We start from the raw sequence: 63208 nt of genomic DNA, 5'->3' as shown, positions 1-63208 counted from the left end.
GATAGATAGATAGACAGACAGACAGACAGATTGACAGAGTAGCCTGAGGTTATGTGTAGCAGCTGAACATCTCAGTTCGCAGTCATTCAACAATGTGTAACTCTCTCAGTCAAATTGTGTATTGGTTTGTTGACACAGTGCATCTCGGCGGTAAATGAGCCACTGTTCCTCCTTTTCCTCTCCTTCATCCTGGAGATCATTAGGTGGAACATCTCCACAATGTTGAGGATCACAGAGAGGACGGCCATCGCCAGCATGAAGACAATAAAGACGGATTTCTCAGTGGGACGACTTATGAAGCAGTTTACTGGTGCCCGACAGGGGTAGTGGGGAAATGAAATCATAGTAGGCATAAATATGAAGCCATAAAGGTAGTACTGGCCTACAATGAATGCAACTTCAAGCAGGATCTTGAACAGCAGCTGCAGCATGTAGCTGAACAGCAGGACGCCCTTGAGCTGCACTTTGCCATGTTCATCTGAATACTTTGGAGCTTTGATCATCCCATTTTTACCAAGTTTCTGCTCCATGCGTCCCCTCAGCTTGTTCTCTCTGCGAATCACCAGCAGGACATGGCCCAGATAGATGAGTGTGGGTGTAGAGACGAAGAGGATCTGGAGGACCCAGAAGCGTGTGTGAGACATGGGGAAAGATCGATCGTAGCAAGCCATCTTGCAGCCGGGGCTTTGTGTGTTACAGTCCATGTTTGACTGTTCATCTCCCCATATTTTATCTACGCCAGCAGCCAGGATGAAGATCCTGAAGAGGAAAAGGACACTCATCCAGACCTTCCCCACCACAGTGGAGTGTGACTGTACCTTGTCCAACAACGCAGACAGAAAGGACCACTCCCCCATGATGCCAGACTACAAGAGAAAACAAAGCAATGATGAATACACAGTGGACCAAGGACAGATTTCATAAAATCAGTCAAGTCAACGTGAGGCAACTTTAGCTGTGTAGCACATTTTACACATAGAACAACTCAAAATGGACGTTCAGACATTGAGATAAGACATGGCAGAATTTAAAGAAAATTATTTACAGCAGCAATACAATGACTAGTCCCCGTTTAACATGTTATTTATGAACAAATAGATTTATGTAACCATTTTTAAAATGTACATAATCACTGTAATGCAACATTGATATTCCATCAGGAAAGATGTTGCAAATTTTTGGATGACGCTGCTTTGATTAACGGGAATACAAAAAAATAAAATAAATGGTGAAACTTAAAGCATATACACACATACATACACATATGCAAATATACTTTAGATCACATAATGAAGTGAAGATAACAAACACAATGATTTACCTACACCAATGCTAATATTACTGTAGCCTCCAATCCAGTATTATTACATTTTATAATATAGTCTAAATGTAATTACATGGGTGATTAGATTTACACCATCGCGACACTTAACACTTCCATGTGCTGTAGCATTTCATAACAAAACACTTTGCTATCCTAGACTGATTAATCAAACATTCCTGAGACCTGTGAAATAAAATTGTTTAATTGAATTCAACATCATGGTTTTCAAATTAAATCCAAGTCATAAATAATAAAAAAATATTTGTACATTATTAATTTTTCTACTGTTCCTACCTCAGTAATGACCGCTGCCTTCTTAAGTCAGCCCTCGTTCTGTAGCTGGGGTTCCTTTCACTTCCCTCTTAAAATACAGGCTGACATTGCGTTATCATGCCGACTGACACATCCACACTCCCGAACCACATGACTCCCAGTGAGTCAGTAGTGTTGAAATACTTTGTCCTTTTATCCAGTAAAAGTGTAGAGTACAGTAGAATCTTTAAATACATTTCCCCCCAAATCAACACTCAATACACCATAATGACAAAGCGGAAACAGAATAATTTCCTTTTTCATTTATTAAAAAAGAAAAACTGAAATATCACATTGATCAGTATTCAGACCCTTTGCTATGACACTTGAAATTCAGCTCAGTTGCCTCCCATTTCTCTTGAGTCCACCTGTGGTAAATTCAATTGATTGGACATGATTTGGAAAGGCACACACCTGTCTATATGAGGTCTCACAGCTGACAATGCATATCAGAGCAGAGGCCAAGCCATGAGGTCGAAGGAACTGCCAGCAGAGCTCAGAGACAGGATTGTGACGAGGCACAGATCTGGGGAAGGCTACAAAAAGATTCTGCTGCATTGAAGGTCCCCAAGAGCACAGCATAATTCTTAAATGGAAGAAGTTTGGAACAACCAGGACTCTTCCTAGAGCTGGCCGCCCGGCCAGACTGAGCAATCAGGGGAGAAGAGCCTTGGTAAGAGAGGTGACCAAGAACCCGATGGTCACTCTGGCTGAGCTCCAGAGATCCTGTGTGGAGATGGGAGAAACTTCCAGAAGGACAACCATCACTGCAACAGCCTTCCAATCTGGGCTTTATGGCAGAATGGCCAGACAGAAGCCTCTCCTCAGTAAGCAAAAAGCACCTAAAGGACACAATACCATCCGAACTGTGAAGCATGGTGGTGTTAGCATCATTCTTTGGGGGTGTTGCAGCTGCATGGACTCTGCGACTGGTCTAGGTTGAGGGAAAGCTAAAGGGAGCAAAATACAGAGATATCCTTAATGAAAACCTGGTCCAGAGCCCTCAGGACCTCAGAAGGTTGAAGGTTCACCTTCCACAGGACAATGACTCTCACCACACAGCCAAGACAATGCAGGAGTGGCTTAGGGACAGCTCTGTAAATGTCCTTCAGTGGCACCGAACATCTCTGGAGATACATGAAAATGGCTGTCCACCGACGGTCCCTATCCAACCTGACAAAGTTTGAGAGGGTCTGCAGAGAAGAATGGCAGAAAATCCCCATATCCAGGTGTACAAAGCTTGTCGCGCTGTACCCTAGAAGACTCCACACTATAGTGTCTGCCAAAGGTGCTTCAGCTAAGTACTGAGTAAAGGGTCTGAATATTGATGTCAATGTGATATTTCAGTTTTTCCTTTTTAATACCTCTCAGTAAAAACTCAAGCCTTTAATAACCTTTAATGGCAAAGGTGTTAAGATTGGCCTGACAAAATTTGAAGTCGATCAGGTTAAAGGGTTAGGGTTTGTTAAAGTACAACATGTGCAAATTCCCAAAAATGAGCCCTAATTTCAAAATGGCCTACTCCCTGTTGTGTTTAGATTAGAGCATGACACGGGAGTGGATTTTCACTCCCGTCCCATCCCACTCCCAGAGAAAAAATCCCATCCCATCCCAATCCCGGGCCGGAGTAAAAAAAAAAATCCCATCCCGTCCCACTCCTGTAGAATGACTCCCGCTCCCATCCCGCTCCCACTCAAAATTACTCCCACTCCCATCCCACTCCGTTTTTTAGTGGCCGGCCCGTCCGGAAGTCAAACTGTTGGATGTGTAGTTCTAACGCAAGTCAAAATAGTTTTGGCTCACTGAAAGATGACTACAAAAATGGACGTGTCTGTCCTTTTGGTTGTTTAACACGGCTGAAAATCATCATCTATTAATGGCGTTCCCGCTCCTGCCCGCTCCCGTTGATTTTTATTCCCATCCCGTCCCAATCACGGGATTAATAAAACTTTGACTCCCATCCCGCGGGAATCCGTGGGACATGTTACAGTGTGAACATAAACTTGGCAGATGGGAGGATATACAACTTTATCCCAGATTGGGATAAAAACACTCAGGATAAGTTGATCATGGTGAATTTCCATTAGTGGGATAATTGTGAATTAGTATGATGGTGAATTTCATGAATGGGTGTCTTGACAAAGCCATCTGGCTTTTTAACTTACAGTGCTATTTTCATTTTCTGATTTATTCTGAATTGCCACAAGAGGAGCCCACATATTCCCAGTCCCAGTGGCCAAAATCCTTAACCAGTCACCATGGATGAAGTTTTGGCTTGCACATTGTGCCCCCCACATAAAAATAAGAATTACATTAGATATGGATGGACCATGAATACAGAACAACAGGGAGATGTTGTGCCAACCATTTATTTATCCATTATTCATCCTTTAGTATCATAAGGTCAGTTACACCATCTACACATCCATGGAGGCTCTACCTTGAAGTCTTCAGGACTCACAGGATCTGCTGCCAGAAAACACAGGCCACCCCAAGAGCTGCTTCGACTGAGCTCTAATGTGACGCCTTATATTGTTCTAATAGGAAACATTTCACAACAGTACGAGATAATGTCACGAAAAAGTATTTTGTTTTCTGCTACAACCTTGAGAAAAGTTTCATATTAAGTAAGATAAACAGTATGGTGTTATAGCAAGGAAAGTTTCCTGTTATTACAATGTGAAACATTTATAACAATAAGCTTTCAAGTGTGTATACAGCCGCTGTGTGTATGTGGAATGCATGTAGACATTTTAAGTGGAATAAACATCTTTTGTATTATTTATCATACTCAGTCGTGAAGTGACCTCTCATCTCCAGTCAGGGATTTTAAAACATCTGACTCAACGGAATATGCTTCTGACCTTAAAAAGCCCTCTTCCCATAAAAAACACCCTGTCTGATACTTCCCACCATGACAACGTGCTACGTGCTTAAATACATCACTGTTGTCCCAGCAACATGTTGCAATTGCATATCTTCCCCTTTTGACTGATAAATATTTCTCCTGATTTCTAATGACATTCCACATAAACAGGGTGTACCTATGAGATGAATACACAGATACATTGTGGGTGGAGTGTGTGACACACCTGGGAGGATCTGTCTGTCACTGTGAAGTAATGATAAAAAATGTTTGTCAAAGTTTGTCAGAGCTTACTAACAAGAACTGTGCTGAAACTTTTTCATCAGACTCAGCAAAATCAGGACATGTGCGACTGAGTGAAACGAGAAGTGTATGTGTCTGAGTCAGGAAGACCAAACCCACAGGCCTCAACACTATTTAAGTATCATTCTGGCTAGTGCATCACGTCTTCTGCCACCCGTATCCCGGCTCTTCTGTGATGGGCTCATGGCAAAGAATTCCTAATTACTGAAGCCTGACAGGCGAGTACATTTTATGTATATGCAACCTTGAATTCAAACTCTTGCTCGTGAACATGCTGTTGATGTGAACGCTTATTGCCAATGCCACAACATATTCAGTAACTTGTTTCTATGTCAGGTGTGTTTGTGGGTTTGTAAAGCTATTGCTATGAGACAGCTGGGTGTGTCTTTAGCAAACTGTTAAGAGTGACATTTGGGCTGAAGCAGAGATAAAACACCTTCAGTGTTTGTCCTGCTCATAAACTTAAGAATAAAACATATTTATCCAATTTCTTAATGCTTAATGTAAACGTTCACTTGTTTTTAATAGAGCTCTTCAACTGCTGTTATCTGAAGGACTATGTCAAATTAACAACATGCTGCTGCTTCCTTGTTTCTTAAAGATGTCACACAACTTTAGCTTTAGCCATTTTTAGGCATGCAAACCACATGATATATCTGACACGTGGCATTGTTTGTGATGGCAGTCTCATTCCAAAACGTCTTTTTTTTCAGCACCAAATTTTATTCATTGACAAATTGGCTCTTTAGAGAACTCTTAATGCTCTTTAAAGTATGAGCCCATACAGCTAAAGTTAGTTAGTCAGTTGAAAGGCTTCAATTCAGATTCAAATACCAGTTGTGTTGTTTTTCTGACTTGGCCTTTCACACTGAACTAGAGTATAATTGTTCTGATTTCCAGTTGTATTTGTTTTATGCAGACACTAAATATTTCACTTTCCTTTCTTTTAGTAAGGTCTTATATTAGTAGGTGTCAGGGCCGTAGCCAGGATGTTAGACATACTGAGGTCATGCCTGCCATCCTGACCCATCCAATGATAAAACTTTGAAAGGAACACTAATTGCTTTGGAAAAAATATCAGTGCCAGCACATAGATGAAAACTTGACTCAGATTCCAACAGAAGAGGAAAATAATTAAGAAATATGGACAATTTTAACTTAGTTTAATTAAACATACTTAAACTTAATTCTATACTAAAAAAAATGTTTTTATTAACATGGGTAACACTTGATAATAACCAACATTAATAAATGGTAGATTTATATTTTATTGCTTTTTTAACTGTGAAATAACTATTAACTTAAGTTTCACTAACTATAAATTTGCCATTTTAATATATATGTTATTGTTTATTTTAATTGATAGATATTATGAAGTGTTACCAAAATATACCTATATATGTTAAGATATCGCAAACCACGAAAAAATACCAAAGACATGACCTCAGTGTCGTCTATGGCAGCTACGGCCCTGGTAGGATCGCAGACTCTGTGATAATTCATCTTGCACTAGTCTCAAGTGTAGTTTTGATGTCTGTGTGTTTCTCCTCCACTTTAGACATTCGTTTACAGCCATGGGAGACTGGTCTTACCTATCCGCACTTCTAGACAAGGTCCAGTCTCATTCCACTGTGGTGGGGAAGATCTGGATGAGCGTCCTCTTCCTGTTCAGGATCTTTGTCCTGGGTGCTGCTGCAGACAAAGTCTGGGGAGATGAAGTGTCAGAGTTCTCCTGTGACTCCAAGGAACCAGGATGTGAAAACGCCTGCTACAACTGGATGTTTCCAATATCCTACATTCATTACTGGGTCCTACAGATCACCTTTGTGTCCACACCCACTTTGGTCTACCTGGGCCATGCTGTCCACATCATCCACAAAGAGAAGAGGATGATGGAGCAGCTACAGTACAGAACTGATGGGTCTGCAATGAAGAAGCCCAAGTATACAGATGACAGAGGGAAGGTGAAGATAAAAGGCATCCTCTTTTGCACTTACATGACCCAGTTGGTCTTCAAGATCCTTCTGGAGGTGGGATTCTCTGTGGGCCAGTTCTACATCTTTGGCTCCGTGTTCATGGTCCAATACTTCCACTGTACTCTGTCACCTTGTGCAGATTACAGCGGCGCACAGTGTTACATTTCTCGTCCCAGAGAGAAGACGATCTTCATCATATTCATGCTTGTTGTTTCTGGAGTTTCGGTGCTGCTCAACATCATAGAGATGATATACCTGCTCTGCAACAGGAGCAGAGCCATCAGGAAAAAACGACTAGCTCAGCAGTATGTGCTCAGTCCACAGCAGGGCCCATCCAACCCACAATGGACGGCCCCGAGCAACAAGTATGGCGGTTTCCCACTGATCCCTCTGACTGCTCAAGACCTGGTCCACATGGACTCGATCAGTAAAGAGAAAGACACTTGATTGAGTTATACATGTCAGTTTTGGAAGTTTGCTTGTTTTTATTTTGATTATGTTACACTTGAATAATTGAAGCTGGATTGTGTGAGGTTCTTGATTCTTTAATTATCAAACATGCTGTGCCTCAGAATAATATTAACTCTCAATAACCAATTAGCATTCTGTGTTTTCCTTTTATTGCTCAATTACATGAATGAAAAAAAAATCTTCAAGATACAGCACACATAAGTTTTCAATGATGGACTAAAGGTAGTCTATAATATGATGTCATATTTAGAGTTGTACTGACAATATGAGTTACATCTTGCTGCAATAAATGTAAGGCCGGGCCGGCTAAAGATTTTCCAAACCATCGGTCAACTAGTCGTCAGACGATTATGAAGAGTTTACAGCTACAGGACTTGCACCCATCCAGCCTGTTGTGAAAGCCAACCCTTACTGCCAAACCCAAATAGTTGAAATATAAATAATACTAAAAGCTGTGACATGATTAAAGTAAAACTATGATCCGTAATAATAATGACGGTGATGATGGTAGGAGTCAAGCAGCACCGCAGCAGCAGGACCAACCACGACCCATGGGAACCTGCCACATGAGAAAGCACTCCAGGGAAGAAGCCAAGACAGTACCATGCATTAATGAGACATGAGTGTCTACAGATAGACAGGGAGAGAGAGGAGCTCAGTGCATCATGGGAAATCCCCCTGCGGTCTACACCTATTGCAGCATAGCTAAGAGCCTGTGCAGTCCCTAACTATAGGCTTTACCATAAAGGAAAGTTTTAAGCCTACTCTTGAACATAGAGAGGGTGTCTGCCTCCTGAACCATCACTGGAATATGGTTCACAATCAGAATAATAAAGACTTAGTTACCATAAAGTATATTGTGTATAGTATACAATATAGTATATTTATTGAAACTAGTAGCTTTAATTGTAAAAGCCTAAATAGAACTGAATTTGTATCCATCACTGCACTGTCATCAGGGCTGCACTGTCACAGAACTACTCAAGGTGGAGACTTTCCATCAAAAGTCACAACTGCTGTACAACCTAGCGTGCGAGGCCCTGCTCAGTGCTGCTCGCAGCTTTAACTTGAAATGAAATCACCTAAGGAGTAGGTATTCTTAGCCAGTATCAAACTAAACCTCATGCTTCTATTACACTGTAACAACATCCATACATTTAGCAACAGTAATTGACAGGATCAAGGTATATTTAGTTTATGATTGCATCATCATGAACACTTCATGTCACAGCTGCTGCCTCATATAGCAGCAAAATCACTCACTTCCTAAAATAGTGTGTGTGTGTGTGTGTGCGTTTGAGTGTGAGGCCAGTCACTTTTGTTCTTATTCCCCTTGATAAGCCAACGACCTTGTTAAACCCTAAAACATGTAAAGCCCTGTTTAATACCATGTAGCAGTACCACATGTACAGTACAGCATGATCCCCGTCATACCCCTGCAGCCTGCACTGCAGTCTTTCCATCACTAGGTGGTGCTGTGTACTTGGATGTGCAGTACGGGAGACTCAAAATAAGAATGGTTCAATGTCAACCCGGTTTAATTTGACTGTAGGAGTTTTGCTTGGGGAGCGTATTTAAACCATTTAACTTGAAAAAAGTCAGTACAGAGATGGTAAGGCCTTTTAAGACTTCATAACCACACTTGGCTTTTCTACTTTAAGCCAAAGCAAAGGGTAATTAGAAGAGGAGGCATGACGGAATGAAGCATTAAAAGCACATTATAATTACACTGTGAGTGCATTGTGAAGACAAACAGCCTATTGTTGTCAAACTAATACTTCAAAACAACAAGAGACATGTCTTAACAGGTAACTGTCTCTTATATGCAGCCCTTAAAGGAGCACTCTGTAGTCTTGTTGAATAAATGTTAATGAGGAGAGAAAGATCTTCATTGGCTGATTTATTTCTGCCTAAACAAACTAAATAAACAAACTCTCTTTGTTTTCATGTCTGAATAAACTGACTAAACAAACTGATCTTAAAGGACAACACAATTTATACTGTTTTACTTTGAAGCTAGAAAGGTGGCAGGGTCCGCCACATATAAACAGTGTTCTGGGACCTTATTGTCCTCTGAGAACATTTTCTTTATTTACATATGGAGAAAAAATATATATATATTATTATAATATTGTAAACATTTTAATTTTTAGTTGAATTATTCTCCAAAAACTACACAGTGCTCCTTTAAGACTTACTTTTCTTAAAACTAGACATTTTGTTCCAATATTTGTCTTAAAACAAGAAAAGAAGAACTTAAATTTAAAAAGTTGGCTGGAAAATCTCGAAATCCTTTGAGGTGAACACAAGGCCATAAAATGTTTTGTCTTATTTCGAGAAAACTATTTTCTCATTGGCTGGTTGACCCGCTTAACGAAAGGTAGTTTAGGCTAATCAAATAAATAACGGCCAAGTTATTAGCAACAGTCACCAGTGGACAAAATATCACAGAACAACAGACTTATGTCCAGTGTTTGTTGTGTGAAAGGTGAATGAGGGTTGGGCACTCTATGTGCATGACATTAATCAATCAAATCAATCAAGCACATCAAAATCTTTGACTTAAGTCCAAGCATCAATGTCCTGTTGTAAAAATACCCTTTATAAGCAGCGTGTCATGAGGTCTACACAATGCACATAGGCAGAAGTATACCTTATGCAGAGTGAGTGTTAGTGTATTGTTTTAACTGCTGGCTTCATGTGAGAGCTGTAGCAGGGGCCTGAGGTGGAGCTGAGGTGAACTACAGGGTCGTTCCTGTCACAGCGAAGCCTATTCTATGAGTCATGAGTGACTACAGGTGTCAGATAACTGTAGTGAAGGAAGCAGTATAAAAAAAGAAGCCTACTCAAGTAAAGTAAAAGTAACTAGTAACTTTAAGTCCTTTAAAGGAGCACTCTGTAGTTTTGGTGAAGATGAGAAGAGAAAGAAACAAACTGAACAAACTTTCTTTGTTTTCACGACTGAATAAACTAACTGACCTTAGAGGACAACACAGTTTATACTGTTTTACTATATTGATGTGTGGCGGACCCTGCCACCTTTCTAGCTTCAAACAGTGTTCTGGGACTCTATTGTCCTCTGAGAAAAGTGTGTTTATTCACTTGTGGAAAAGGGTAAATATCTCTGAGTTTGTATTATTCCCTCTATTATTAAAATCCTGAGTTTGAATTTCTTCTCTAAAACTACGTAGTGCCCCTTTAAGTGCAGTAGACACTGGAGCAGGCCTACAAACACTCAGTCACAGTGGTCCACTGATCACTACACACTTGTGAACAGGCACATCTCGTGTAAAGTTTTCGTCAGTGTGTCTTCAGAAGGGCACAGCTGATCTGTTCTGAATGAGACAGTAGAGCCTGAACTCAACACCTCGGCCGCTCCTGCAGTCTTCTCCGTCTTTGTCCTCTCAGCAGACCAGTGGCTTCGTCTTGACGTAGAGATCAGGTGACTGCATCTGCTCTGACGGGACTCTTATAAAGGAGCTTTGACCAGGTCCACTCAGTTCTCCTCGTCCCAGACCTGGATTTCGTCTTCGCCGAACAGTGATTTTTACAAGAGGCGGAGAGAGTCTCTCTGACTCCTGTTCCTTCTCTCCTGAACTTTCCAGGTAAGTTAAAGCTCTGTTCTCCAGTATTTGTTAAAGAACGTGTGTGAAGAAACTTTTCCCTGCCGTTAGGAAGAGTTGGGAAGGCTCCGGTGCGCTCCAGACTTCATGCAGCGGAACTCAGAAAGTTTGAGAAAAAAAAAAACTTCTGAAACTTCTGAAGTTTGTTTCCGCTTTATTCCCTCTCTAACTGTCAGAAAGAAGAGGAAGAAACTTTAGGCTCATATACGTGAAGCAGCAGCCTGTGTGCTGAGACATTAAAACCGTTTTTCCCTTTATTGCTTCTTTATTACTTTTCTTTATTTATCAGACGGGGCGCGCTGAACGCGTCAGCACACTGTTATTCGTTTTTCCAGTCAAAACGACCTGAAGCTGTTGTGCTGGCTGTTAGTTATGCTTCAGTGTGGACCACTGCTCTGCTCTGCTCTGTCCCCTGGACTTTTAACATGAGGCAAGTGATGTCTCACATTTAAAGATCACTGCTCCTCTCTTCACACAGCTCAGCAGCTGGACACCAGGAAACTGGAAGGTTTAATAGTTTTGGATGATTTTTCAACAGACTTCTCATTGAAAGCCACTGTGCAGATTTCAGTCAGATGTGAGGGGTCTGCTGAGAGTCATTGTGTTGGAGTCTATTGTTCTGCTCTGTCTTTGTCATTTTCAGCAGACAGACTCACTCATGTATAAACTGGCGGGATATTCTCTGACTCAAGAAAAATATTGCTTCTTATTGTCCTCAACTTCCTACGAAGTCCCATTTTTTACTCATGTCCGACACGCCTGAAGGCTAAATACTGACGCTGGTGGTATTTTCTACAGAATGACGATGCATTCTGTATATTTTCCAGGTCATAGGATACAGTGTGTGCAGTTTATTATAAGTGAGAGCACATGTCTGGCACCATGTGGATTCGAGTGAAGTTCCTACTTATCCACATGAACTTCCTCATGAAGACATAGTCAAGATTGTCTTCATCATGGTCAGGATGTCTTTACCTGTTGTAGGCTTGTCTTCATCACCTCACGAGATCTGTGCTCGACTTTTAACAGCTCGTCTTAGTTATTTCAAACCTCCATCAAACTCCTGATTTTAACTTTCAAAGGGGATGAGCTGGATTAAAATGGTTTTACAGTCGGTGGTTTATCATTAAATGATATTAAAAATCACGTCGCGCACTGCTACTTTTGCACTGGTAACCACTTAAAGACCCACAAGAAAGTCCCAGAAGACTAAAAGAATATAACCATTAATTTAGAGTGCGTCTAACGGCGTGTTTTGTGAATTCACTGTAATGATAACCTGGCCAGAGGTAGTTTTCTATTGTCCTTCAGCTTTGAGACGACTGATTTAAACTGCATCTACAGCAGACAGTCATGGTGCACTTTGACCAAGGGGGGCACTAGTTTTCAGGGGATAAGCCCAGTCCTTCAGATTCCTCTAGCTGCGACTCAGCTTTAATCGTAGTGAATTTAAAGTGTAACTTAGTTTTCAGCAGGACACCCTGGAGAGGCAGTCTATCGAAGAGAGAAGCTCAGCAGAGGCCTCCTGAGAAGATTTAGCAACAGTGTCGGCTCTGCCGCACAAACTTATCAGATTGGTGCACAACCAAGCAGCTCTTTCCCAGCAACCTCAGTCTGAACAGCTTGGCTAAGACAACAGCGTTCAGTAGATTGGCCACTGTTCTCTAAAGCCTTTTTGTCTTTCTGCCCTGCACATAAGCTCGGCCTGCTGGAGATTCAGCTTTGTGTGTTATATTTCTCATTTATTCTCTACTCCTCGCACTGTGAGATCAGCTACTGAGGACCTGCAGGACTGAGGCTCGCAGCTCAGTCTGAATCTTTGTATTCTTTTGATACTGCACAAGAAGAGCATAGAGAGATAGAGTTTTAAATGTTGTTAACATGTAAACTCTGACACACTTTTTTAAACTAGCCTAAAAGCCCCAAGACCAAGCAGGTGGTCTCACCTGACTTGAGTTTGACGGCCTGAGAAGGAGGTTCAGAAGTCCAGCAGAAGAGTACTGTAGGTAGAGTCCTCTCATGTGACTGACATATTGGAAATGTGGATTTTTTCCAAGGGCATTCACCAGGTGGATGACTGCACTTGAAACTCAGAGAAGATTGTGGGGGATTTGAATACTCAAAGTAACTGCATTTGATTCTTAATCTTTTCTTCACATATGGGTGTTCTCCATAGTTCTTTATTGGAGGGGTAGACACAAATTTGGTCTATGATTCGATTATTTTGTTCAGGATTCACAGACTCTCCAACTTGCTCTGCCTCTTCCATCTGAAGCACTTTTTTTTCTTGCTTTGGATGAATGCTTGAGGTTTGCGAAAGATTTTCTTTACTTAATGAGTGAGATTTTATTTCCTAGTTTCACATCCTTCATCGGGCTCAAAGGGCAGGGTTGCATGAACCAAAATGTGTTTTCTGCTGCTTTCAGTAATTGGATTAGCTTGTGTTTTGCGTCATGAAACATTTAGTTTCGTCTCCTTCAATGATTTAATCACATTAATGCAGTATGTCAGGAATGCTGAGAATTTTAATCTTTGCTAAAAAGCAAAACTACTGTTTGGAGCGTACATATGTTATTCTGCATCTGTGTCGGCCTGATTCATTTCTAATAGATCGTGCTGTCTGAATATTATTCCAAGATCAACATTGTCCTTTTTTTCCACCAGCTAACACTCCCTGACAATGGGTGACTGGAGTGCCCTGGGTCGTCTGCTGGACAAGGTCCAGGCCTACTCTACTGCCGGGGGGAAGGTCTGGCTGTCAGTCCTCTTCATATTCAGGATCCTGGTCCTGGGCACTGCAGTGGAATCAGCCTGGGGGGACGAACAGTCTGCCTTCAAATGTAACACCCAGCAGCCTGGTTGTGAGAACGTCTGCTATGACAAATCCTTCCCCATCTCCCACGTTCGCTTCTGGGTCCTCCAGATTATCTTTGTGTCCACCCCGACGCTGCTCTACCTGGCTCATGTCTTCTATCTGAACAGGAAGGAACAGAAGTTTAACAGGAAGGAGGAGGAGCTGAAAGCTGTGCAAAATGATGGCGGTGACGTTGACATCCCACTGAAGAAAATCGAGATGAAAAAGCTAAAGTATGGCATTGAGGAGCACGGCAAAGTGAAGATGAAAGGGGCCCTGCTCAGAACCTACATAGTCAGCATTTTCTTCAAGTCTATGTTTGAGGTGGGCTTCCTGGTTATTCAGTGGATGCTGTACGGCTTCAGCCTGTCTGCAGTCTACACCTGTGAGAGGTCTCCATGCCCACACAGGGTGGACTGTTTCTTGTCCCGTCCCACAGAGAAGACCGTCTTCATCATCTTCATGCTGGTGGTCTCGCTCGTGTCCCTGCTGCTCAACGTTATCGAGCTTTTCTACGTGTTCTTTAAGAGGATCAAGGATCGTGTGAAGGGCAAACAGCAGGCCACACTCTACCCCAGTGGAGGCACCTTGAGCCCCACCCCTAAAGACCTGTCCGCCGCCAAGTACGCCTACTATAACGGCTGTTCCTCCCCGACGGCCCCGCTCTCACCCATGTCCCCCCCAGGCTACAAGCTGGCCACAGGGGAGCGAGGAACTGGCTCATGCCGTAATTATAATAAGCAGGCCAATGAGCAGAACTGGGCCAACTACTCCACCGAGCAGAACCGGCTCGGCCAGAACGGTGGAGGAAGCACTATTTCAAACTCCCACGCACAAGCCTTTGACTTCCCCGATGATACCCATGAGCATAAGAAACTGTCCTCATCAGCAGGACACGAGCTGCAGCCGCTGGCGCTGATGGAGGCCAGGCCGTGCAGCCGGGCCAGCAGCCGAATGAGCAGCCGGGCCAGGCCAGACGACCTGGACGTGTAAGCCCCGTTTCCTTCTCCCACCTTTGCCTGGCTGATGGGATGCGTGGCTGCAGCCAGAGAATCAGGAAACACACTCACATAGATTCATAAAAGAGGTTGGACTAACCTCGATCACTGTCTTCAGCATAAAGACTCTTAGTCGATCAAAGAGACATTACAACTTATGTAACACTGTCAAAGGTACAAGTTGCAAATATTTTTTTAGTGATGTTTACGATTACTTTATAGCGGAGCTAACCCAGCTGTAAGAGCACAGAACAGTCACAGGAACGGTGCAACGGTCTAACAGGCGCCTCTTAGAACCAGTACGATCAGTTCAAGAGCAGAGGGTGACACTGGTCAAGCTCTCATTAAAGGAAAATTCTTGTTTTTTCTTGTTTTCATAATTTTTGCTACTCTTTCTATCTGTGACATTATTTTACTCACTACTCTCATAGCTGAGATCTGAAGGTGTGGTCGTAGCTTTACAATAGGTTGCCTTCTTAGTCGTGTCTTTTTAACATCTGGCCAGATGAACATTATCTTTGTTTTTTAGGCTTCTGGTTTATTTGCAGTCTTTTTTTTTCTGTTTATCAGTGAGCATTGTCAAATAAACTAATGAAAAAAAGTAGAGTCCGGTAGAGCAAGAAGTAAACCTCTCACCTGACCCAAGACCTTCATTTATCTGGATGATCCAAACCATGGAGTGATATGAAGGAGTGAGTTGAGGGTGGAGACAACCAGATCCATTCAGATTGTAGGAAACAATTCTATCTGCAGCCATGGACAGTTTGGTATAAAAAGCCCAAACAAACAAACAAAGGTTAAGTTGACTTAAACTTCATAGTTGAGGATATTCATGAAAAAAACAACCAGTGAGTCTTGGTTGGAGACAGGATGTGAACTCTCCAGTGTTGAAGTCACTTGCTTTCGTTGATGTCACACTACTTCCACCTTCCACCTCATGAAACGACTGGAACCAATCTTTTGTTGGAAACACTTAAAAATCATATCACAGTCACATAATTGGGTTTAACAACCAGTGCTATTGTTTTTCAGGTGAGGACAGCCCCCTGCTTTAATAGAAACACTGTGGTCTCTCGCGTGGGCACTCTGTTATAAAGCTGTGAGTGGCTCCTCGGTGCAGCAGGTGAATAAGACATCCTCACAACCAACAGAAGAGTATGATGAAAACATTCCACACTGGCCTCGAGTGTTTCTCAGACGTGTTTGTGTTGAAAGGTAGTTTGACTCATAGCCACACTTGAATTGAGTAGCTCTCACAGTTTGCTCATGAAATATAGATGAATTTATGCGGGAATCAACATTATGAATACATTTTCACTGCTTTGACTTACATCATAACTGTCTGTTATTAAAATCAGAGTTTTTGTCTCTCAGTCACGACAAAGACAGAGATATTATCCAGTGCCATCGCATTCACAAAGAAATATACATATAAAGTATTAATAACCACTTGGCACTTCCTGTGTATGTTACTCAGTAAGTAAGGGTTATGGGAGGTGCTTAATATCGGTTATAGTAAATATTTATTGCTTGGCATCTGTAGGACACCTACCACTAAGATGAAAAATTGACTACTAAACAGTATATCTAACTTACAGTAAACATCTTACATTAATCCCCACGAACTCTGTATTTATTGACAGTATAAACATTTTACTTAGGTAAATTTGTCAGTCAGTGTGGACTGTTGTTTCCTGATAAACTTTGAATTTATGTGGTGTAATGTTTTCATTTTGTGCCTTTATTTTTGTCTATTGAGGCCGTGTGAGAGTGGCAGGGCCGAGGGTTCAGGCTGCTGTGACAAAGCAAACTCTGATCTGTTTTTATGTGGGTTCCATAAAAGAAGGCTTTATTACTGTCTTTGATTCGACAAGTGTCTTCTCTTTCTTCATCTTTTGGGGGTGGTAGAGAAATACAGTAGAATGATTATCTGTGTTTTACATATTTGAGAGGATGATTTTTGTCATTCTGTAGGTATTGTTTTGTTTTTCAGACTCGATGTAACCATTGCTGCTTGAGAAATAGATATTTAGTACTGTAAATCAAGCTGTCACAATTAAAAATATGAGTTTTTAGAAGACTGCTTATAGATCTGGACTAATATTTAGTCAGTTATATTAAAATATATGCCAATGTAGCTCCACACACCACCACCAAACAGTAGGATAAATTGCAATTTGGGCTTGTTTTCTTTTTATTGTCATTTTTAAAAATTGTCATTCAGTTTGCCGGTACTTACATGTGTTATGGATCTTCATCAGCTACAATGGCGTTTGCACTGAGATCTTGGTGAAAGAGATGTAATATGATGCACACAGTAAGTGGTAAGAGTTTTCTGATACACATGTTACTAATTTATTTTATAACACTACATTCACTACAGTGCATACTATTGGACATCTGACCCCTGGTCTCATTGACTGGTTCTGTGACAGATGTCTTCCAATGACAGGAAAGGAGCAAAAGTCATTTGTTGCAGCTATTCAAACAATGCTTATCCATGGGGATCCACTGTTGTACAGTGTAAGTGCATGATAGCAAAACAAAAAGTCTTTAATTGTATCTGTGAAAAGCGATTTTAACCAATAAATATTTTTCTGTCTTCATCAACGATTGACTGGTTTCATTGCACACCGTTCTCTCTGTCATCACTGTGGTTTGAATGGACCACCAGGTTTAGTCTTTTGGCAAAAATGTACTTTAGTTTCAGGAACACTTTCAGGTCATCTGTCATTTTTTGTTCTAGTCAAATTCGTCAGTATATATTTTAGATTTCCTTCATGTATTTTTAATTTTTATGTCTTCTAATCACTCAGGTTACTGCTTCTTAATCTTCTCACCGTAAATACTCATCTTTGATGTATTTCATAGTTCCTTAAGTCTAGCTGTTTGAACAGAGCGCCCGATAACATTAACAGAGAGATACTGCATTCCTTTAGTGAACATCTACAGAAGATTTAGATGGTTGACAGCTGACATTAATCCTGCACTCATTCTGATAAACATGAAAGGTCAGAGACTCAAAGTAACATTAGCTCCACATCAAAAGCCCCTGATAATGTTTTGTTCTTGTATACTTACCTTTTAGTAAATGCTGGTGTGCTGGCCTCCATGTATGCATGGGTTGTTCCAGCTGTTGTGCTGTTGTTTTTTGTCAATATTCAATAAGTCAGTAAAGAATCAGGAAAATGATCTAGAAATGAAGCTTAAACAGTCACTTTTTGTTTCAGCCTCATAATTATTGTGGAAAAAATCTTTTTGTCAGTTTTTGTTGCAGTAGAAACTGACAGAACAGTGGTGTCATCTCTTTGACATCACATTAATTATAAAAAGAATATCTATAATTCAAAATTATTCTAGTCTTCCCCTGCTCATAATGTGTTTCAGTCTCCCATAAACACTGACCATGATATTCTGATCAAGACAGAAACAGTTCAGCAGCCTGTTGACTCGGTATTACACGTGAGAGAAGAGGAAACCTGCTGTCACTTTATATCCCACAATGTTTAATGTATGGTCGGATTCAGTTCACATGCTTGGTTAAGTGAACTTGTCACTAAAGTGAATAAAGCATGTTGGCTCTAGAAGGACACTGAGGTCAGCTGATCTTAACAATCTCCAATCAAGTTTGACATTTCCTGAAAGCTAGTGTTTTAAGGCGGATAGCACCACACTCTCGACATGTCAGCTGGAAAAACACACCAGCCTCCAATAAAACCATTTCAAGACCTGCTCATTGGTTCCAACAATATATTTTAATTAAACGTGGCACAAGACTGAAGTTGGACATATGAGGTTCACTGACATCAGTAACTGCTGACCCTTTACTGTGTACCGGCAGAGCTATACCTCTATAATATAACCATATTGGCATTCATTCATAATCTTTTATTTAATGATCAGAGTTTACCTGAATTAAGTATTGTAACATTTCTAGAGGATTTCATCATGTGCTTATAACACAGAGGAACTCTGTTCAGCTAATTCTGAACACCACATAAACCAGGGAGGTACTCAGTCCTAAAGTGTACTGTAGCTTTGATAAAAGCTTCCGAGAGATGCAGTTAAACTTTATAATATAAAAGAACACAGCTCTTTTTCGCTTCTCCGACTTTCCTATTCAATCTTTCCACGGCATTAAACCGAACCACATGTGTGCACAGAGCTGAGCCACGGCCTGAAGACCACATGTGGCACAAAGTTTGAGAGGAAGAGTAGTAAGGGGGAATCTCAAACTTTCATTAATGATTTATTCATTTTGATTTCAGTAAGTTCATACAGCGAAAGAGTCTTTCCTACGTATGTGCGAGGTAAATACAGTGGAGAGCGGTGGATGTTCTTGGTCTTGGTGTGGTTTATTGATAATATTCAGATACATTTATAAAATAAAACATTGTCAGACACATTTTCCCTGGTGTTTTAACAATCCACAAGCCTGTATCAGAATGAATGACCAAACATTCTAAACTTAAAACAAAAAGAAACGTAAGTTAAAATGTTAAATAATGCAAAGTTTAAACATTTCTGTGGTTTGCATAACCGCACAGTGCCACATTTATTCTGGTGACTGAATTGGAATCTTTCAATTTCCCTTTGAGAAGCAAATCTGTGACAGCATTGCTGCTCACATACCGAGTCCTCCGGAAATTACCTCCAGTCTGCCAACGGCACGAGCAATTCTGCAAATTCAGCAAAAATGTACCAGCACTTTCAATATTATCCAGCCATTGAAAAGGACATTAAAGGGAATTCCAGGGTTTTTAAACCTGGGTCCTATATTTATATGTTTTGGTGTGTAAATGATTCATACAGAAGTTTTTCAAGGAACGAGATCACTCTGAAATTCTGTTAGGTGAGTGGTTACAGTTGCCTGAACTAGATTCAAAATCAAAATCAATCATAAATTACTGGAAATAAATTCTTGCTGGCAAATCATCTCCTGTCTTGAACTCTGACTCACATTTCCACCATCATATTCCTGAAACAACTCACCTCTTGTGAGATTTCAGAAGGAGACTCCTTAAACGAGACTTGTGTTTATGGTAACATAAAGGATCTTATCATTTCCCAAAATGGGTAAGGGTTTGGGTTCTCTCTATGAGAACCAACTACTTTAAGTGGACCCAGCTTTGACTGTTGGAGCTGCCCCGTACGATTACGTTGCAGCCATTGCAGCAGCTAAATTGATCTGCTGGGCCGATTCCAAAATGTCTGCTAAGTATGAATTATTTACACATCCAAACATGTAAATGGCCCACTGACACAGTCATATATGCTATAATTTGTGTCCTCTAGGAATGATTTCAGAACTTTTCAGCTGTAAATCATAGCTCCTTACTTTCTTTTTCTCCATGAAGCTGTCAGCTGTGCAGGTCCAATGAGGACTCAGTTGGATCTGTGCAATCGTAGTCCTTACAGAAGCTTCATAATCCAGCCCCCGAACTCAGGTGTCTTCTGGGGGACTTGACTGTCTTCTGTGAATATTTTACTCAGTTTTCGATTGACAAAAAACCATAACACCAGATTTGATTTCCCAGTAATGCCAGGAAATCCAATAGGCGGCTGATCCGACTATTCATGCATGTTTGCATATGCCAACACGTACTCAGGAACGGTATATGAGAAACGCGAGCTAAATATAAACACTTAGATGTAAAAGAATACCACAGTCCCACTTTTATCAGCACAGCCTGATGTCTGCGGTGATGTTTCAATACTGCTAGAGTGAAGCCAACAGTGGTGTATCGAAGTTTGGAAGAGTGAAACCATCAATGTGTGCTTTAACTTTTGTTTTGAGCGAGCTGACTGTCATTCCGTCTCGGTTGATGCTAGAAGAGAGGGACGGGGGAGGGGCATTCTGCTGTGTGCTCTGCTGTGATTGGTTGATACGTAAGCTTATGAGTTAGTAGTTTAAATCAGGCATAGAGACTGTACAACATGTAACTTACTGTATGCATAGTTTTGCTTACGGTTGGTTTGTATAACAAACAGCGAGCAGCAGCGGCACTAATACAGGGGATTGTGATCTGTAGTTTCCCCTTAAACGCACCACCTTTTTTGGCCCTCCTGAATGACCTGCTGTTGCTTGCATCCATTCTTTGGAGCCACTCTTCGCTGCCAGAGTGTCTCTGGGCTCGAGACAGTAGACAGACTGGGTGTCTGAAGGACGTGCTGCCCCTCCAAAAGCAGCCTGGTGGCATAACCTGCCTTGCCGAAACAAAGTAATGGTTCCTGATCAGATTGGCATTGGCTGAATATTTTGAGAAGATGATGATGATTGATGATGATTCACATAGTGCCGGTAATTGAATAGTCCACGTTCTGCTGCCACAATCTGCTGGCTGAGTAGGTAAGTAGGACCTCGTACTAGCTCTGTTGTAGCTGTATGTTCATGTGTCAGGCAAAATACAATTATGAACTGGAAAGGAAAGCTTTCATTGCGTGTTTTTTCATATTGTAATGCAATACGCCTGCTTAAAATGATCATATATTAAAAATACTGATCAATGCCGATAGAGTATGCTAATAGATAAAGGAGTGATAAGCTGTAAGAGACTCGAGACTTGACTTGGACTTGTGACCAAAGACTTGAGACTTGTATCTATCTTAGGTCTCAGAGGGTTAACTTGTTCTCAATTCCTTTTTTAGATGATGTTGAAGGAGTAGGAGGAGGACATGCAGTTGTGGCTCATTGAAATACAATGTGAATGAAGTCACTACTAGCAGCTCCCACTGTCAGAGTTCTACAGGGGTTTCGAAAAGTCCAGATTTCTAAATGAGTGCCATGCCTCAGTTTGTTTGACTATACATACATATGCGAGCTAACATTGTCTCATTTTATACTGACCAAGAGCAGACTGAGGTATATGATGGCTGACAGTGACCTCTGTGAAGTTCTTCTAATCTCCACTACAAAACTTTCACCTGACTTGGCAGCAACCCTACAGCCCACACACTGTGGCAGAAGCTTGTCCACCCGAAGGACAAAACGACCAGGCAAAAGCAGAGCCAAGTAATGTATGCAGTTCAATGCAGCCAGGAATGAACAGATATGTACATTGAGGAGACAAAACAACGTTTCCATAAACAAATGTCTCACCACAGGAGAGCCAACTCCTCAGGTCAAGACTCTGCTGTCCACTTACATCTGAAGGAGAAGGAACATTACTTCAAGGACAGAAATGTAGACATCTTGGCCAGAGAAGACCGATGCTTTGATAGAGGTGTTAAAGAAGCCATACGTCAAACTGGAATGACCATCGTTGAACAGAGGAGCTGGCCTACAACACTACTTATCACCAACTTACAATGTTGCCCTGAGTTCCTTCCCAGACAGCTTAACACCCATTAACACTTGGATGCAGTTGACCCCAACAACACACAGAATGTCTGGTTTGGTCAACGACTCACATGTGAACTTAATGACTCTGTAAGAGCTAACACTCCCAAAGGGTTTAAAGCCTGCAGCTCTCCACTAGTGACTTAGAACTGAAGAAGCCTCTTGGATGAGAGGTGAGGTCTTCAAGAAACTAAAACAGGTCTAGTTGCCTCCATATTGCACTTAGATATACCATGACCTGGCTGACTGAGAATATATAATATAATATTGTGGGCAAACTCATTTTAGTGTGTAAATGAACAGTGAGGGTGGCAGCTGTTGTACTGCTCCTGGTTTGCTGCACTCTGACATCCAAAGATGCCCACACACCACAGAGCTGTGGTGGAACTTGGAAAAAATGCATAGATAGTGTGTTTGTCAGCATGCTCTCTAAATATGGCTAGTTGAAGAACTAGCTCCCTTAATTGTGACGTCATGTTTAAACCATGAACCAGCTGGCAGCAGAGACAGGCCACATACCTTTGATGTCATACAATAAGCCGAGAACAGAGAGTTATCTGAGATAGATTTTATGCAGAGTATTCCTTCAAAGGGAAAATAATTAATTAGTGATGAAACTGCTTCACTTTAGCTCTGTGAAAAACTCTGCTTCTGCTTCACCATGTTTTCCCATTCAACAACTCCGGGATTGAGAGAGCTATGGATGTAAGTGTTATGGATGAAATCTCAAAAGCTACTGAGCTCTCATGTCAACAGATCCATCTCCTGACTTGAGACCATTTGATATGGTTGAAAAGGGTACTTAGTAGACTTTGAGTTGGGATTGATTGTTTTTATGCCGTACAGGCACATTGCCAGAGAAAGTTCAATGGTGTTGGGTAGTGTTACTTTTGAAAGTAACTTGTTAAATTGCAAAATTACTGCCATTTAAAAAAGGTAACGTGTTACCTTTCGACCCTTCCTACTGAGAAAATTAACTGATTAGCATACTTTTGCAAACCTTATTGCTTCCTGTATTGTCCATCTTTCTTTAAATGTATTTACTCTTGTGACATTAAATATCATACCCATAATTCATAATCATCTCCAAGCCACAATCTTTAACTCTGCACTCTGCAGGCTAATCATAACAGGAATGGCTGACACAATACCCCCTCACAGCTCTTTATTAACCTTTTATGTTCGATTACAAAACATGAAATCAAATAGCTACAGCGGCACTGTACTGTTTTACTTTGTTTATATGTGGCGGACCCTGCCGCCTTTCTAGCTACAAACTGTGTTCTGGACCTTATTTTTCTCTGAGAACAGCTTGGTTATTCACTTATTGAAAACAGTTTGTATTATTACCTCACTGATATTGTAAATATTAAAATTCTGAGTTTGAATTTCTTCTCTAAAAATAGACAGTGCCCCTTTAAGAGAAATGAGTAGGTGAAAACACTTTAAATACACAAAGTTGTTGAGGACAGTGTATTTTTCTACCAGGTCTGTCTATAGCTGCAGGCCTAGGTCTTAACCAGGAATTAAACAATACCAGTAGTTGGACATGAATGGGTCAAACTCAGGTTGAAAGTATATTCCTGTGTCAAACATGACGTCAGTGTGAGGAAGTTGAATTGGACTCTTTCTTACAGGTTCACGGTGCCTGCATGTCAGTGTGTACTACCATCCATTGTAGCGTGGAGAATGATTGGGGACTGTTTACTCGGGTGTCAGCCTAATCTGCTTATCACATTCACCTACTGAAAGGTTGCATTTCTGCATGTCTGACAAACACATGACTACAATAGGCTCTGCATGTACCATTTTAATATGAACACAATTCATTCATTATTATTAATAATAGACTGACAATTAAATAACTCTTACATTCATCCAAAACTGCACCAGGTTACTGGACCTTCTCTCACTCAAGCAAATCTTGAAAAAAAAAGTGCTTTGGCTGCGTCTCAGGAGGTAGAGTGATCATCCACCAACCAGAGGGTCAGTGGTTTGATTCCTAGTCCCTGCAGTTTACATGTGTTACCAAGTGTCCTTAGTGCAGGTGATGCTTTGCATGATAGCCCCTGCCACCAGTTTATGAATGCGTGTGTGAATGTGTTGTATATAACAATTGTCACATTAATGAAGCCTGGCTTTCTTAGTAAGGTAGTTACAGTATTTTAACAGTCTACTGAGATGTATTAAGCAGGTCAATGAAGACAAGTGCATTCTGTTTCGCTCCAAACTGCCTCTGAGGAAGCAGGCACAACGGAACAACAAGAGCGAACAACACAAATGTTCAACCTCACTGCAGCACCACTACATTCACATAATCAATCCTTAGCATTATCACTGGATATGTGTTTTTTATGTTTAAATGCAAACATAAATATGTAAAATAACCCCAAATAACTGCCATAATAATCACTCTTAAATTTTCCCTCCCATAAATGTTGTCACATGCCTTCAGGTGTACTACAAGAGCCCCAAAAACAAAAGTGGCCCCTGGCAACTTTTCATTCACACACATTTCAAAATCCTCTTTTAACACCCCAGATACTTACAATATACAAAAGTCTCACACCTTAAGAATGGTCATGGTTCTGTGGATTGACTGTGTGCATGATTAGTTTTTTTTTCAATAACCATGTATGGGGTCGGTAAAGAGTAGGTATGGACTTTGGATGTATTGCATAAATGTGATTGATGCCAGAGGTGAGTGTAGGGTATGAAGTAAGTATCAACAGCATTTACAGTGCATGCATGTTGAGGCAATTCTAGCCAGACTAAGGTACATTAGGCTACTTGTTGCTCTGTTCGTCTTGGACTCTGGCATGTTCCCTGAGAGTCCAGAAGAGCTGGCATTTCCGCATCGGAGGAAATGCCAGCTCTTCTGGCATTTGCTTTCTCTGGCACATGGTTAGTTATCAAGGGTAGCTGTTCCTCTCAGCTCGGCCCAGCTTGTCAGTACCCTCAACCAGTAACCTCTTTCTGACTTATCCTCTGAGTATAGAGCAGAAAGTGAGGTGACCAACCTGTGGGAGATGTTCTTTCTTTACCTCCTTTTCTTTATCTATATAACATCAACACAACACAGTTGAATTGCTCAGCTGGATTACTTTAGGGGTGGTAAGGAGATGTTTGGGAATAACCTACCCCAGAGAGCTGCCATAGAGTTGGGAAGAAGTCACTCTCAAACTCTCCTCTTTGGTCACGATGGAGTTTGTTAGCAAATCCAAAATGAGGTCCAAAGTTACTGTAGATCTATCTGCCCAGATTAATTCTGGGTTGGGTAGGCGTGAACCTATGGAAGTGGTCAACGACCACCAAAATGTACTCAAGCCCCCATTTCCTCTTCTAAAGGTGAAGGTAATCAATACAGACCAGTTCAAGGGCGAGTTGGACTTCAGGCTGCTCATAGGTGCAGGCACATGGACTGTGGGCTTCTGTTTTATGCAACAGTACTTTTCAGTCACAAGTAGGGCTGGTGCGACACGTCTTTGATTTGACTATCCATCCTTTCACTGGAAGGTCTTGAAATGTTCTTTGACCACTGTCCATTTCCTGCCCGTTATCACTGTGGAAAAGGTTCTCCTCCACTGGCACATACTATATTTTATCCAATTTGGTACATACCATATTCAGATGAACCGAAACAAAATGTATGCACCCATTTTTTACATCACCTGCTGTTTGTCTGTAAAGTGTTATCGGTTTGAGGGGGTTGCCTGTTGCACTTGACAGGCCGTAGCTCTTCAATGCTTCATCTGATTAGTGCCAAACCTGGGAATGTTGAACGTAGAGCCATACTGCATCAGTGCTGATAACTTTGTACAATTCTAATCCCAGAGGCCGCTACAGAAACAATACAACATGATATTTCTGTAAATCTTCTGTCTATAAGAAAATTAAACTTGGTGCGCAAGCTCTCCCCAAGCATCTGTGTGACTTACTAAAGTGCAGTTCTCACAGTGCTACCTTGTGGCCATTAAAAAATGATGTCATATCTCTTTAACGTGAAATTCACTTAGCACCAAATTCGGGTGGTACCATCAGACATCAATCGCCAGCGCTGCTGTGAAAGGTGATGTCAGATCAAATTTGGCTGACTTTGTTAGCTAATCTCTATGAGTACAGAATTTTGTGACAAATTTACCACTTACAGGACATCGATTACAATGGGCATCGCTCGCCATGAGCAAGGTAGCAGATCACAGCAGATCAGCCATGATCCCATGCATTTTCAGCAGGTATGGCTTCTTGGGCCAACACTGCATTATATATTTTTGGTAGTTTCATTAGCAAATTATTGTGGTGTTTGCAGGCAAATGTTGCCTTCATTTGTATGGAGAAAACATTTAAAATTTGCACTTCATTATTTGGAATAGCATCATTCAAATCCTGTGAATAGTTTCCTGGTTTTCCTTGCGAGTTTTGTGATTTGTGTTCTTTCCATTCCTCAATAAGCTGAATCAGGAGTTCAGTCAGTCCTCATCACCTGCACCTTTAGGCTGTCCAACTGACAGTTACAGGTCAGACAGCTTTAATGAAACACATGCTGTTTGTGAGTGCACAGTACAACATCTCTAAGATGTGTCTATGTATGTGTGTACATGTGTCAATGTACTGTGTCGGAAAATGGCTCAAAGTGCATTAAGAGGCTAAACCAAACGATTATGGCATTTAAGTCCAAACACAAGACCATTTGTAAAAGAGGAGAGGAGAGGAGGAGAAACAGGCAAATGGAAACAGAGAGGGTTTAGCTAGATGAAGTTCAACACTGGGTTTCCAGGTCACCAAACCAGCTCATATACATATACAAAACAACTGCCCCACAGTAAATATGATCCATTTCTAACTTAATTGCATTATTAACTTGACTTTGAAATGTTATTGGCTTACTTAGGACGGGTGAGCTCTCAAAGGTTCAATCATTAATGACTCTGTCTGTCTCTTTGTACTAAATAATAATGATTCATGAGCAAGAGTTTGCTGTGGGGCAGTGGTGGCCTCAAGGTTAGAGAAGTGAGCTTGTGACCGCAGGGTCGCCGGTTAAAAAAAAAAAGTTAATCTTTGTTCAGCTTTGTATCCACAAAGTTAGTTTTGCCATGCCTCAAAGCAGTTTCTGTCTGCAGTGCCACAGCCACACCAAACACACTTTACTTACACTTCCAGGAGGTAGTGTCTGACCAGCCTGGCCCGCCTGCAGTGTATACAGGGTTTTCTATCCGTACGAGACCCTCTTGCTTGTATCAGGCTGATTAGAGATTGCCACAGGTATGTGGCCACCCTGTGTCTTGGCAGGAGGGACTGCAACTGTGACACCACACCACAGGGCTGTCAGCTCCTCCAGGCAGGCCCCGTGGGTTAAGGGGTTCCTCCTGCTTCTCTCTACAGAGCTCCTTATGAAGCATTAATCTGTTTGTAGCTGCAACAAATCAAAAAAATGTAAAATATTCAATCATATATATCAGATCGGGTGAGTGTTTTTATATTTCAGATCTCAAACAGTACATGAGAACAATGGCTGAGATTGCTCGATAATGTCCCCCAAAACCCCCCACAGTAAAAGCTGTTGTGAACCTACTCTACACAATAGTAACCCCATGCCCTACACTGAATTTTTGGTTAAACCATGCTGTGCGTATTTCAGCCGATTAGTTAAAGATACACCTTTAAGCAGGTAGCCCGGTTGACTTGGAAATGCAAATCTCTGCTGCATAGGCTGATGTGCCAAGTAAAACTGAGTGGAGCCATGCTGGCAGATGTCATGGACATACACCACTAGAGCCAGGGCCAGGAGCTCAGACAGGCAGAAGGACTTTCACTGCTGCTATTTCACACTAAAATGAGTCAGTTGAGGTAGTGCGGGCATTTGATTAGGATACCTACTGGACACATCCTTGTGAGAGGGTTTTCCAGGCATGTCTACTGTGAGGACCCAGCGCACCCTGGAGGGATCATATCTTTAAATCCCAGAGGAAGTGCTAGAAGAAGAGAAGTAAAGAATGTCTGGGCTTCCTCGATTGACCCAGCCTCACATTATTTGCAGTAAATGGATTCATGTTAGATCTTAGCTGTTGCATACATGTTTTCATTTATCTGGAATTTACTAATGTAACTTACTTGGTACCTTGTTAAGTTTATACAGAGACTTATGATTTCGTCCTTTCCTTTTAGTTGCAAAGTACTTGTTAAAGCGACATGCATTTATTCATCTTCCAGGTAAAGTTAGCACATCTGTGAACTTTTTAATCATGCCTGTTCAGTGACAAGCTTTATCAGCAGTTTCTAAAGGTAATTCAGTAAGTAAGTAATTCAAATAATGTTACTCTTCCATATCAAGGGTCAGATCTATTTCCACTCTCTCACATAGAAAATAATTCTTCTTCTTCGTCCTTGTTGTCCATTCCTCCACCCTTCTTTTGGCCTGCTGGCCACTGTGTTTGAAGCCAACAAAGACTTTGACACACACTTAAACTGCATGCCAAACACTGGATGCTTTTATGGAGGTTCTAAAACAAACACCCTCCCAGCCCAGAAGTATGTATTCCATTTGCTTTGTTGTTTCCTATTAATGCAGCAATTACAGTTCATTATTGTCCCTCATTATGAAGCAGCCTGTTATTGTGCACATGGTGTGCCCGCAAGAAACCAATGTGCTCACAATGTTTAACATGGTGGTGTAATTCATAAGTTCCTCATGGTTCCAAGAGTTTTCCATTTCCACAGAGAAAAACAATTGTTAATTCTTAAACCAAGCTAGCCATAGACTGGCTGACATGAAGTTGTCTTGATTATGAAGGAGAAAAAAACACACACAAAACTCACATTGATACACTGAGCTCAAAGCCAGTGTGGTAGATCACTAACAGAGGATGTGCTCAGACCATATTACCAGAAACTGAGCAAATTCAGACTTTTATCCCACAAATAAATAAAATATCTATTTCAATGTAAATACATTTACAAGGCACATTTTTTGTATTTTTTTGAAAACACAGGGGTTTAAAAAACAAACCTATGTTTGAGTCCTTTGCGCTACATCTATTTTAGAAAATGGATGTGTTCAGGAGTCTCACGGCATGGGGAATGAAGCTGCTCCATAGTCTAGTGGTATGGCAATGGATACCTCCAGACAGCAGCAGAGTGATCAAACTGTGGCTGGGTGGGTGTTGTCTTTTAGTATCTTTGGGCTCTGTGCAGACATCTCACTTCACTGATGTCACTGATGCTCTGTAGATGGTACCAGTGATGTTCTGGTAGTTTTAATCACCCACTGTAGAGCCTTCCTGTCCGGGGCCGTGATGAACCATGACAGTTTGCGATGTTTGGAGTCAGGATCATCGCTATTTCTCCTCTGCAAAAGTTGACCAGAATCTTGCTCCGGAATTTAGTCTTCCTAAGTTTCCATTAGAAGTAGAGACATTTCTGTGCTTTTTTAACCAGGGTGGTGATGTGTGATGACCAAGATAGATTCTCAGTGATGGTCATTCAAAGGAACCTAAAACCTAAAACTTTTCACCTGCCCTCCTTTTTTCTAAAATAAACAATCAACTTAAATACCGCTGGTCAAACACGATTGCCAGGGAGAAGACTTTTACATGACTTCAAAATTGTCAACAGCTGTTTACCCTGAAACACGAGTGACACGAGTAGGGTGGGTGGCCATAAATGAGCGACCAGTAATTAAGTTTGCTGAGGGGAGACAGTCTAAAGACGCTCACATTATATATGGCTATACAGTTTCCCCATGACATTTATTACAAAGTCAATACACAGATTTGCCCCTAGTTCATTAAGTGTAATTTACTTTGCCTGTTTGACATAAAATCACATAAAACTTATATAGCCTACTTACGCTGTAAATTGCAGGCTGTAAAGCGTAAAAAAGCCGTAAAGCGCTTTGAGTTACATTATCTTCCATTCCACAGTGTGAAGTTGCAACTGGCGTGGATGCCATATTTACATGGCAGAAAAGCCTTAAACTCACCAACCGTGGCGAGATGAAAGGGTTGGTTGTTGCTGAGGATGGTGGCATGGGCGGGCCGTGCTACATCAAGCAGCAGTGCCTGTGTGTGCGCCAACACTCCGTCTGTAGCTAACGTTGGCTCCATGCTAGCCAAGATGGGGTTGCTGCTGTCTCCGTTGCTGGCGCCTTGATCTGATAATGTCCATAACAGCTAGAAACAGTCTCTCCTACATCCACCAAAAATGGATTTGTAGTGGCACTTGGGCTGGTTAACTTAACATGTCTCTGAGCTCTAGCATCAGCATTACCTCTGAGCGCCGCCATTATCCTCTTCTATGATCGGTGATATTTATTTCTCCCTTGTTCCTTTTCTTATTCTCTGCAGACTGAGTTAATTTTGAATAAGCGCCCAGTGTTACATCTCACAGCTGATTGGCTTCGGACCATAGTTGGGTACATGCTGGCTAGTTTAGCTTGGCTTGTTCTTAGCTGGTAAGTAGTTTTTAGCGTCCGAGCCCCTATAGGGGGATAGCGAGGCGTTCAGGTGCCGTTCACCAACCGTTGCTTTATTGCACTCTTCAGCAATGAGCAATATACACAGCCTCCTCATGAGATGATGCTGTAGCACTGAGCTTATCTAGACACTTTAATGATGGCTATCATGACTTGTTGCTGCATGCAGTCTTTACTGTCATAATCATCAGGGAGAGCTGCTTCAAACAACACACACCGATGCACACATCACACTCACAGGTTACTCACTAGGCCAAAGCCCTTAAAGGGTCACAGGGTGAACTGGTAACAGTAGGCTTCCTTTTGCAGCTAGTGTGTTATAGTGCAAGATCAATTAGTTTTTCATCTCAAACTCAAAGAGTTCACACTCAGAGAGCCCCTCTCCTCTGAGGCCAGATGGCAGAGTAAGACATGTCCAATATGGGGTGTAAACATTTTTGCTGTTCCCAGATCATGTCTGTATAACATCCGCAAGACTAGACCACGCCTGGGCGATGTACAGCCCACTGGCCTTATCGGAAGATAAGAAGGTGAGGACTGCTCAGTAAGTGCTAGCTAAGCTACTAAAGCAACAATGACTTTTTATGGAGCTTCATGCAACAAAGGAAGGATCAGCTATGTATAATCAATCAATCAATCAATCAATCAATCAGTCAATCAAAGCTTTATTGTCATTTAGCTGTACCTACAAAAGTAGTGCAGCAAAAATGAGATTGTGTTTCTCCGGGATCCCATGACACCAACACAATAAATACACACAATATATAATAGAAAAGCATATAAAAACATCAAAAGGAGCAATTTTCTGATGAGTAATTTATCAAATTGTGTCTGATGGCCTCTGTGATACTCTTGCCGGAGAAGAAAAAGTCTTTTTAAATCTGTTCCCCTCAAGACAAAATGTTACAAGGCGGGCTGACCACAGTGGGAAAAGCTAGTTGGTGTGGCACCTGATGGATAATTTGATGGGACAAATGTTGGCCTTTTTGCAGAGGACACTAAATAAAGGGACTGGGATTAACCCAGAACAAAGACTATTTCTGCATTGTAGAAGAGTGCAAGTCGGTACTGAAAATAATAATGATGACCAATGCACTTGTTGAGCAGGTAAGAGTTATGTAAAAGCATCTGTGTATGGAAAAGTATTATTTAGTCAAGCTTTTGGGTTTTTTTTGCATTGATAATCCACAGTGAATTATTTAAACAAACAAACAAACAAACAAACAAACAAAAAGAAACCCTAATGTTCTCATTTGAACAGGGTAATATGCATGTGTGTGTAGGTCAGTACATGTTGTACTGGTTAGGCTTATACAACCCCGTTTCTGAAAAAGTTGGGATAATGGCTTAGCTGCTCACAAGCAGACACATTGCCTTCACTATAACCAGTTTTATTAAATACTGTGTATACCACAGGTATAATATATATATATATACAGGTGTTTGTATACCATTAATATGGATCATTTAAACCATTATACATTTTGTAGGTTATGTTCCTTAATGAAATCCTTGTGGATTAGTTTCTAATTTGTTCATGCCAAATATCAAATCCTTTATGCATAACAACATTTTGAAAGTTTTGTGTCACAGTGTTTTTTAAGAAGACTTTTCTGGGTCTTCTAGCCACTGAGGATATCCCCTACCACTTCCAGAAAACATGGTGGAACATCTCATGCACTTTATTGGTGTAAAGAACGGAGAGAGAAAGAGAGAGTCTTGTTTTTTGTAGCTGAGCTTTATTAAATCTCTGGTGAAGATTTATGTGTCTGTAAATCAGTAAATGCAGGTGTTTTAACAAAGCAAACTTTCCTGTTCCTCATGAAATGCAGAGCTGCACTCAGCAAGGGGTTCAGACATCTATCAGAGAAAGAATGGTTGGCAGTGGGAGGCCTGGAAGCTTCCCACATAATGCCTCCTCAGTTACCATCCACAAACATTCAGTGGTATCAGCAATGCAGCCTTGATACCGTCATGTGGTCGTATTTTCTGTGCCTGGTAATTTCCTGGCTACAAATGAACATCCATTTGTGCAAAGCTGGATGGTGTTGCCGAGGTTGTGTTTATGCTGATGCATAAGCAGTATAATTTTGGTATGACATCGTGCTTGGAACTTGTCTGGTCAGACCAACACATTGCAGACACAAGCACAAAGAGACATTTTTGTTTCAGTTGGCCTGGTTACTGGCACATCACAGCAGTCACATAGTCACGTCAAGTTGAAAGTTCATCCATTACTGCCTGAATGTAAACGATCCTTCCCCTTCAGGCGATTACCTGTAACTATCATACAAAAGCAGGGACAATTGAGGGAGGTGTTGCCCCTAATTCACTCATTGGTTGTACAACATTAATTATTTAAAAGTTCTAGCACAGCACCAGGGTGGAAACTAACAGATACACAAGTGTTTCTCAACAGAGGTGGTAGCGCCCCCAGGAGGCATCAGGAGAATGTCGGGGGCGCATCAGAAATTTTCCAACAACACGAGTTGAAACTTGCATCTTCTTGCAAGGGGGGAGTTCCCCCTCAGATTTCGAAACATTTATTTAATGTTTTTATTGGGTGCAGCAGTATTTGCAGTTGTTTTGCTACTTTCACTCCAGACCTGCTCTGATGACAGTGTGCTCAAAAGTCTGTTTAAACTTAACTAAAGCGGATGTGGACAATGCCCTTGTCACAAGTACAACAAGACCACAGCATGTGTGGGCAGAAACACGAGAAATCTTTCCCAAGATCTTGCAAAGGTGCTTCACTATTGCATACGAACGTTCTCATGATAATGAGTAAATTAATCTGTGCATGTAACTTGTGAATGTAATAACATCTGAAATCTTTCCTGTTCAGTGAAATCAAATCTGATATTTGGCATTCACTGACTTGGTTTTTAATACTGCCTAATGACATGACACAGCATAATAACAATATAATACGAATATAACAATTAAATAATATAATAGTAATAATATAATAATAAAAAAGAAACTAAACTGAACACACATCTTGGTAATAACAACTGAATATTAAACCTTTTTTATTAAGACATTTATAGGATATAGGACATTTTAAGGACACGTTTGTACAACTATGTTTGTTCAAAACAAGAAATAAAAAATTAACAGCTACCAGATCATAATCATATTCTGTCAGCACAAGCATAAGTAGAAGTGGGAAGCTAGACTTTGCATGTACTGTAACTGTGTAACAGCCTGCCATGAATACCTGTAACCTGCATCTTGGGTTGCTAAAACCTCCAAATCTCCTGCAAAAATGCAGAGGACATGACCTCAGAGTTCTAAATAGACCCTACAGCCCTGGAAACAATTGATGCAGCAGCACTGGCAGAGGAAGGCCTGTTTTCATTTAACAGAGCTGTTAATGACTCATATGGAAAGAAAAAGCCATGATCAGAAGTATACTTTTCAGATTACAATAACTAATGCATGTTTATATATAGATCATTGATTTAGAATTTGGAACTATAAAATATAAACTGCATAAAGATGAATACTAATATCACAAAATAATCTGCCCCTCATACAATCTTATCCTTTGCAGAGTGTTGGGGGGCATGCAACCTATCCCAGACCAGCTGTAGCTCAGGAGGTAGAGCGGGTCGTCTAGTGATTGGAAGGTCACTGGTTCGAATCCCGTACATTAGATTACATTACACCCGTTGAAGTATCCTTGAGCAAGATACTGAACCCCAAATTGCTCCTGATGAGCAGTTGGCGCCTTGCATGGCAGCCTCCGGCATCAGTGTATGAATGTGTGAATGGGTGAATGCGGCATGGATTGGGAAAGCGCTATATAAAATGCAGACCATTTACCATTTAGGCAAGAGGTGTTGTACACCTGTTGACATGTGGGTGACACATGTTGAGAGTCTCCAGTTAACTAAACTTGTGTTTGTCTTTGGAATGTGAGAGGAAACCAAAGCACTGGGAGAAAACCCATGCAGACATGGGGAGAACATGCAAACAGATAGATGACACACAGAAAGGCCTGAGCTGGTTGGCACGTTTTAATCCAAAATCTTCCTGCAGTAAGGCTACAGTGCTAATCAATGACTGAGGTCACACCCCAGAACATATGAAAACATAATAATAATAATAATTACAATAATAATATAATAAAACAATTGCAGGCTTAAAAGCTCAGATCAACACTCTGTACTGACTTAGTAGGCTACTGATTCAAAGACTGTTGTTTCCTGCATCATTTGTGGATTCGCAGACTCCACATGAATCTGCCATGAAGGAGCCTCAGCACCTCACATGGAAAACCAGGGGCTCCTGGGAGGGGAGCTCGCCAGCAAGCATGTGGTGGCTAGGCACGGGTGGGCACAGCTCAGAGAACTTCAGGGAGCTGCCAGGCAAAGGCAGGGACCGAGCTTTCCTGATCTCTGGCATCACAGACTGGTTCTAGGCACAATGTCACCTCTCTGGTGGGAAAGGAACAACAGCTAGTGTGGGAGGTGGAGCAGTACCAACTAGGTATGGCTGATCTCGCTGGATCCAGCCCCCAGATAAGTGGATTAGCTTCAGAGAGAAGGTGGTTTTGGTTAAAAAATGAGAAAGAAAATAAGTCCTGTTTCGTAATTCAAGTGAAGCTATCAGCTATCTTTCCTTTACATTAATCAATTGTTTTAAATGCCTTAACCTGGTCATGTTTCATCACCACAAGTGGATATCTTAGGAAAACACATGAAACATGGTGTCAAAAACAATATTGTAAATGCTCTCAGAGTGAACGTTTTGGAATTTGCCATCGCAACATTTCCTAACCATGTTGATTACAAACGTAAATTGGTTTGTATTACGTTTCTTTCAAAGCGTGTTGAAAAGTTTTATTGTATATTTGTAATTTTATGTGTTGCTCTTGTGGTAATAGTATAAAGCATTACATGACAATTTTCAATAAACAACTGAGTACTCAACCAGTGATTCCATCACTGGGAGGTTTGTTTAACTTAAAAAGTTAGTGTCTGGGATGCCTTAACATTTTGAATTGAATGAATTAGAGAAAACAAGTTGAGTAAATGTTGTATCTATTCAAAACAAATTAACTTTCCTAACTTTTATGATTTAAATTCAGTTGTATCTAAATCCTTTAGCTTACAACATTTCAGTTCCTATAAAATTCTCTTGTTGAGTCAGCACAATCTTTCAGCTTATTTCAACTGGAATTAAAAAATGTGTCATTTACAGTTCAGTCAACCTAAAATAGTACCACACTTAGTTATGTCGACTTTGTCATTGCAATTATCAGCTGTAACTAGGGCCACCAATGGGGGGGTTGGGGATGGACCAGGTCGGTTGTGTCAGGCCCTGGGTCATGGGAGGGCTTGAACACATAAAAGTTTTATTTCATTGATAAAGGAAACAACCATGACTTATCTCAACATGTAGCCTATAAAAGACACAGCAAGTTTCCATCACATATGTTTTCTTCAAACGATCAAAAGGAGGTGTCTCAGGAGAGTTTTGACTCTACAACAATGCATGCTGGGAAGTATACTGATATACAGATAATGTTTCTTTAATAAAGCTGATGAAACTTGAAACAAAAATACTTCCAAGAAGAACTCATGTTTATAAGTTCTGGAGTGGTCTGAAAATAAAAACTAGAAATTTCAAGTTTAATCAGCTTGAAATAAATTAAACTTGTATATTTGCATTAAGTTAGTGAGAAAAGATCCAAAGATTCAACTAAGTTCCTGTGCAGTTTTTTTTCTTCTTTTTACAGGGCTGCTGCTGTTGTGCTGACTCACTTCGACAGAGATAATGGTCACACTGGTGTGCTGATCAACTGAATTTTGTGAGTGAGATCACCACCCATGTCTCTGAGATCAATGAGGAGTGGTTCAAAGCCTTTTCAAGAGCTATGTCAGTGCTGTGGAATGAAGTACAGCTCTCCTTCTGTCATTAGAAAGGAGACATGAAAAGACACAAAAGCATGAGACACGGAGCCTTCATGCAACAGTCTGCTGCAATCACGATCCAGTTTCACTTGCAGCTCCTCATAAAGGCAGTGTTTAGGAAATGTTGTGTTTCAACTCTTCATGAAAGGGAAAACAAGATGGCACGGTGAGCTGCAATGGTCCCATGATTCATTTAAAGGAAAAATGAAACAATGGAAAAGAAATGAAAGAAAAAAATACTTGATATGTTGACATAGTAAGTTATTGATGATGGGTGAGTCCACTTTTTGATGTAAGAAGCTGTACTGTCATTAGTCCTTAGTGTTCAGGCCCCTGCAGATGTCAATACTCAACCGCAACAGCAGTCTGTTGAAACTAAATGCAAGGTACAAGGTAAATTATACACAATTACACAACACAGGATTGCATAACAAAATGAAAATATGAAACTCCTTCATGCTGAACAAATTACAGAACAAAACGGTATATAGTTATTTATATACAAATAAACATAAACACGTAGTTCATCTTTTGAATCAGTGTCAGGGAGAATGGTTCTCTCCGCTCGGACTGGAAGCTCGGCGCACCGGGGGAATGTTCGCTCCGTTGATCTCACACCTCTGGTACATCCCATGGATGCCTGATCTGACTGGGATCTGGGGAATTTGGAGGCCAGCTCTTTGTCAATTTCCTCAGGCCATTTCTTAAAAGTTTTCTCAGTGTTGCAGTGGCATTGTCCTGCTGGGAGGTCACTGCCATTGGGGAGTGTCGGGCCATGAGAGGGTGTACTTGGTCTGCTGCCATGTTTGGCTGGGTGGTGCATCCATATGAATACCAGGGTCCAAAGTTTCCCAGAGGAACATTGCACTGTAACAAGATGCTCAATGTTATTCGTGTCACCTGTTTGTCTTTTTAAGTTTTTTATCTGATAGGCGTATACTATTCATATGTCTATAAGGAACAATTTATATCACATTTTGATTCAGAGATGCCCATAATAAGAGCAGTGTGGCAAAAAATGTGTCACTCTGCGATCATTTTATCCTTGATGATTGCAAGGGTAGGCAGTAGAAATATTCCATTTGTATTGAAATAAGGAGCCAACCAGGATGGTGTGTTCATATTTGTTTGCAGAATAGCTTTGGATTGTGTTACAGCAAAAGACCCTGCAGGTTATTTTGCCAGAGCCCTCTGCATTGGTTGCCCCCTACAAAGAGATTCTGTCAAAATGAATGAAGTAGCTGCACATTTTCATGCCTCACTGATGTCTAAACACAGCCTTATACAGTTACCACTCTATGACACACAAGGAGAGGGTCAGCTGTTAGGTTATACTACTTATAACTTCTTTTCAACTTCTTCCAAAAGTGAACATGCTCAAACAGGTTTGCTCGTTTGCCTGTGAAGGTTGAAGTCCTATTGAAAGGAAGATCTTTAAATCTCGAACACTGTCACATTAACAATACCAGCAGCTAGAAACAGTAACAGTGGACTCGAAAGAAGAAGTAGGAGGCCAAAAATGTGTGCAGTATGATAATAAAGAGGAAATTCACTAAAGAAACCGTGTGTGCTTTGAAAAGGTTGAGAGGAGAGGTCATTAGAAAGCGTCTTGAAAAGCTTGTTTGGAGCTGGGGCAATTTATTTGGTTTTCTAGTTATCATGTTCTCGGGTCTTTAATGCCTTGTGAAATTCTTTGGGGTTTCCAGGCAGTGCAGTCAGCATGAAGCAGAAACAAAGAAATTATCCCTTTAGCTAAGTGCTTTTTGCTCTTGACTGTTTCCCTCCCCCTGACACACACACACACACACACACACACACACACGCATTTTTTTAACTCCCACTCTTTCTTTTCCTCTCTTGTTCAAAGGAGAAGCCCTAAAAAGTCCACAGTCTCAGCAGTTTAAGCATCTCATCTCAACCATTAATTATGAGTGCAACTGAGGCAAACATTAAAATGATTACCCTAAATATTTGTTCAAATCCAAGCTTCAGGCAGTAATACTAACCTTTTGCTTTTAAGGTGATTTTAGACGGTAAGATACTTTGAAAAGGCAACAGCAGAGTGCAACGCCGAAGGCTCTCAGCTTCTTCCAGACATACTGACAGCCTACCACGCTATAACTATCCACATGATCTCATCGCATAGCTCAATAGTACAAGTTATAGTTGAAGTTAAGAGAAACAACCCAAAATGAACAAGCAAATCTTAGGTCTTCAGTCTTACTGCAGCCAGTTGGCAGGAATGATAACAGTGTCTTTTCTGGACCAGTCCACCCCACTGAACAGGGTGCGATCCTGATGTTATGAGAGTATAAAATATTGAGAGGGTCTGGGATTGTGAATGTCTTGGTATCCGGTTGGATCCAAAACTTAGGTTGAAATTTCACATTTACACACTTGTTAGCAAGCTAAGACAAACAAATGGATATTTGTACAGAGACAGAGCTAGACCTTTGGCCTCTCAACAATATTGGCGTCAAAGCTGAGCAAACAATTCCAATTCTGGAGGAAGTCTGGCAGTCTAGTGGCTTTGGAGAAAGCAATAAAATGGCTTCAGTGTCTTGTCTGAAAGGGCCGTCTGACAGCAAGGTAAAGTACAAAAGTATTCTAAATAAAGTTTACACTTAATACTTCTACTACTACTACTAATAATAATAATAATAATAATACTAACAATATAATAAATATAATAATAATAATAATAATAATAATAATAATAATATAATAAATATAATGATAATAATAATAATAATATGAGCCTTTCAGAAAACTCTAAGACACCAAAAGTTGCAATGTATACAACTTCAACAAAATCAAACAAGGCAATGTAATACAGTAAGAGAATATACAATAACTATGTATAAATCATAAGTAAAAAAAATAAAAAATGAAAGTGAGTGTAACCAGTGGATTTGGAATCATACAACTTTAACCAATATTGATTGTTTTTGTTGGTCATTTTTAGTAGGCTAAATAACTGTTTGCTGCTGCCCCTGTCCAAAGTAGTACACTGCTTAGTTCCCTGCACTGTTACTTCTGCTGCTTCTCCAAACCAGGGGTGTGCAAAACTAAAAAGGAGGTAGAACTATAACTATGACATTTCCCTAACCTTGACCAACTAACTTGCCTGAGCATAACCATTCCAAATTACTTAGCAAAATGTTGGATAGTCCAGTCAAGATATGTACACATTCACAATCTGTTAATCTAAGTCGAAGTATGCAGCGACCAAATAGGTTTCTCCAATGGCCTCAGCCATATTGGGGCATCTACAAACCCAATATGATAGGCGGGCTTAGCAGACCCCCAAAACCTGGTGAACCTGTGTTCACCGTTGTGTGAATATATGCCTGTTAGCATGCCTGGTCTAGTTCTCAGACTGTATGCTGTAAACAATCCACATGAACAAATAAACACTTTGACAAAGATCATCGGTGAGAAATGTGTTGATGTGTGCTATATAAACAATTACAATGCTAGTTTAGAGGATATCTGAGGATGTGTTTAATATATAAAGAATGATGAGTTCCAATCCAAAGCATCGTATCTGATGTGTCATTTAATGAATGCTTGAACACATTATAGCCTAGTTCCAATCACATAAAAGATTAGCCTATGTTATTTTAAACATATTTAAATGACTCACAATGTTAAAGAGTATTTGTGTGTTCAGGCAGTATTTGTGTATCAACAGTTAGTAATTGCTACCTTGCTGGCTGTGGTTTCCATTTGTTTGAGCTTTCACTCCCACAGTCTGAAGAACTGTTAGGTTTGGTTTAAGTTGCAGGTTAGAACTGGCCAAAATCGGGGCTGTAACCAGTCTCTTGAACAATGCATGCTTAGATAGGCTCCTGCCATCAATGGCCATCTGCAGTATATGTGGTTTAAAATTGATTTACCAGTGGATGAAATTCTTTTTGATTTCAAGATTCTAGCTTCAAGGTAATTTAAGAGTGTCATAACGAAATGAAGTTCATTGTTCCTTGTGTTTTTAAAAAAAAATACAGACAACATTTACCTTGTAACCTTTTATTTCCTGTTGCTTAGTATCTAATCCCATTTTGTCTATTTAATTTCCCTGTGACTGCAGCTGGAGCAGCTTTAAATCTATAGATAGTTACATTAACATGGCTCCCATTCTGGACCTCTTCCTTCTCTTCCCTGGGGCTGGTCAGGTTGGGAGGTCAAAGGATACCATGGGCAGTAATTGTTGTAATATCAGGTTTTAGCAATAGGGTCGATTAAATAACAAAAACGAAATTTGAAGGAGCTACCAGCTGCTGCATCTGCATGCACCGCCATTGCCGTAGCCCGTAGGTATTCATGCATTTATCAACAATTTTAATCTGTCTAATAAATTAGATGACAGTATTTAACAATTAAAATACATCTATTTATTAGCTTTTTATACAATTTACAAATCTTTTGGTTTGACTTTCTCAATGAAAGTATAATAATCTATTTGCTACATATTCATGCAGACATCTTAATGTCCTCTCAAGCATTTCAGTGTTTTTAGAGCAGATGCTTTAAAAAAGAAATTAGTTTTAATACATTTATGAAAAACACATCAATCACATCCTGTCCTGCCTCAGAAGGTCATGTTTTTTGTTTTTTCCCCCCACATTTCCCCAGTGTTTCCTGTTCTGGTCTCGTTTCAGATCCACTTCCTGTCAAGTTTCCTGCCTCCTTCCTGTGTGATTGCCTGCCCCGCCTCATGTGTTCTACCTGTGTCTGATTGTCTTCTCTCTCCTAGTGTATTTAGTCCGTGTCTTCCCTTCCTTCTGTGCCAGATTGTCTTAGCCTTTATGCTAGCTTGAGTTCCAGCATTTCTTCCTAGTATTCCTAGTGTGTTTTGACTTTTTGCTCATCACTATTACCTACTGTTTGCCTGCCAATTTGGATACCTTTGTCTATTGGACTGATTTTACAATGTACTGACCTGGGCCTCTGAACTCGATCCTGTCTGCTTTGCTGCTGCTTTGTGGGTCCATCTTTTGTTTGTGCCTGATAGCAAGATCTGGCCATGCTCTGGACCCCGCAGACCCGGAAACAGTCCCCAATGCTCTCCAAGCCCAAGGACAGAGTATACATCGCCATGAGGAGCAGTTAAGTGATCTCAGACATGAAATGAGGGAGGGGGCTGAGTGCCAGGGAAACATTTTGTCTGCTTTTGGCTAAAAATGTAGAGGCTTCAAACTCTTCTTGCTTCCTACAACGACAGCACTGACCCGTCTCCACTTACTGCTCCTAAACCATCCTCCCCTGTGGCTCTTTTCACTACACCTCACATTTATTGGTCTAAACCAGAGCTAAGTTTCCTCATTCCCCATTGATCCTTCAAAGATTGCCTACATTATTTCTCAGCTGTCTGGTCAAGCTGAGGCTCGGTCCACCGCTGAATGGAACAGGGGATCAGCTGTCTGTAAATAGCTGCAACTGTTCACAAAGACCTTCACCCAGATATTCCAAGTGACGTCCCCAGGTTGGGAAGCTGCCAGGTCCCTTGTCGCTCCTCTTCAGGGTAGGAGACGTGTTACTGATTATGCCACTGCGTTTCACACCCTGGCAGCAGAAACTGGCTCGAATCAGCCTGCCCTGTTTGACGCTTTCCTCATTGAATTATCTGAGACTAGAAAGGACCACCTAGCCCCCTGGACATTCCCACTGAACTTGAGGCCCTAATTATTTTAGCTCCTAAGAATGAATAAGACTGTTTGAATGTGAAAAGGCTAGGCCCGAGCTAGCAGCCCTTTGTTTCCCCAGCAGAGACAGCACACAGGCAGCATCTCAGCCTCCTGGTGGGGCCCTTCTCCTCCCAAGCCCATCAAGCATCTCCCTACATCCTCTGAGGAACCCATGTAGATTGGGAGAACCAAGTTTCCTCGAAGACCAAGAGCATCAGCGGCTCATGGCCGTTGACGGCTGTTGTGTTTACTGTGCTCAGCTGGGAAATTTCCTCACCAGCTGTCCAGTGAAGAGCAGGGGTGCTTGTAGGAGTTAGAGCACGTTGGTGGGCAGAAGCTAGAAAGTTCATTCGAAATTTCAGTTCCATATCTGCCCCTTCGCATCCCGAAACCCCACCTCCTGGAGTCAACACCTAATCTGGGTTGAGTATGGACACAACACCTTACCCTGCTCCTCCTCTGGCATGTCTCATTCCTGTGTGCCTATGGCTATCAGCCTCCACTGTTCCCCCTTTGGACGTGAGGTCAGTCTCCCCTCAGGGCTCACTGTGGTCCATCGGTGAGCCAGGTAAAACCTCATTAGAAGCTGAAGAACCTCCCTCTCCTCCTCGCTTCATTGGTTCATTCCCTGTGTCCAAGGCAGGAATCAGAGCCGTAGCGAAACTGTCCCCCCTCTCTGCATCTGTAACTTTCACACAGATGCCGAGGCGGGGTATCGCTGAATGATTCCCACACTGAAAGGGCATTGTGAATGGGGCTACTGTTTTAGCTCCTCTCTCTTTAAGCACCCCTCCCAAAATAACAACGTCTGCTCTGATTGGTCAGCTACACAGACCTGTACCAGCACCGCTTAGTGGTCAGCTCTGCTGGTGTTTTTAGCTTCCAGTTAGATGCGCTGCCGTGAATGTCCCCACAACAATCGAGTCTAAACAAAAAACTTGACCACTACACATGTTAGAGACGTAATATGATCCGTATAAGCCTCAGCCACACTGCCCAGCAGGCCACTAATGGTACGCTTTGTAAGGGTCTTTGTATGGTGTTAGCAAGCTGACTGCTGGGTGCTAATCAAAATTACACACAGTTGCCAAGCAAATAAATCTCTGGACCATTTCTTTGTCACATGTAGCTATATCGCTATCTTCAGAGCATGTCTATCAAGTTATTTTATTAATTAATTTATGTTAATAGTATGCTTAATATATTACACCCAGAGCCATGTGGCCTGCACCTAATGAAGTCTCAGCTAATCTGAGTTTTATTGTTAATGTTTTAATAACCCAACACAGTCAATGTGAAGTAGTTTGGATGAACAGTTCTCAGTAAAGATGAGCAGGAGCAGGTCGCGATTACGGAGTTGGACAACTACTGTAATAAAGTAGTAAAATGGCTTATATACTGTATATTAATCAAGCTATAAAAAACTAATCTAGTACAATAGGTTATTAACAATAGCCGACATACAAACAGTCACTAATTTTAAATACACTGCTGCCTTAACATGTTTCTGTATTTAAGTCATAGTCATTTTTTAGTCACAGCGGAGAGGAGGAGGATATACCACTACCTCACCCCTCATTTAGGAAAGGTTGCAAAACAGATATTTGTGTGACTATTTTATCACATAGAATAAAAAAACATTTATCATATACTGTGCTTCAAACTTTGTGTATGTTGAAAATAGAACCACGCCCTAAACACCAGCTGCCCCGTTTCTACACATTTGAAAATGCTTTGAGCCTGACAGAGGAGAGAAGATACCTCGCTCTGAACCTCAGCCTGTGATTACAGCTTTTGATGATTATAGTTTTCAATAGAGTTATTGCAGAGCTTCATCTCAGCCAACTCACCACACTGTGGCTGAAGAGGAATTGTCCAAACAGAAGCCAGGTTTCTGTCCTGGACAGGAGTTCGAAGACAACAGACTATCTTCTATCACTCTTTTTCTGAGAACAAGAGCACAGTATGTGATATTAAGCTAAAATCACTTTCTGTTGCAGTTTTATACAGTCAAACCGACAGAATCATTAATGCTTAAAAATGATGGGAAATTGTGTCTTTCTGGTATTAGTTATTCAACCTCAGCATTCTAAAACTTTGTTTAATTTGGAGCTTGTTTCAACATTTCTTGGCCTACAGTACTTTAATAAAAGGGCAGTTTTGAAACAAATTAGGATAAAGACAGAAAAAATGCTTGTTTAGCCTTTTTATACAAGAGAAAAAAAGACATGGGACCACATCAGACAAGAAAACAATGCCCAAAGCTTGTAATTATGTTTGAAATGTGGTAACTAGAATATCGAGATTTCCAATTATTTTCAAAGAAGACAAGAAAGAAAACAGCCTTCAGGAGATATAAGTATTTGCTTCACATGGTTCCACTTTACAGGCTTGAAGAGAAACAAACAAATTGCACCTCATTTGGTTGGGCTGGGTATTTTTAACTGCTTTTGGCTGGCAAAGCCGCAGCACAATCAATTGCATACTTGAGAACAGCACTGACTCTGCAGAAAAAAACTATGCCATGTGTACACACACAAACAAGCACGCACACACACACACACACACACACACACACACACACACACACTGTGTACAGTATCCAGTGGTTTTACATGAGAAAGTTGCAGCTCTTTCCGTTTGTGGCCTGGCTTGACTCTCCCTAACAAGACTGAGTCAGCGAGTCGCAATAGCAGTAAACTGACTTGCTTGACTGTGCCTGGGGAATAATACTGACCACTACAACTCTTACTCAAGCTGTTTCAACTTACATGTAAGCTTAATGTTCAGATGAAAGGCCTGTCTGCAGAAATACAAAGGGTTAAGCCCACACTTCTCCTGCCTGTGCTTTCTTGTCTGCAGCACACAATCCTCAAACCTTCTCCGTGTCGGTGCAAAGGGTAGCAGAAAACTTAGGTCTGTTCTGGGAAACATCTGGAGTCCTCCCACTTTTTGATTTCTCTTCTGAGAGTGAGTGGGCTTTCAGAGGGGTGCCACTCTCTCTTTGTGTAAGGACAGAAAAGACTGACATTTGTTCTTGTTGGTCCTCTTAAGCACAGCCAATATTCTCTGTGTGATCTCTGTGTGCACATGTGACTTCCATAGCCCACTCACCAGGATGTCATGTTAGCAGTTAATGTTTCTCCAAACCACAGATATCTCTAAGGTTAAAATTTTTAAGCAAACGTGGCATATCACGTTAACATTATATTCTTAGCTGACTGTCACATCAGGAGGTGAAGGGACAGAGTTGGGGTTAGTACAAGTCAACAAGACTGCCAAATGGCAGACCACAGTTCAACACCAGTGCATATTTGTAAGGACACCTGGGTATATTTCCAGCTGTTTATGCGGTGTCAAAAGCGGGTGGTTGGTATTATTAATGTAATTATTGTATAATACTTATATTAATAATACTAACAGCTGTAAAATGATGATAGTCTGAATATGATCTGTAGTAATAATAATAATACTAATAATAGTAATCATAATAATAATAATAATAACAAAAACATTTTTCAAGAAATTTTGCATGTGCCTGATGCCTGGTAAGTAAGTATTAATAGAGATAGCTGAGTCATTTTGGTTCATAAGCCACACACTGTCAGTGAGAGAGAGAGAGGGGGACAAGATGGCCACCAAAAAGATGACTATATGAGTTGCCAGCCATGAATATTAGACTGTAACATAGTAGTACTTTGTAGTACTCATTTACTACAAACTACTTACTTAGAACAAACAAAGGTGGGGTACATTAATATTTAAAAGGAGTTTCAGGCTTGAAGAGTGAATGAGCAGATAATAAATATACTATAAATGGTTGGAAAAGTGGTAAAAGAGTAAACAATATGTGACAAATGTCACATATTATTATATACAAACAAGTGTGTGTGTGTGTGTGTGTGTGGTCATGTGTGTACACTTGCAGGAGTGTGTTTGTACTTGTGTGTTGTTGGGGGACAAAGGTAGGACAGGTGTGGTTATTAGAAATTAATAATTAAAGAAGGGTTCACTTTAAATGTAAACATTTGTAAAGTATTTACAATTAGAGGACTGACCATCACGACCAGCAATTGCCACAAAGCATATGCATGAATAATCACAGAAAACTGCTCTGTACAATATAATAGAATGTATTAATGTTAGCAAATTGATCAATAATCAATAATACCTACTGTAAATCAACAAACATCTATCATTAAACTACAGCAGCTAAACTAAAACACTAAGACAAACTCGAGCAACGAACAACAAACAAGCATGCGGTGTGTGTGTGTGTGTATGTCAGAGAGACCAAGAGAAAGAGAGAAAGCCAAGATGGCGGACGTGGAGAGAAAGAGAGCCAAGATGGCCGATGTGATCTCTTGGAAGATGATGTCACAGAGTGGCCATGTGAGGCTTGAACATCAATGGTGGAACAGTGTCTGTTGAGCTAACATGTGCCTTGAATCACAGTGTGGTTTGGACAGAGCTAGACTCTGATGTTCCAAATTTCTTTGTAGGTGCTACTGCGACACAACTGTCTGATGTTATAGCGGGGTCATTAACGATTAGTTTTCAACAAGCCGCTCATGAAACTCTGTGCGTTTACCCAAACGTATGCATGTGTGTACCTGTGGTGTAATAGAGAGAGAGAGAAAGAGGGATACCGCTCGGAGCACAGCAAGGAGGAAAAGCAGCCGTGGGGACACAATACTCTCCTTTCTGTCACTCAGTGGCCGGTGAACGAACTGACCTTCAACTGGTCCTTGATAGAAATGCTGGTTATTGTACACTAACATTCAGGTGCACTCTCAGACAATGGGAGATGGGAGTTTTCCAACCAGGGGGGACTGTGGAAACCAGGCGCCACGGACTGGACACTAGGGTCGATACACGTTCCTTTGTTTACCAGGCTTTGTTAGTGCAAGGAGGCCGCATGTTAGGCTTTGGTATACATGCAAGCCGCTCTATTGTTAGAACCATGTGGTTAGGTCCTTTTGGTCCAAAGAGTGAGGTGCTGTCCACAGTCTTTGGAGCTATCTAGGGAACAGTCCATGTGGGTGGTAACCTAGGGGGTAGGGGTGTGCAGAGCAGCCGATATTTGTATCTGTATTTGTATTTGTTGAGGGGGGAAAAGTATTTGTATTTGTATTTGTATTCGAGTAAAATCAAAATAGGCGTAAAAATGAAAAAAAAAATTGAGTTACACTTCTAATTTTCGTTATAGTGTAAGTATTCTTTAATTATCCATTATAATAATTATGGATATGCAATATTGGTTGATGGTTTTCCATAAATCCAGCAATGAACATGTAACAAGGAATGTCATTGAAAAGAAAATAACATAACAGCCATTACCTCATCCATGGTTAAACCAACAACTAATAAAATATCATTGTGAACATTATGAACCCCACCACCACCCGTCCTTGTTGGAGGACGTTGAACAGACAGAATAGAAACAAATAATACTTAAAAGAACTGTTCTTTCTAATGCACAGAGCTCCAAGAACTAAACTTGATCTGTAAATAATATGACATAGTAGCCTATAGCTAACGGTCATTATGCTTCTGGCCTCTACCTGGTCTTTTTACTAAACTTAACCAACTCCTTTCTTCATTGCCTAAAACCCAACGAAAGCACTGAGCAAAGAATTTTTTCTGCTGTCAGCAGGGTCGCCGGCTGCAGCAGCCTCACGCCCGTGAAGTGGGCTCAAGCCGCGTTCATACGCGCTCAAGCGGAGCAGGGGAGAGAAACAATGTGTATTTCTTTTACTCTGTGGAAGATCTCCCAACGGAGTGAGGGACAAAGCAAGTGGGACAGATCTGCCCAGTCCCTGAGCAGCGCGCGTTTCACAGACAAGCCACAACGCAGAGTGTAAACAACGTCACCTGGTTCAGCAGCACCATGGACAGCTGCGGGGGCGGGGGGGTCGGAACCCCCGACTCCTGAATGTCACTCACTCACTCATCCGGGCATGTACTGCGGTGTCATGAGGAAACGTAGCTTTTTGATATGATGTTTTTCTTGTTCCCGAATACAAATATTTTTTAAAGTATTTGTTCGAAATAAGTATTTGTAAAAAACACGTTATTTGTGCCTTTCCGAATACCGTATTTGGGTTCGGCTCCACCCCTACTAGGGGGTTACACAGTCCATGTATCCTCTGAACAGGGGAGGTGTTTAAATAGTCCATGTGTTCCTAAAAACTCTGGGCAGGTTGAATAATCCACAGATCCTTGAGGAAAAGAGAGGGTTGTAAGTCCAGATAGTTCAAACAGTTCATGGTCTGAAGCTTTTGTGTCTGGGCACTAGAACATTCATATTGAGGCACATCTGGGCAGATGACTTCTAACTACGTCTAGTTACAAACATCATACAGTTATTAGCAACTATTAACCTATGTCCATTCCTTGCTGCTTTTAAACCGCAAAAAAAACAACAGAAAAATGAAACAGAAAGAACCAAAGAGAGAAGGAACAAGGGTGGTTAAGCTTCTCCTCATCCTCAAGAGGATTGGAGCTAGCCAGTGGTATGGTTGCGGACTGATATGCAGAACGTGCGCAAGATTGTGAGGTGCACATGTGCTGCCTTACAAGAAACAAAACAAAAGCCAAACCAACACTTAACAGACTTATAGTCTGTGTACCTTCTACCTGTCGATGATTGATGCGTTAATCCTGAAGGTTTCAGAGCCAAGACTACAGATCAGCTGTATGAGCTGAAGATTGCACAATAGTGGTAGTAGCAGATCTAAGGGTTGCTCCATGGAGCAAAGGGGACCAAATGGAATCCTCACTGTTCAGGTTGTTAACCTAGAAGCTAGTATTCCCTAAGGGGGTCCTGCAGAAGATCTCTAGCTACTTGCACTTAAGCTACATCTTCTCATAACTGCTGACAGGGTCTCTAAGGCATGCAAAAAAGGGTCTATCATGTTAGGGAGGATGGTGTTAATGCATGCCAGTAGGGTGAGTTGGCATGCGGCTATCCTCATGTTGTTACTGGTGGTTGCCAATGAGGAGGCCAGCTTGTGCTGACAAGCTGGGTGGACTGTTGTGGTCCAGAAAACTGTTGATTACATCCCAGTCATGAAGTAGGCTGAACAAGTGTTCAGCTCAAGAAAAGAGCACAAGTAAAACCTGTAGTGGTCAAAAGAGTTCTGGCTGCCAGCCTGTGGTGGCTGTGTGCTCACAGGCAGCACAGAAAGGCCAGAGCTGGAATTGGACTCTGAAAGAGACAAGAACCTTAGTGGGAGCCTTTTGGACTCCTGGGTGATGGTGACTGGTCTGTCTAGGACTTAGCAGACTGACATCAAGACTAAGGGTGCTAACACAAACCCCCTACCACTGCTAACGCGTGTGTGGCAGGTGCTGACTTGGAGAAAGAAGGCAGTCAAGATGGTTAGGAAAGAGACTGCGTGGAGCTAGGAATAGAGGTGTCCCCTTCCCCAACCTGCAAAGTGAACTTTGGTAATGCAGGAGAGGGGTGCCCGACCCAGTCAGGCTAAGAGGGGACCGGTGACGGCCTTCTTTAAAGGGGTCCAACAGCGTGGGTGAGCGACTAGGTTCTTCAAGCTGTCCCACTGCTTCAGTCAGACAACTCCACATTAAGTCTGTCCTTTCTGATCTCAAACCTTCCTCTCTGTGGTTAGGTTTGAATTGGGCTTGCCCTCTTGGATGGGACCAGTCCTGCAGTCTTTGTCTTACCTGGCTCTGACTTCATTGTGCTTTAGAGCCCGCGTAGGCACCAGCTGTTCTATTTTGAAAATTGACCGGATGCGCTCCGCTGTTTGACTTTCTGTATGGCTCCATCTGGTCTGTGTAGATTGATGTAGCTGCGGTCCACTTCCATCAAAAATGGATTCTCCATGGAGCAGAGCGGAGAACCGCTTCTGGGATGCTGCTGAAACGTGCCGTGACGCAACCGGTGAAAACACAAGCATTGTCTAGAACGGCCACGATCAGCTCCGGTGACTGAATCGCAGCAGTGACGTGGCTGTGACAAATCTGGTGAAAACTGGGGGTTAGTGTGTTTGCTTCCAAAGTTACATGTCTGGGAGCCAGATTGTCTTTTTATGCCAGCTGGGGGCTACCCATCTATTCTGAATTAATCCTGAAGGAAAATGCTTTTATAACCAAGGAGACCTATTGATTGTTCGGTTAATCAGCACAGATCTTAAAAATAATAACTACACTATTAAGAAACAAGGCTTGTCTTACTATATATATAGTTCATTATAATCATTTTTATCAGGCTTAATTTGTAAACAGTTCCTGCACAAAATCTTTGTAGCCCCTAACATTAAATAAAGTTGCTTCTCAATTATGCTTTTTACTTAGCCGCTGTTGTTAAACCAATATTTGTCCTTTGACAATACAGGGTCAGTTCAAGATCCACTCTCTGTGCTCACCCAGTGTATTTGAATTTGGGAGGTTCAACATGTTACCCTTAACTGTACTTAATCTCTTAGACAAAGTTCTCTGCTGCAGTTGGGGAGTTGAATATTGTTGTAGTGCCTTTATATTGGATATCGAAGTCTGGCAGGATGCATTATTACAGGTACATTATTCCTTTCTCCCTCAATTTCTGCTTCTCGGGTCGTATTCCTTTCATTTGCCGTGGTCAAGTGCCTTAAATGTTCAATATCAATGCCATATACTAGAACAAAGTCAAGGGCATGGTTAAAACAGAGAGTGAGTCACAGAGAGTCACCCATGATAATTACTATAATCTGTTTTAAGAAAAACCTAAAAACTTAACTTGATAAAAACAAAGATAAAATAAGGACCAGGAGCAGGTACACTTTGATTAATTGGCTCAAGTCGAATATGGCTGCAACTCCACCTCCTCGGCCAGTGTCTCGAGGAGTGTCGAGGATATGAATGGGAGGAGTGGATTCGATAAGGCTGACATACAGTATTCTTCATTACACAGCCAGGTTTCAGTAAGACAGAATAAGTCAATATCATGATATGATATTAAATTATTTACTAAAACAGCTTTGTATGTAAAATTAGAGATGTCTTCATGAGCTGGGGACATAGTTGGTGTTTAAAAAGAAAAAACAGGAGGGCTGCCTCAGCACATATTATGACATCTACCTTTGCTGAGTTGATTCTATGCCATAAAAACGTAATCATCCTGTGAAAAGCACAACATGCATGCGCATGAAAATAATGGCAAATGGTAAATATACTGTCTTTATACAGCGCTTTTGTAGTCAACAACTCAAAGTGCTTATAACACAAGTCAGCATTCACACACACACACACTTGTAGCAGAGGCTACCATGAAAGGCAAGACAACTCAAACACACTCAAACAACGGTGGGAGTGCCGTATCTTGCTCAAGGACACTTTGACATGTGGACTGTATTGGCTGAGAATCAAAACACTGACCCTCCAATTGGTGGCAGCCACTTTACCTCCTAAGACACAGCCACCCCCAATAATGTGGAAAATAAAGACCTATACAGCCTACTCTTTTCTGTCTGGTGGAAGTATCACACTCGAAGCTACCAGAGCGTCATGATGATAAATTATGTCTAGTCAGAGCTCTGAAGAAAATGCCAGGTGCCTAAGAAAAGATAAATACATACAATATTTATTGCCTTAATTATGGAAGTGCAATTGACTTACTCTTGAAACTGAAGACACGTGGATTTTTAAAAAAATATTTTGGATGATATTTTTAAACTTAAAGTAAAAGATATGTTACTTCATAACTTAAAATTCTGGTGACCAAAATTAACAAATGCCTTATGCTTGTTTGAGGTGCATTGGTCTGGCTGTTGTGTATGGTTTTCTGCACTGCTATTTACTAGGAACTAGCTGAGCAGAAGGCAGCCACATACTTGTCCCTCTACTGAGCCAAGCTAATCCTGTATTACTTTATCAAAACACGTGGAGCCATTCCAGAGGTGCAGTTTTTGTTGTAAATTTCACACTTTATGGTTCTTACACAATAAATGGCTCAGTCATGCATACAGCCAGTCGTCCCCCCCCTTCTCTCTCGCCTCTGTTCTGTTCAAAGTCTGCTGTAACAACTAAATACATTTTAGTTGAACTGAACTGGCAACCAGTGATGAGAGGAGGGTGAAAGATGGTAGAGAGATATTTCTCCTGCTGAAAATAACAAAAAATGCTGATTTATTTGTTTAATCACAAAACAGAAAATAATTATTCAACTAAACAAGTCATGTGACCTCATTTTCATCCAAATTGTAATTTTATGTCATACACGATAAGAAAATACCATTGGGGTGAGTTATATCTTTGCTCTTAGTGTAGTTTCACCTTAAGATCTTCTAAGTGCATTTATTCTGAAACAGGACTGAGTGAGCTAGTAGTAGTCTGCCAGCACTGCCAGTCCAATCCAATGGATACTGCAAATACACAAATTTCCTCTTCTTTTGGAAAAGAAAGTAATCAATATCTTTTTTTCAAGAAAGCATAGGTTGCCTTAAGCTGTTTGAACAGTGTAGAAAGAAAATTTGATGGATCAGATTGGACACTGGACGATGATGACGATGATAGTTGAAGTCAAGCAGGACCACAGCAGCAGGGCCAACCACCATCCATGGGAACCTGTGAGACGAGAGAGTACAGAGACTCTGGGAAAGAGGCCAAGTCAGTAACATGTATTAATGAGACATGAATGTGGACAGATAGAGAGAAAGAGAGTGTAGTCAGAACTAGTGGTGGCCAGCAGACACTGGAGCTGATGGCTTGGGCTGATAGCTGGTAACCTGGGGCTGAGGGCTGGGTGCAAAGGGCTGAGGTGTAGCAAGCTCCATGCCAAGACCAGTCTGGGAGTCACTGAAATTAAGTTTTGGCAGGTGAATACACTGGAGAGTCACCAGTAGATGCGGGAACAATAGCCATAAATCATTTTTTTTGTGCATTTTGAAGAATATCGTATTAGAGACTTTATGGAAATGGCAAAATGAAATAAAAAATGTCCTCCAATTTGCAAAAAAGTTTCACTCATTTGAGGTGTTTTTTTGTCTTTTGCGAATCAAAGTCAATGCGCAAAATGTTTGATGGAAACAGATTTGCTGAATAAACTCTGACATAGTCAACACATAACTCATAACTGATCAGCTGTTACATGAGTGATCAGCTCTGTCCGCTGTCTGAAAAAACATGTCTGTAAGCAATAGGCACATGTGGACTGAAGAGGAGATCCAACAGTTCCTCTGCCTCATCCACGAAAGAAACAACACAGCCATTTTAGATGACAAACAGCAAAGAAATGCCATAATTTACCAGGATTTAAGAATACTCACCAAAGGATTTGACAAACTGTGGAAAAAAGTGGAAAAGTCTGACACAGTGGTACATGTCAGAGAAATGTTATTGTTTTATTGTTTAAAATTTTAAAGGAAACTGTAGGCTAGCTACCCTATGTTCCCATCATTTCGAGTCTAAGTGACTAATGGGGACATTTTTTATATAGATCCACCAGTACTGAGTGAGCTTCATCCAATGGACCTGAAGGAGGTAATATGAGCAACGCTGATTCAGACAGCACTGTAAAGCCCTTATTCAAAGCTTGTTGACAGGTATAGCTCCAGTATCTGCTTACTGTTTAAAAAAGTTGTAGGCTACTAAAGCCTATCCTCTCTTTGGAACAACCACAGTGCTATACATTTGCAGGTCTAGGTTGAGATAACGTGTTCATATGACTCCTAGAACTACTATTATGAGGGGAAGGGAACTTTTGAGAAATAAATGAGGTATATATTGACAACTTTTTGCTTTTAATTAGAACAAGAGTCACCAGATAGACCTGACTCTGTGGGCTCATTGGAAGCAGATGTTGGAAGATCGGAATCAGACATATCCCAGCCCGAGAGGTCAGCAGCACCACCAAGGAGGCAAAGATTATGTTCTGCTGCAAACACAAAGCCTACTTCAAGAGCAGAGGAGATTACAACCATCTTCGATGCCCTCCTGAGACTCACCAGGAGCTAGCAGAGAAAGCCCAAGACCAACCATGCAGTCCATTTCCACTGTTCTGACTCAAGCAGTGCAGTGGTTTGAGTCTGTGCACAAGCAGCAGAGAGACAGGCACGTGCAAGTGAGGTAATGGCTGAGTCAGGGAAACAGAGCAACAGGTCAGGGTCTACCTCCTGCCAAACTCCCTCATTTTCCTCACACAACCAATAGTCTACCTCCTACAAACAATGGCCAGCGACATCCTATAACCAACAGTGGTCTACCTCCCACAGCTTCCACTAGTCTACCACCCACAGCCACCCCCACTGTAACTCTCACAACCAACAACCAACTACCTCAGCTGATACACAGGATTCCAGCATATCACAGCATTTTAAACTTTGAGTAGTTAATAAAAGCGGAGGGGAGGGGAGGGGTGAGGAGAGGTGAGGTGAGGTGAGGAGAGGATAGAGGAAAGGTGATGACAGAGGAGGGGTGAGGAGAGAGGAGGGGAGAGAGGAGGGGAGAGAAGAGGAGAGTTAAAGAGAGGAGGGGAGAGGATTTGAGTTTGTCGCTCATGTTATGTGTACTGTAAGTCCACTTTTATCAAGAGTCACTTCTCAAAGGAATCTTTTATTGTCCTTTCAGTACAGACATTTTCAACAATACCAATTTTGTATTCCACTTTCCAAACATTTTTCATATTTCTGAATCCAAACAAAGATATGGCTGACTGCCCATTTCACAATGCTGATGGTTGATTGGTTAGTCCAGCACTGCAACACACACTTATTTTGTACACCACACAATAATCAAGTAGCTGACGTACAAATGTACATTTCCCTGATGAATGGCTGCATCTTTCCTGTCCTAATAACTTTAGGGAGCTGCCAAGTGAAGTCAGTTTGCCACACGATGGACAAGAGTATCCCTGACTGCCTGGGCATCTCTGTTGGGTTGATCAACAGTGCTGACGACATAGCTGGTGGGGTGTTCCCAGGGGGTTCCAGTGCGCTGAGTCGGCCAGGTACCCACTACTTCTCCTTCTCACACAAATTGTGTAACACACAACATGCAACCACTACTGTTGGCATGAAGGAGAATTGCACATCCGACTTGGCAAGAATATACCATCTCTCCTTAAGGTGCCCAAATGTGTGCTCTACCTTCACATGAATAGCAGTGTGATGCATGTTGAAAGCCTCTTCCATCTCTGACAGGTTTGGGCCAGAGAACCCTTGGGGGAAGGATGGGGATGTGGGTCCCATACAGTGCACCATACACCTATGGCACAAGGTGCATCGTGGAATTGTGGTGAGCTATTGCCTGTGCCTCAGCCACATTGGGTAATTTGATGAATTGGCTCAACATCTTGAAACACATGGCCCTGCACACCACATACACACAGCGGTGAACAGTTGTCTCGCTGACACCAAATGTCTCTGCCACAACACTGTATTCTGCACAGGTAGCCAACTTGTACAATGCGACAGCACTGCTTTTTTCTATTGGAACCAGTGGTCGTCGAGGGCTAGGACTGGACCAATCATACAACACATTCAAAAGTGGGCTTGGACATATGGAAAAACTTCAGGGGAGCACTTAAAACCTGAGGCTACCCAAACCTCAGAAAAATCCAGAGCAGACAGAGAGGAGGAGACGGAAAAATCTAACAACATCGTCATTCCTTATGTCGCAGGGGTGTAGAAACTCAGGAGGATCTTCAATACACATCATATCCTGGTTCACTTCAAACCTACCAACCCGCTGAGAAACTTGTACATCCTAAGAATAGAACACCCAGGCATAAGCAGAGTAATGTAGTTTATGCTGTTCATGCTGTTTATGCTGTTTTAGTAATATTCAGTGCTACATTAGTAGCTTGATGGGTTATTTCTGGGCCTACATATTTGTGACTATGGCTTTGGTGGCCATTAGAAAGAGCATTTGTGATTTGGCTGCTTTTGTACGGGACACTTAGTAGTGCTGTGTGCACTGTGTATATTGGTTAGCATAAGGTTTCCGGTGCAGTTAACCAGTTTTGGTAAATGTGAGGAAGTTAGCCAGTATGACAACGCTTGACAACTTCGTTAGTGCACCTTCAGAGGAGCTGCTTGAGCAGTTTACTAATGATCAGCTCTTAACACTCACCAGCTACTACGACTTTGAGATTGCCAGTAGTGAGAAGCATCTGAAAGAGAGCATTAAAGGTGAAAGGTGTGTTAAAGCCTGTGCCTCCATCGGCTTCTCAAGAAAGTTTCTCAAACCTCCTCAAACAGATTTTTGAGTTGAGGCTTAAGGAATTGGCCTTACAAGAATTGCAACTACAAGATAAGCAAGAGGAGCGGTTACTAAAAGAAAAGCAAATGCACTTAGAGCATCAGCGTTTCCTCAAAGAACTGGAACTTAAACATGCTGCTTTGTTGCGTCCCTCTCATGTTGAGTCGTCTGCATTTGATGCAGCTAGAAACATTCGATTGGTTCCTCCTTTCGTAGAGAAAGATGTTGAAAAGTAAGTATTTTCCACATTTTAAATGTGTGGCTACACTTTCAAAATGGCCTGAGCATACGTGGACTTTGTTTTTACAGAGTGTTTTGGTGGGGAAAGCGCAGGAGGCTTACTCTGCTTTAAGCATTGGGCAAAGTACGTATTATGAGACAGTTAAAGGGGCTATTCTGAGAGCCTATGAACTTGTTCCTGAAGCTTACTGCCAACGCTTTAGGAGTCTCAATAAACTTGACAAACAAACTTATTTTGACTTTGCAAAAGAAAAAGAGGCTCTCTTTAGTAGATGGTGCGAGTCTCAGAAGGCTAAAACAAAAGAGGATCTCACACAATTGATCCTGCTGGAAGAGTTTAAAAACTGTCATTTGTACATATATAAATGAGCAAAAAGTGTCCACCCTGGATAAAGCTGCTGTTTTGGCAGATGAGTTCATTTTGACCCATAAGACTGACTGTGACAAAAGACAAGGCGAGCAAAAGGGAAGAGCTTTGTTCCATAGACCTCATTTTTCAAAGCCTGTGTCCACTTCTGCCTTCTTTGCTAGTAAACTAGCTGTTGGGGGCACTTCTTCAGAGAAGGCTTGTTTCTATTGTAAGGAACCTGGCCATCTTATTGCTGATTGTCCTGTCTTGTGTAGGAAACAAAGGTCCAGTAAGCCTGTAGCTTTAATAAAAACTGTAAAAGGTTCTGCTGTAACCCCAGTTATGGAGCATCCAACTCAAAAGAGAGTTAGCTGGCTCTTCAGCTTTTCTTATAGATAGTTTTGTTTCCTCTGATTCTGATCCTTCAAACAGGCAACTTATTATGATCTGGAGAGATTCTGGAGCTTTTCAATCTTTGATCCTCGAGGACTTCCTCCAGTTTACTGATGAGTCTGCTTTGGGCTCTAGCGTCCTTGTCGAGGGATTTGGTGGGGGTTATCTGTCTTGTCCTTTACATACCCTTAACCTTCAAACAGCTCTGGTCTCGGGAGAGGTGGTTTTGGCTATTTGTCCATACCTCCCAATTGAAGGTGTGTCCATCATCCTAGGGAATGACTTGACTGGGGGTAGAGTACTTGCTGCCCCTGAATTAGTTCCATCCCCTGTAGCTATCAAAAACCCAGATGAGCTTGAGGAGCAATTTCCAGACACTTTCCCAGTATGTTTTGCTACACGTGCCATGTCCAGGAAAGACCAAGGTAAAAACTTGGATCTTGAGATGGCTCTTTCTGACACCTGGTAAAGCTTGAGACACCAGGGTTTGGTAAAGTGTTCCCCTCTCGAGAAGAACTTAAGCTTGAACAGGAGAAGGATGCAACTCTGTCTTCCCTTTTTGGGGAGGCTATGTCTGAGGATGAGATTATAGCTGTCTCATATGGGTATTTTGTGAATGATGGAGTGTTGATGAGAAAATGGACATCTCCTAACATGTCTTGTCAGGATGATTGGAGCAGTGTGTTTCCAGTTGTTGTTCCAAGTGCTTATCGTCCTGACATCTTGCATTTGCCTCATGATCATTGTCTTGTGGGACATATGGGAGTCAGGAAGACTTTGGACCGTGTGTTGAGGCATTTTTTTTGGCCTGGTGTGAAAAATGATGTTGCCCAGAAAATCCCACCTGCACCCATACATCCTATTCCGGCTATCAGGGAGCCTTTCGAGCGAATATTGATTGTGTTGGTCCACTCCCCCGCACCAAGTCAGATAACCAGTACTTACTGACTATCATGTGTACAGCTACTCGGTACCCTGAAGCCATTCCCCTGCGCAGGATTACAGCTTCAGCAGTTTCTAAGGCTCTAATGAAGTTCTTCACTGTGTTCGGCCTTCCCAGGGTTGTTCAGACAGACCAAGGGTCAAATTTTATGTCCCATGTTTTTTCTCGTTTTTTCTCCAGCATTGTACTTCATCTGCTTATCACCCAGAGTCTCAGGGCGCCCTAGAGAGGTTCCACCAGACTCTCAAGTCAATGTTGCGGGCCTACTGTAAAGAGTTTGAGAAAGATTGGGATGATGGGACCCCTTTGCTCCTTTTTGCAGCAAGGGAAGTGACCCAAGAATCCCTTAGTTTCAGCCCAGCCGAGCTGGTGTTCGTCCTTTGAAAATGTTGAAAGAAAAGTGGTTGACAAACCAGTCGAACCCTGTTTTTGTACTGACCTTTGCAAGGTTAATTCTGTTACCAAACCTGATTGTTACCCTCTTCCCCGATTCTATTGACAGGGTGGGATCTGCAGTTTTTGTTACCAAGCTAGACCCTCTAAAAGGTTACTGGCAAGTCCCTCTTACTGAGTGAGCTCGTGAAATCTCTGCTTTTGTGACACCAGACGATTTCTGTCATTACACTGTCATGGCTTTCGGGATGCGGAAAGCACCAGCTATGTTTCAGCGTCTGGTAAATAAGGTATTGAAGGGAGTCGCAGATTGTGAAGCCTATCTTGATGATGTGGTGATTTACAGTTCTTCCTGGTCTCGGCATGTAGCTCAGCTGGAAGAGGTGTTCGACAGGCTTGCTGTTGCCAATTTGACCTTGAAATTAGCCAAGTGTAAATTTGGACAGGCCACTGTAACATATTTGGGAAAAGTGGTTGGTCATGGAAAGGTTTGTCCCATTGAGGCCAAAGTGGAGGCCATTGTGAATTTTGGTGTGCCCAGTTCGAGGCGTGACTTGAAACGTTTTCTTGGCATGGCAGGTTATTACAAGAGTTTCTGCAAGAATTTTGCCACTGTTCCCCTTTGACTAATCTGCTTAGTCCTTAGGTTCCTTTTGTTTGAACAGAGATGTGTCAGTTCGCCTTTGAGAGCCTGAATGCACTGTTGGCTAGTGCTCCTGTTCTTGCTGCCCCTGACTTTAGCAGGCCTTTCAAACTAGCGGTTGATGCTAGTAATGCTGGTGTTGGAGCTGTTCTCCTCCAAGAGGATTCCTTGGGGGTAGAGCATTTAACTTACATCAAAAACACTACTCCACTATAGAGAAAGAGGCGTTGGCCCTTATTCTAGCTCTGGATCATTTTGGTGTTTGTTTCCTCCAGTCAGACCCTAGTGGTCTACACTGATCATAACCCCTTACTTTTCCTTAACAGAATGAAAAACTCCAACCATTGGCTAATGCGATGGAGCTTGGTCTTGCAGGAGATTAATCTGGATATCCAGCATGTGCACAAGAAAAATAATGTTCTCGCAGATGCCCTTTCAAGGTCGTAAGTGTATCCATTTTAGGCTATAATGTGTGCACACTATGTGGTAGTCGAACTATGAGGTTGCTTTAGAGCAACCTGCTTATGGGAGGGGGTGTTATGTCCAAGGCTATTCTCTCAATTTTTCAGGTGATCAGAAACTCCTCCCCATTATTCCCTCCTGATCTCTGGCACCTGCTGGGCGGCCTTTGGGGGCTTCGGGTAGCTGCACCCACTCCCTCTCTCACACTGCAGCTTGGGCCTGCTGCAATGCCACCAGCCTCCAACTTTGGTTTTCTTTGTTATCCATGGTTTGGTTTTTTTTGTGCAATAAATCTTACTTTGGCTGCATTGATTGTTGTTTGACTCCTGTGTTGCTTCCCAAGAGCCAGGGTCGTAACAGTTGCACATATAGGTTCACCAAAAACATGAGCATTTCACCGATGCCCAACACTGCTTCTGATTAGTGCTAGCTAATTCTCAGGACCTGCCAATTATCTTTTGACAACCCGCTCCCACCCGCAGTAAAGATAAAACTGCCCAGGATCCCAATCCTACTGCAGTCCTCTAGTTTGAGCCGTCTTACATGTGTGCTTTATCACACAATGAAAATTACTTTTCTGTAAGGACACTTATTTTGTTGAGCAAAAGGACTGAAAATGAATTTTCTGTATTTCATTCTTGCATAATTTGATGTTGAAAAAAAGATTTCATTACATTTTTAAAAAAAATATTAATGTTCTACCTCAGATATGTGAAATGTTCCACTGTCTGCAAGTGTTCAGACCATAGAGAACAATTTAAAACTGTAACTTACTTTTTTCTTCAGCTTTCATTCAGAAGTCAAAAATTTGCCCGTAAACTAGATAGAGATAATATTTTGACATTTATTGTTTTTTGGCCAAATCACCCTACTCAATTGGCTTAATCTTGGATATATTTGCTCCGAGGCTGCTAGACTCCTCAATTCATCATCAACTCTCCATTTTATCAAATAGCACAGAGGACTCAAACATAGTTTCTTTTTAACCCTTGTGTTTTAAAAAATGACAACAAACTTACCTTGTCACCTTGTATATACAATATTTTGAATATTTTGAATACTGTGAACACTACTACAAAAATGAATATTATGTTATGTAAACTACAAAAATGGAGATTAAACAGTCAGAATATGATGTATACATTAGATAAAGTATAGCAAAAATGTAACTGTGGACCAGAAAACAAGTATGCTTTGTACTAAAATATGCCCAAATGCACTTATTAAACAGAGGGAATTAGAAATAAAGGTCTGTCGCTAAGCCTGCTTCAAATAAAGGCCTAGTGGGATAAATAAAGGAAATACATTTAGATTAAAGCACAATGTTAAAGCACATAAAAAAGCTAGGTTGGGAGCCCTGTATTAGTTAAGTGATAACTTACAGCTAATGGATTCAGTATGAACCATTGTGTTCAGATTAAATTCAACTCAGGAAAAGATGCCCAACCCCAGTATTATCCCTCCTTATCAATCATTTTTAGAGTAAGAGGAAGTGCAGTAATAATAAAGTAGACTGTCAAAAACACATAGCTGCTGTATATGACCACCCTCTTTTACAGCAGCTACCACACCTAGAGGTCAAGACCCCTCTTAGAAGCCAAAGAATCGGCTCCACATAGGCCTGAACCCTCCTGAACCTCATATTACAACAATAATAGGTGGTGTTCACTCCAAACACATGGAACAATGATGTGCCACTGGTAGATATTTTCATTTTTCTATGAGCTGTTCCCATGATCCACAGTCACCTTACCTGGAATAACACTTAGGACCTTTCGCCAACATGATCATGGTGTCCCTACACACTACACACACATGCACACACAAAAACAAATTCTCACCAAATTTAAATGTTTATTTTTTTTAAAATTCCTGCAAATCCTGGCCCCCCTCGTTTGTGGAGTTGTTCTCTGTGTTCATCTGTGCCATGGTGTGGGCACCAGCTGTGGCTTCTCAGGGCCATAGTGATACATGTAAACAAAGCTCTCTCAGTTTTGGTTAAAGTTCGAATAACTGTGAAAGAGCAGATGATAATTATGTCCAGATAAGTTTGTGGACTGAACATTATAGTGAAAAAGGAAATGTTCTTTACTGGAGACCTTCAATTAGTAATAACCAACAAAATTCAAGTGTATTGTGTCTTTTAAAATGGACATTAGCTTCCTAGAATAGGACATAGGACTGTTGTCCATTCTGCAGCACATATCTTTAAGACCTATGGTGCATATGAAGGTCATCTTTTGGAATATTTGGTCTGATTTTGTTTTTAAATTTCAAAATCACACAACAGAAGGCTGAACTAATATAGACTTAAGGAGTGAGAAAAAAGTAAGATCCTCATCTGCTTTTTCAAACAAGTCTACCGCTCTTCTGTAAAAATAGAGTCCTCCCTAACCCCAGTAATATGTACTCTATAAAGAAGATGACAGTGAGCAACAACTAGGCCTATGCTGCTTCTTCTAAATGCCTACCACTGGCTGTTATCATCACCCAGTGCATCATAGTTTCCTGTAAATTCCCTGTGCTTTTAGACACAATTTAAATCCTGTGGGGGTAAAGGCACACTCTTATTGTAACACAGAATCAACTACAGAATGCATTACATTTAATATATAGAAAACCAATCAGTCGATCATCAGTGTAAAAAAAATAGGGTTTGACATGCTGGAAATGTTAAGGATTGCAACTTGATGACTAGTTGAGGCGGTTCGCGAGGTTTGAGCATAGTTTACCTAACATCTAATAATAATTTAATAAACAGTGTCATTCTGTTGGTTTTTCCGATAATTGAATTGTTTATGAAGCTGCTTTTAATGAGGCACATTATGTTAGAAAGAAAGAGAAATGACCCACCCCAGAAAGAAGTCAGTTCTGATATGTTTATACAGATCCTCTAAAATCATTTTTGGCAGCTAGAGATGTGATATGATGGTTAGACAATAATTAAATATTGTTTTCAAAATTACAAAAACAATATGTCATCTGTTATGTTAACTTTTAACCTGTCAGCAGCCATGTGACAACACTGTTTCTGATAATGAGTTTCCCCCTGTTCCCCACACACTATGGGCCAACCCACTTGGTGTTGGCTGAACAATGCTGTAATGTCATTTAAGTTTCTTATTGAGTCCAAGAAAAAATTATCGGTCCTTGTGATTTTAACCTTTTGTGGTAAACTCATGTTCTAGAGCTGTTTGTTGCTGTATGTTTAAGGGTGTGTGTTTGTGTGTGTGTGTGTGTGTGTGTGTGTGTGTGTGTGTGTGTGTGTGTGTGTGTGTGTGTGTGTGTGTGTGACTGCATTATATTTGTGCTTGTGTTCTTTTTTTCCCACTTTCACTAAAGACCTTCAAAGGACACAGACAGAGCTGATATGGAGGTTGTAGTTCCACCTCCTCCTACCTAGCTGCTCACATTAAAATCCATTATGAAAATTAAAAGT

At 41.3% G+C, this 63208-nt stretch overlaps 3 protein-coding genes across 3 annotated transcripts in view; 2 read left to right on the top strand and 1 right to left on the bottom strand.

Moving 5' to 3' along the window:
• LOC311272042 (gap junction Cx32.2 protein-like) overlaps positions 1-1643 on the bottom strand; it is a 2017-nt gene extending 374 nt beyond the window's left edge. Inside the window, exons 1-2 of the mRNA XM_084378127.1 lie at positions 1619-1643; positions 1-866 (exon numbers count right to left, since the gene is read on the bottom strand). The exon at positions 1-866 is cut by the window's left edge and continues 374 nt beyond it. Of these exons, the coding sequence (XP_084234253.1) occupies positions 87-857 (771 nt within the window). The 5' untranslated portion in view covers positions 858-866; positions 1619-1643 and the 3' untranslated portion in view covers positions 1-86. The remainder of the gene's footprint in view (positions 867-1618) is intronic.
• Positions 1644-4856: 3213 nt separating this feature from the next.
• Positions 4857-7570, top strand: LOC311272041 (gap junction Cx32.2 protein-like). Its single transcript, XM_084378126.1, has 2 exons — positions 4857-5023; positions 6364-7570. The coding sequence occupies exon 2, from the start codon at positions 6380-6382 to the stop codon at positions 7226-7228; it is 849 nt and encodes a 282-aa protein (XP_084234252.1). The 5' UTR covers positions 4857-5023; positions 6364-6379; the 3' UTR covers positions 7229-7570.
• Positions 7571-10587: 3017 nt separating this feature from the next.
• gja1b (gap junction protein alpha 1b) lies at positions 10588-17337 on the top strand. The gene is made up of 2 exons (XM_084378116.1): positions 10588-10857; positions 13540-17337. The coding sequence occupies exon 2, from the start codon at positions 13556-13558 to the stop codon at positions 14720-14722; it is 1167 nt and encodes a 388-aa protein (XP_084234242.1). The 5' UTR covers positions 10588-10857; positions 13540-13555; the 3' UTR covers positions 14723-17337.
• Positions 17338-63208: the final 45871 nt, after the last annotated feature.

The sequence above is a fragment of the Pagrus pagrus genome (genome assembly GCF_965226575.1).
Source record: "Pagrus pagrus genome assembly, chromosome: 16".
NCBI lineage: Eukaryota > Metazoa > Chordata > Actinopteri > Spariformes > Sparidae > Pagrus > Pagrus pagrus.
The sequence above is the reverse complement of the archived record's forward strand: the minus strand, read 5'-3'. Positions and strand labels throughout refer to the sequence as shown.

Bases quoted from the DNA above. Each gene is read 5' to 3' on its own strand.
- LOC311272041 (XM_084378126.1), top strand. From the start codon at position 6,380: ATGGGAGACTGGTCTTACCTATCCGCACTTCTAGACAAGGTCCAGTCT.
- gja1b (XM_084378116.1), top strand. From the start codon at position 13,556: ATGGGTGACTGGAGTGCCCTGGGTCGTCTGCTGGACAAGGTCCAGGCC.